This window comes from Trifolium pratense, linkage group LG1, assembly GCF_020283565.1.
Source record: "Trifolium pratense cultivar HEN17-A07 linkage group LG1, ARS_RC_1.1, whole genome shotgun sequence".
Classification (NCBI taxonomy): Eukaryota; Viridiplantae; Streptophyta; class Magnoliopsida; order Fabales; family Fabaceae; genus Trifolium; species Trifolium pratense.
Window position 1 is genome coordinate 44077396 of NC_060059.1, and position 72089 is coordinate 44149484.

The 72089-nt window shown below is 33.1% G+C and overlaps 3 protein-coding genes, 1 non-coding gene and 1 pseudogene across 7 annotated transcripts; 3 read left to right on the top strand and 2 right to left on the bottom strand.

Moving 5' to 3' along the window:
* Positions 1-992: 992 nt before the first annotated feature.
* Positions 993-6527, top strand: LOC123884233 (auxin response factor 18-like). 2 transcript variants are annotated; one of them, XM_045933298.1, is made up of 5 exons: positions 993-1772; positions 1901-3052; positions 3392-3917; positions 5637-5991; positions 6332-6527. In XM_045933298.1, exons 1-5 carry the CDS (start codon positions 1761-1763, stop codon positions 6384-6386), a joined length of 2100 nt encoding a protein of 699 aa, XP_045789254.1. In that variant the 5' UTR covers positions 993-1760; the 3' UTR covers positions 6387-6527. The 2 variants fall into 2 exon arrangements, with proteins under 2 accessions (XP_045789254.1, XP_045789262.1); XM_045933306.1 differs by having other exon boundaries at positions 1096-1772; positions 1912-3052.
* Positions 6528-28398: 21871 nt separating this feature from the next.
* On the bottom strand, positions 28399-31012 carry LOC123902718. Of its 2 annotated transcripts, none has more exons than XM_045952506.1 (4): positions 30688-31012; positions 29583-29694; positions 29245-29307; positions 28399-28892 (listed from the first exon to the last, which is right to left on the bottom strand). In XM_045952506.1, exons 1-4 carry the CDS (start codon positions 30813-30815, stop codon positions 28803-28805), a joined length of 393 nt encoding a protein of 130 aa, XP_045808462.1. In that variant the 5' UTR covers positions 30816-31012; the 3' UTR covers positions 28399-28802. The 2 variants fall into 2 exon arrangements, with proteins under 2 accessions (XP_045808462.1, XP_045808461.1); XM_045952505.1 differs by having other exon boundaries at positions 29245-29313; positions 30688-30971.
* A 4722-nt stretch (positions 31013-35734) lies between these two features.
* LOC123902717 lies at positions 35735-36400 on the top strand (annotated as a pseudogene).
* A 6066-nt stretch (positions 36401-42466) lies between these two features.
* TRNAK-UUU lies at positions 42467-42538 on the bottom strand. Its single transcript has one exon. It is a non-coding gene; the product is annotated as a tRNA-Lys (tRNA).
* A 22961-nt stretch (positions 42539-65499) lies between these two features.
* On the top strand, positions 65500-68429 carry LOC123898327 (V-type proton ATPase subunit G-like). Of its 2 annotated transcripts, none has more exons than XM_045949266.1 (4): positions 65500-65595; positions 66746-66834; positions 67897-67997; positions 68098-68429. In XM_045949266.1, the coding sequence occupies exons 2-4, from the start codon at positions 66747-66749 to the stop codon at positions 68239-68241; spliced, it is 333 nt and encodes a 110-aa protein (XP_045805222.1). In that variant the 5' UTR covers positions 65500-65595; position 66746; the 3' UTR covers positions 68242-68429. The 2 variants fall into 2 exon arrangements, with proteins under 2 accessions (XP_045805222.1, XP_045805214.1); XM_045949258.1 differs by having other exon boundaries at positions 65519-65678.
* Positions 68430-72089: the final 3660 nt, after the last annotated feature.

Sequence of the window (72089 nt, forward strand, 5' to 3'; positions counted from 1 at the left end):
GTTTTGTAGGCTTTTTTAGAAGCATGAGTCTGGCCTATTTATGTAAACAAACTTTTTCCAAAGCCTAAACCTGACATTTTTAATAAACAGGCTAGGCCAGGATTACAAAGGTTAGGCCGAAGGCGCTTGTAGGCCGTCTGGCCTATTCCCATCCCTAGGTGGCAACCAAAGGTGGTGCACAGAGATAAAGAGGTAGCAACTATAATACGGAAGATGTTCCATTTACCTGAATAACTGATTGACTTCAATGGTAAGACTTAAATTAGTTAATGATATTCTCTTAAAACGAATTTGTTTAAAAGATCAATATCGGTTGCGAAATGATCTGAATATATGTTTATAAAATAGAAACAATCCTCATCTTATAAGCCAATTTTGTAAAGATGAGTTATCTCTCATACTCAATTATAAGATAATTGTTTGAAAAATCCAAATTCAATTTTGATAAAAGTAATTCTTAATTAAATTTTATTTATCTCCATGTCAAACTCTTCATTGTTAAAACCTCATGCATTGTACAGGCTTTGCACCAGTATAGATCCACACAATTCTTTTTTTTTTTTAGTCCATTAGATTCACACAATTCTACCATCCTTTCACATTTAGTTTTTCAACTTTCATATATAATAATGTACAAAAAAAAAAAAAAAAAACTTTCATATATAATAATAAAACATCAAATACCCCAAACATTTTATAAAAGATTTTTAATCTTCTTCACCATCCACTTAAGGGAAGAACAAACTTACAATAATCATCCGGTTAAAAATATTTGTCTTTTGAGATATATTCTTTTCAAACAAACTAAATAAGAAAAGATTACAAAAAAAACACATTTCTTAATGTAAAAAATAAAATCTGTACTGTATAATTTAATAAGAAAAAACAAGAAAAACAATTTAATAATTGAATTTAAAAAAACAGAGTCCCACACACACAATATAATAATTAATAACAATAATGTTTATGTTACTAAAGTCCACCACTACTACAACTACAACTACATACACACTTTCATATTTTTGTTGTTAAAGTAAACAAAAGTCCTTTTAATTAATTAATTTATTTATTTATTTTTGTGTTAGTTTTCGTGTGTTGTGTGGTGTCATTTTGCGTGTATCCTTTTGGACTCTTGCCATTTCATTGCATCATCCATAAACAAACTGTCTCTCTTATCTCTCACTACATCCATGTCGGCCATCATCTCTTTCCTTTGAATTCAATCCACCCACAGATTCCAGTAAAATTCTCCTCTTTTTTCTTCTAAATTAGGATCTCACTGCACAGAATACAGATTTTTGGATCTTGAACTGTTTTTTTCTCTTCTTTTTCACCCCATTATTCTATATAAAAATAAAATAAAAAGTTCATGTTTTTAAATGATTCAGTTGCAATTTTCTTACTGTCTCATCAACCCTTTTTTCAAATTCTCTGTTTGAACCTTCCTCTGTAAAACACAGAACAGAAAAAGAAGGAAAAAAAAAAATTGGTGGGTATGAACAATTTCCATGAAATTTCAAATTTTGATAAACATGGCAGCAACCCTTTCATGGAGTCAATGTTTTGGAGACAAAGCAGTTAATTGTTGTCAAAATTGAAGAAAAAATATTTTTTTTTTGAAACCTGACTGAATTATGAGTCTGTCAGCAAAATTGAAGACTCGAGAGAAGCAGTGAGCAAACTGAGATTTTTTTTTACTGAATTTTGTGGACACGTGGCAAGCAATTTTCTTCTTGTTCCAGCGGTTACTGTGATCATATATGACTTTTCAGGTAGAAATAAGCTCATAAATTGCAACTTCACTAATCTTTTAATTCATGGAAGATAAAAATTAATGTTTTTTTTTTTTTTTGTCATCGTCAATTTTATTACTTAATTTGGTAAACTAATACAGTTGCAGAAATTTTGCAGTGAAAGTTTTTTGAAGATGAATACATTTATGGATTCAAGGGAAAATAATAATAATAAGTCATCAGAAGAAGTTGAAAGGTGTTTAGATCCTCAGCTATGGCATGCTTGTGCAGGTGGAATGGTTCAGATGCCAACAGTGAACAGTAAAGTTTATTACTTTCCTCAAGGTCATGCTGAACATGCATGTGGACCTGTTAACTTCATCAATTGTCCAAAAGTTTCACCTTTGATTCCATGCAAAGTTGTTTCTATCAAGTACATGGCTGATCCTGAAACTGATGAGGTTTATGCAAAGCTTAAGCTTTTTCCTTTGAGTGGAAATGGAAATGGAAATGATGTTCAAGATTATTATTGCAATGATGTTGTTGAAAATCAAGATAAGCCTGTTTCATTTGCAAAGACATTGACTCAATCTGATGCTAATAATGGTGGAGGTTTTTCTGTTCCTAGGTATTGTGCCGAGACGATTTTCCCTCGTTTGGATTACGCGGCTGATCCTCCTCTTCAGAACATTTTGGCTAAAGATGTTCACGGCGAGACGTGGAAGTTTAGGCATATTTATAGAGGGACGCCGAGGCGACATCTTTTGACTACTGGTTGGAGTACTTTTGTTAATCACAAGAAGCTTATTGCCGGGGATTCAATTGTGTTTTTGAGGGCAGAAAACGGTGATCTTTGTGTTGGGATTCGTCGAGCGAAAAAGGGTATCGGTGGTGGACATGAGGATCCTTCAGGGTGGAATCCTGTTGGAGAAAATTTTCCTCTTCCTTGGTTTACACAGAATGAGAATCAAATGATGAGAAACATTAACGACAATAACAGAAACGGTTTGAACTCAAGCCCAAATGTAACGGGGAGGGCAAAAGTTAGGCCAGATGCGGTCCTGGAAGCGGTAACTCTAGCTGCGAATAAGCAACCATTTGAGGTTGTTTACTACCCTCGCGCAAGTACACCCGAGTTTTGTGTGAAGGCGCCTTTAGTAGAGGCGGCAATGCAGATGCGATGGTGTTCTGGAATAAGATTCAAGATGGCCTTTGAAACCGAGGACTCGTCTCGAATTAGTTGGTTTATGGGAATTGTATCTGGAGTTCAGTTTGTTGATCCCCTTCTTTGGCCCAACTCACCTTGGAGGCTTCTCCAGGTAACATTATTATCAAACTTTATGTAAATTAACATCATAACAAAAAATTTCATACTACTAAAATATGGTGATTTCATTCTTTCTAATGTTTGATTTATTTTAGACCGAAATAGCTTATATCACCAATAATGTGCTTAGTTATTAAGCAAATTTGTATCTTTTACACAAGGCACAGTTTCTTATTGCTAATTGAATTTATTTTTGGACAATTTCATTACTATTTAATGAACTCTGATGTTTTTTTTTTGCATCCACTAATTTATTTTGAATATGATACCATTTAATAAGACTAATTGCAATTTGATTTCTCATACTAATTTTCTCAAGTTATAATTATAGGTTAAATGGGATGAACCAGATTTACTGCAAAATGTGAGAAGGGTAAGTCCATGGTTAGTTGAATTGGTTGCAAACATTCCTTCCATAAACCTTTCCCCTTTCTCGCAACCAAGGAAGAAATTGAGATTGTCGCCGCACCAAGATTTCCCCTTTGACAGCCAAATTCCGGTGCCGACGTTTCCAAATAACCTTCTAGGTCCGAGTAACGTATTTCGTTGTCTACCCGAAAATACTCCTGCTGGCATGCAGGGAGCCAGGCATGCTCATTATGGTCTTCCAATATCGGATCACCACCTCAGTAAAGTTCAGTCAGGTCTATTTTCGGCCGGTTTCGTGCCTTTTGATCATGCTACTAAACTACCTACTGTCTCTAATAACCTAATGATGCAAAAATCTAGCATGAGTGAGAATGTGTCTTGCTTATTATCTATGGCAAGTTCTACTCAGTCTTCGCAGAAATTCGATGACAAAAAACCTCAGCTTGTTCTTTTCGGCCAAAAAATTCTCACTGAGCAACAGATCTCTGGTGTGTTAGATAATAATATTATTAGGGCTTTAAGTATTGGGCTTTATATGTTAGTAGTTTAGTAGTCCATTAGGAATTATTATAAATTGTATTGTAATCCTTATTTTGTTAAGTAATGCTATTATAATATTATTGAAACCCTAGCCGTCACTTTGTGTTTCTCTCTGAACTTTAACATGGTATCTAGAGCAAGGTTCGATCCGCCTTGAACCACCTGTTGGTTTCCGCTGTCGAGTTCTCAAAAATTTGGGAACGAAATTGTGAATTGAGTTTGTGGAATTTTGAGTTAAGGTTAGTTATCTAAATTAGTTTGATTTGATTTTGTGGATTTCTTCTTTGATGGTTAGTTTATTGAAAAAGAAAAAAAAACTTCTGAATTGCGGACATAGTGAGATTGATTTTGTGATTTTGTATCTACCGCTGCCACTCGTACGGGGTCTGTCTTTTGAATTGTTAGTGAGCAAGGTGGGATCTGATTTCTTGGTTTTGCTTGCTACTTTGCAATTGAATTGTGAAGAAAATTAAAAAAAATTGTATTTGTGGTTTTGTTCGGTTGAAGAGTTTTACTCTAAAAGAATTGAAGCAGCTTGTTGGGAGTCTTTTATAGTGTTTCTGCGGGTCTATTGGTTTGAAGTATTGTGCCGATGTTGTGCTATGTTATTTTTGGTTTATAGCTGCTCGTCTGTTAATTTTCGGGTTACAGATGCATGTTGGTGGTGTGGCCTTGGAACATTTGCTTCAGTTTGGGGCATTTGATTGATGCTGATTAAGTTGTATCTTGTTGGTGGCAACATGTTGATTGCATGTCAAGCTGTTTGAGAAATTTTTTGTGTGATTTGGTTTCGTTCGGTTGTGGGGGCAGTTTCATGTTTATTTGGTGAGTGAAAGCTCGCAATCTGTCTGTCTGGTGAGGGAATACTCACATTGAATCCGGTGAGGGAATACTCACAATTTGAAATTTGAATCCGGTGAGGGAATACTCACATTGAATCCGGTGAGGGAATACTCACATTGAATCCGGTGAGGGAATACTCACATTGAATCCGGTGAGGGAATACTCACATTGAATCCGGTGAGGGAATACTCACATTGAATCCGGTGAGGGAATACTCACAATTTGAAATTTGAATCCGGTGAGGGAATACTCACATTGAATCCGGTGAGGGAATACTCACAATTTGAAATTTGAATCCGGTGAGGGAATACTCACATTGAATCCGGTGAGGGAATACTCACATTGAATCCGGTGAGGAATACTCACATTGAATCCGGTGAGGGAATACTCACATTGAATCCGGTGAGGGAATACTCACAATTCGAAGTCTGAAATCTGAAGAAGTTGAATTTGAAGCTATTAGTTAATTTAGTTTATTTTCGGGTTGATTTGTAACAAGCTCAAAGCTTAGTAAGCTTTAGCTTGAGGGAGGGGTAGTATTAGAAATAAAATATTTAGTTAGAGTAGTTTGATTTTCGTTTTTTGTTTGACAAACTCTCGATGATTATCTGATAATGCATCGTGAGTTTGAGGGGAAGTGTTAGATAATAATATTATTAGGGCTTTAAGTATTGGGCTTTATATGTTAGTAGTTTAGTAGTCCATTAGGAATTATTATAAATTGTATTGTAATCCTTATTTTGTTAAGTAATGCTATTATAATATTATTGAAACCCTAGCCGTCTTTCTCTTTTCCTATTTGTTTCTCTCTGAACTTTAACATGGTGTTCGTTCATCAGATGGAAATGCCGATAAAATGAGTAACTTCTCCGATGGTTCGCGAACTCCTCTTCATCAACAAGGCTTACAGAAACACCCCTCTTGTGACAGTTTCCCAAGGTATAAGGATAACAACCAAGAAACTGAGACGAGTTTGGAGAGTACTACTGATCACTGCAAAGTTTTTCTCGAATCGGAAGATGTTGGTCGGACAATTGACCTCTCTTTACTTGAGTCTTATGATGAACTGTACAGAAAGCTGGCAGAGATGTTTGGCATAGATAAATATGAGAAGGTAAGTCGCGTGCTCTACCGGGATATATCAGGAGCAGTCAAAAACATTGGAGATGAACCATTCAGGTAAGAATCACAATCAAACCCTCTTGAATTGCAAAATAAAATATATTTCATCATATCTTTAGGCCCTCTTTGGATAAACGTTAAATAAGAGCTTATAGTATAAATACTTATCATATAAATGCTCGTTTCTATTAATAATAAGTAAAATAAAGTCAAACTATTTTCATAAGATATCATGAAGAACTTGTAGAAATAAGCTGAAAACAACTTATAGACATGTCATAAGCTCTCACATATAGTCTCAAAATATTTATACTGGTAAATAAGCTCAAGTAAGTTAATCCAAACAGACTCGTAGAGCTTGAGATGTTTCCTTATTACATCTTTGATGTTGTTGCAGTAAATTTACAAGAACAGCAAGGAGGTTGACTATTCTAATGGATTCAAGAAAATAAATTATTCTTTCAATTTGTACAGCTGGTTCATGAAATCCTTCATTGAGCAATCGAAGGATGCAAAGTGATCTAATTTTTTAATGTTTGGATTTTGAAATTTTCAATGTAGTGATCAAAATTTATTTTAATTACCTTGCTTAATTTATCTTTTCAATTAAATTTTTGTGGGTAGAAGAGATTAATACGATTTATTTATTTAAAAAAAAAAAAAAGTATTCAACTTGAATACATAATTGAACCATTCACCTTTATAGAGATTGTAATTTTGTCTCATTTATCTTCTTGTTGCTACCTTATACATAGTAATTTACCAGCTATTACTTTAATCATTCTTGAATCATATGAAAATCTAAGGCCTAAAATGTATGTAACATCATTACCTATAAAATAAGGTCATGTCAACAAAATAATGAATGTTCTATTTTGGTTGGTAAGAAATTGGTGCATGATTGTATATTTCTTATATATATCATGAGAATAACAACAAGCAAGAAATTAGAAAAATGTGAACAAGTTTCCATTCAAGAGACACATCATGTTAATTTTTTGGAAGGATGCACCCATAATCTTCCCAATTGATATTTTCGCGTGAGAGGGGAGGAAAAAAACAATTAATACTAATTAAAAAAAGGGTTTGAAAGTTTAATCACAACTAAAAGGGATCCGGATTGACTGTTGTAGCAGGTGCACGCAGTAGTCAATCTAGATCATTGATTTATGATCAAGTTGTTAAGTTTTTTTTTTTGAAGAATTTGTTGTTTATAACACCCCGAACTAACTATCCTTAAAAACGTGATCTTAAAAACTTTTTAAAGATAAGTAGCCGGAGCGCTACGGAAAAACATTTTCAAAAACGATCGTGCACATGACACGAAACGTCGCAGCGGAAAACATAACATAAAGGATTTTCAAAGCAATGAACAAAATAGTTCAAAAGATAATTCATTAACATAAAACATAAGTTAAGATGTTCGCATCGATATACGACGGAATACAAACGATCCCCGACTCGATGTTACAAACTACCAGAGCACTAATATACATCTCAACCAAACTAAACTTAACAAAACTATACAAAGGTAGCCTACACTAGCTCCTCACCAAAAGTGCTCCACACCAAAACGATCTGCAGCTAAAACTCGATCGAAACCTCGACCTGAATACCTGAACCCCCAAAGGTCCAGCACATAACAATTAGGTAGAGAGTTAGTAAACATAATCACATACATACGAATATAGAAACGCACCTATATTCAACCTATCACGTATACTAACTCACACACATGCCTCAATAAGTAATATACCAGATAACACATACTCACAAATACACAACCGGATAGTTTCACGTCGTTTCGGACAACACAAAGAACTCACATAACACATAACACATAATTGCACATTTACTCAAATACGACTAATGCCAAACATTCAATTCATGCCAACCTAGACACGACTAATGCATGTGGTACCATCTTCTTTATCAAGGAACTTACCATTGATATTCTTCTTTATTGGACAAGTCCAATATCCTTCTTTATCAGACAAGTCTGATATCCCTAAGTAATGCATGAATTTATGAATGTCATGCATTTACCAAACATATGATAATCACTTAGCACGAAGCTACTGCTCACTACATGGATAACATAATCCATTAAACTTCTTTATCAGACAAACTGATATTCTTCTTTATCGGACAACCCGATATACAAAAATACATATACTTCTTTGACATTTTATATAAATGCCATTACACAACACAATTATTAAACATATAATAATTCCAAACCAAAACGAAACCAAATACATGGATACACACACTTTACAAACATTAACAAAAATTGCTGTCACAGAGCTGTTCGCTAAGCGAAGCCGTAGCGAACCCGTAGCGAACAACATCAGAGGGTTACAGGTACATGGCGAACAGGTAGCGAACTTGTAGCGAACTTATTCGCTAAGCGAACAGGTAGCGAACCACACCAGAAAATATTTGTTCTTGAGTTTTCTAAGGCGGTTTAACATCCAAATCCATCCAAAATACATTATAACATGTTATAAATGCATAACAAGTGATCAATCATGTATATACCATACATATATACATGTATTAACATTCAAAAACACCAAAACACATCACACATACAAAATCATGTCAATTTCTTGCAAAATAAGCAAAGTTGCATAAACATGCAAAACCATCATCAAACATATACATATTCCCTCCTAGATGTTCATTAAGCATACTAAGATGAAAGGACATGTTTATGATAAAGAAAACTTCACCCAAACCCCAAAGAAATTGGATGAGAGAGTTCAGGAATGGAGGCTAGACACCTCCCCTCTCTTGGATCACCCAAGCTTATGCTTAACCACTCTCACCTTAGATTGAACGATGATTCTTGGCCTCTAAATCTCTTCTCCTTGCTCGTGTTCTTCTAGCCAAAACCCTAGCTTAGCTTGTTCTTGCTCCTAAGCTTACAACTTCTAACTTCTCATGAAAAATGAATTGTGAGACTATTCATGGTTTTGACTTGCTACTTATACCACTCTCTATTGGTCATGAACCAAGCCCAATAGCCTAAGCCCATTAAGCTCTCACACGCCCCAAGCCCATTAACACGACAAAGGTTTCGCTCACAAACTTATGTTCGCGATAAATAATTATAGGTCGCGTAAATAAATATTTAACACTAACCCAAAATATATGCAAATATATAAAATATCGATTTACTAAAAATCGGGTCGTTACATTGTTCAGATTTATGCAACATAAATTTAATAATTTATTATAATATTTGATCTTAGCCCTTTAAAATTTGATCGGACGGCCAAAACCAGTTACTGCGTGCATGCGGTAGCTGCATTAAATCCAACTCCCAACTAAAAGTATTTAGATGAAATAGTTTGTGTCTCTTTTCAGCTTAATAAGATGTTTTGAGTTTCGAATATTCAATCCTAAGAATGTATAAATTTCATGAGAAAGAGCTTTATCGTTTTTTTAGTATATATCATACTTAAATTCAATAAATTAATCTCTATAATTACGTGCGGATATATACTATTCACAAGAACAAAAAAGTCTAATAAAAGGGGAGAAACATGTGTGAAGTTGACATCATGCATAGTCAAGTATCATATGTTTCACACGGCAACATACATACATATTTAAACACATCACGAGCCATGACTTGAAGCTAATAATAATGTGCCACATGGAAGACATTGGCATGAAACAACAACAAAAACAACACAACGAGGAACAAGTCATGAAACATGGTTCGTCAAGCATGGAATTCTCCATACCTAAAATTCAAAACAGGAAAATTCAACCAAACATAAGTCTCATGCTGATGGCGCAAAGTATGGGGAAGTTTAATTTAATATAGTTATACTAGTTAATGTGTGTGACAAAATTATAGTATTAGGGGTTATCGGGATTGCAAAACTAGAGTAGTTGTCAAACACAAAGTCAAATAATGTTAGATTCGGAGCGTGACACCCATAAAATATTACTACTATTAACATTAAACAAACTACTTTATAGTAAGAAGAAAGGAAGAGCTGGAAAGCAGAGGACACATTCTTAATTGACTACAACAACAACAACACGATTGATTATAATAATTAGTAGATGGTTAAATTAAATTTAACCAGCAAAATGTGATACAAGTAATAGATTTTTGGAATCATTTAATAGTTGAGAGAGGTCAACTTTTAAACATATTTTAGATTTCAGGTAATTACATCATGAAATTAGTCTGCAATTACACAAGAAGGATACACTAATTTACAAAAAATAAAATGATATTTATAGTTGTTTTTTTATAGAAAAAACTGAAATTTATAGTTAACAAATAAATATTCGAATATAACAAGCTGTCATATATAATCACGATTAATCATAGTTTTGAACAATCACAATTTGTATGTCTATAAGTTTGAACATATATAATAATTTGTAGTATTTTTTTGTTTGTAGATGAAGTGACAACCAACACTTTTATTTAGTGTTTAGTTAATAAATTGTGACACATTAATTATTACATTTATAATTTATATGTGTTTCGAACAAATATTGTAATTGTATTATAATAGTAATATATTTTTCTGCTCTTTTTTATAAGAAACGATTGACTTTTTAAGTTTATTAATGTATCTGCTCTATATTATAGATCAAATATATTAATTATTTAATTAATTGAAAAAGTTAACAATTTCTTGTAAAAAGTATCGGAGGAAGTAGTAAATAAACTTACTTGACTAAAAAAAAATATTTCATCTAATCTTTAATATAAAAGAAAGTTTATTTATTGCTCCCTCAAGTCCTTAATACAAGAGAGGCTTTACTTTTTAGATTTATTGAGAATCTAATGTATCTAGTCCATATTATAGGCTAGATACATTAGATTCTCAATGAATTTAAAAAATAAAATTTTTCTTATATTAAGGATCGGAAAAAATATTGAATAACTAATATATATGGTGGCGTCTAAGGTGAGGGCTCTATCAAGTCCCTCACCGGTGAGGCATTTAAAAAATACCGTTAGATTTAATGAATGGTTTAGATTTATTAGAAATAAAATTGAGAACACTTGTCTCTTCTCACACACGATCTTTGTCTCACATCTCCCACTATCAGTTCTGCAATTTCTCACCCCCCCCCCCCACTCCCACCCCGTCATTTCCATCTTCTCTTCTCTGCTACTGCTAATTTCCCACTCTCTACCTTTTCCATCTTCTTCATTATTTATCTCTACACATTAAATTCCTTTTTTTGTGTCACCACAAATTAAAAAGGGTTTGATGGGTCTTCCTAATTTATAGCAAAATTTGTAATGGGGCCTTTTGATCAAAGAGGACAACGATAACAACAATGTTGTCATAGTAAGAACAATCGAAATTGAGGTCTTTAGCCTTGTGTTGCTGTTATGACTAGAACTTTATGGTAGTGACACATGTGTTTGTTCTTGAAGTTTCATTGACAAAAGTTGGACGAGTAATGAAAATGGGAGTTTCTAGCCGTGTAATAGGAAAGGAGAAAGGTTACGGTGTAATAAAAATGGAGGAAATTTTGTCAAAAGAGAAAGAATAAAAAAAAAGTGTAAAAATGGAAGAAACGAGGACAAAATTGTGTGTGAAAATATGTACATGTTCTTATTATTATTTCAAGAAATCTGAACCATCCATTAAATCCAACGGTATTTTTTAAATGCCTCACCGGTGAGGGACTTGATAGAGCCCTCACCTTAGACGCCACCAATATATATATATATATAATATAAATTAAATACATTAATTATTGAATGTATTTAAATAGTAAATTTTCTTTTACATTAAGATATTTTTTTTGACGGTCATGCATGGATGTTAAATAAACTAGCCACACGTGAGAACGTGGGGTCATGCATGGATGTTAAAGTAAAGGCAAATGGAAAATAAAAGAAACAGACAAAAATAAAATAAAAGGAGAGAAAAATGACAATAGTAATCTCACGTGTGGGTGACGCCATCAACGGTGAGTTTACGCAAGTGTTACGGCGTGTTGGCGACCGGGCTGTTTTCTTGTTGCCACCGTTAATTTCATCGGTAGTTTGAACTTTGAATACTATTATTTTGTGCAAACTTGCAATGACAGTACTATGTTCCTCTTTAATACTACTAACTTAAATGTTAAAGCACGGATAGAGAGATATCCGATATATATTACTCCCTTCGTCTCAATTTGATTGACACAGTTGACTGTTGTGCACTATTCCCACATGCATATTGTTTTAACCTTATTTTTCTACTAATAAACAAAAATAAATATTAGCATATAAGATGTTTAATTCGTCTCAATGAGTATTGTCAAAGTATCAAATATTTACAATTAAAAATATTAATCGTCAAAGTTATGCATCGGCATGCGTGAAACAGTCAACTGTGTCAATCAAATTAAGACGGAGGGAGTACATATTTTGACTAAATGCATTATCTATATGTTTTGTTTTGACCGTATTTTTCTAAGAGTATAAAAATTCGTAATCAAATTATGTATGGACATACGTGTCATCGTCAATGAATTCTTATATTTTGGAATGGAGGGGAGTATACTAGTAAATGAGAGAGCCTTTGAGAAGTATTAATGGTGGTGACTGTAAAATTAATTATATGATATATATGTGAGTGGATCTTCTAGCACTAATATATTTGCATGGAAATGAAGTTTGGCCAACTTGATAGAGAGTTGACTTATATTTATTAAAAATATCAATTCAAATTTTGCTACTAACTATTGATGAATAATCTAGCACTAAATATATTTGCATGGGAATGAAGTTTGGCCAAATTGATAAAGAGTTGACTTATATCTTTTAAAAATGTCAGATTCAATTTTTGCTATTAACTTGAATGTTATTGATGAATAATCTATTGTCTTGACCCTAAACTCCAAAACTCAATTTATCTCCATTTTAGTTCATAAAATCCGCTTGATTCTTTTATATATGACTATCAACTTTGGTTCATGCATTATGCTTTCAGGCGATCAAAGCCTCTCTTTTTTTTACATTGTTATGAGATATATGAAAGGAATAGGAATGAATTGATATTTCAAAATACCAAAAAGGATACCCAAAAAAATAGCATTGTTTCTATCATTCTTCCATAGTTAACGCTTTTGGTCATCAATATGTGAATCATCATGTACTTAGACAAGTGAGATATTGGCATCCCCTCCTGATGATTATATTAAGGTTAATTAATATGGATGACTCTTTAGGTAACCCAAGGAATGCATGTTATAGAGATCTTATGAGAGATGAGAATGGATTTTGGTTAGGAACCACGCGTTAACGTTCATAACAGGATATGCTTCCAGTGTGATTGATTAAATTAGATTGTATCGAGGTGTGACTTGGGCTTCAAGTATCAAGGGGAAAGATACCTGCAAAAATATTAGCACTCCAACGCTGAAGTCACTATTTGTTTAAGCTTAAAGAAAGTGCTAAATTGGGTAAGAATGTTCTACCTTAAGGATGAATATGCATGTCTGCATACATAGTGGAATACGTGCATAATTGTTTTGTCTTTGATCCTCCATGTGAATGGAATGCGTCACAAATATCTTGAGAATGAGTCCCTTGTCCTATGCTTGGTAACATTTGGATAAATGGGTTGGCTGGTCCAAAACAGGTTATATGATTTTTCGTATTATTTGCCAGTAGAACTCTCAGATATTTAGATAGTCCTTCATTTGGTTTAGGATCTTGGTTAGGTTGTAATTATGGAATCCGATGTTAGAATTAATTTACTAATTCATCGTATAAAACATGCTCAACAATAAAGATTAAATCCATAATCTTACTTTAGTGCGGAAGCCAAATAAACATATGAACATGTATATAAAACAGGATCTACGACATGTTGATTTATCAAGGATTATATGAACTGACCTGAAACAGAATCGGATGACGAACACCCGTTGGCTTGTGGTTCTTCCTCAACCAGGACTCCTTATGCCTTTAGGACTCTTCAGATGGGGAGAAGAGTCAATATGCAGTGTGTCCGGTATATTGGGGACCATAGCCTATATATAGTGTGATGACCAATTAGGGTTCCCATTATTCCGAAATGGGCCATCCTGACATCCACTCATATTGAGCCCATATCCAATTAATTAATGACTTAATTAATTCTAAATAGAAATCTAATTAGCCTTTTAACTTTATTTGATCACTTAATCAATTAAGGCTCCTAATTGATAAATAGCTAATATAATTATATAAAGATATTTGCCCACATAATATTATTGGAATATTGTAAAATATTCCAACAATCTCCCACTTGGGCTACATATCGTTATAATTATATCATTGTTCCTTAGGCGCGCATCCGAATGCTATTTATCTTTAGATTTCAACTTTACAATCTGGTCCATCTCATACACCAATAATGGGACCACCGCGGCTGTCGTCACTGACGTATAACGTGACGGAACCCCGACGACCACCACATCAATGTACTTGACGACATAGATCTGATATGGATGAGTGGCATGGAAATTTCATGCAATGTGATCTCTAAATCATGCCTATTTCCAACTGGTCCAACTGAAAACTTTAGTGAGATCAAACTGAAGTTTGCAAATTCAATATTTGCACAAAAGATACAGAACCGGTTATAATAATAATAACCTCAAACTTTATTTCTGCAGAAAACCTTAACAAAATCTGTATCAGTATCAAAACCAAAGTTAGAACATAACAAATTAGAGACTCCCACTAATCCAAGACATCCTTATTGACAAAAATAATATGAAAGACCTTAGGTGTCACGTCTTTGATTAGTGAGTTAGCTAGCATAAACTTTATCTCTATATGTTCTATCATTCAACAACAACTAATAAGTCGACAAACTTTATAAAATAGTTGTTGAAACATTATCCGACTGGCTTATGTCACAATATAACTTGAGTTGTCTTTCAAAAACTTTTACTTTATGCAACCAAGTGACATAAATACTTACAGTCAGTTCTTGAGTTAAAATGTCCATTATATATAGACATCCAAAAGGATCAGAGTCAAACATCCTGATGATCTCCAAATTGTTAGATCTCCGATATGTGAGCACAAATTATTGTTCTCTATAAGAATCTTTATGGTTGCCTCATTTTAACAATTCAAATTTTGAATTGCTCAAGTACCTGCCAAATGATCTTATCGTATACACTATTTCCGGATGCGTATAAGTCAGATCATACATAAGTTTCTCAATGCTAAAGCATATGGGAAAATACTTTATTTTCTAAATTTCCAAATTTTCTTTTGGACAATGATTGAGACTAGACAGTCTCCCTTTATGATTAAGGCAATTCCTTAGTTTATTGACTTTCATGTCGAATTTACTTTCAACTTTATTGATACGACTCTTTTGTTATACCCAAATGATACATTGAGAATAATTTCTAAGTATCGAAATGCCTAATACAAAAGAGATGTGCCCAAGATTTTTTGTCACTAAACTTTTGTTAGTGATTTCTTGATTTTACACAACAATCATATATTATTGTTGACTAAATAAAATAAATTCGACACATTAAATTTAAAATATAAACATACTCCCACTGAACCTGTATAATCCACAACTCTCCATAATATACATCTCAAAACTAAATGAGACAATCACTTTATGAGACTTTTGTGGTATCAATAAGAGACAATTTTCTTAACAAATAAATGGATTTCTTTTGTTTGCACATTATCTACTTTGTGTCTATTGACATAAAGTTTCATCTGATTGCACTTTATTGTGTTTCTTTATGTTGCCATCAAGGAACACTATCTTGATATCCATCTTATTTAGTTCCAAAAACTATAATAAGTAACAAGTGTCGTGACTGTCCTAATAGAGTTTTCAAAACAAAACGAACATGAATTCTTGAAGGTATTGAGTTTGATCTTCATGAATTAATCTCTTAACTTAATTGAGAGAAAGAACACTAATGTCCTTATGAGGATCCAAATTTACTATATAAATAGTAGCTATATGAATTGATTTAGAACCAATTCTTCCTCACTCAATTTTGTTCTTTTACCATATCTCTCCCCCAAACTCAATATCTTCAAGAGACTTTGCAATTTCTGTCTCATAATATCCATTAACATGGGGCCAAAAGTTTATATTTCTCAAAATTTCCAACAATTCTAGATTGTCACAAGTCATAACTGAATTGACTATAATAGTATTTTTATTTAAAAGACAAATTGAATCTCTAATTTAAAATAATAATAAAGAATTTATAATATTAAAACAAAACTTAATTCACATGATGATTCACCAAATTGCCTTTTGAATACAAAGTAACAACAATCTAACAAATAGTTGAAAATCATGTTTCTTCACCGACTTATTTCCCCACTAGATTGATGTGTCTTTCAACATCATTGAAAATTTGTCAGTTTAGATCATAATTTCTTATTGTTCTTTATTTGCCTTTATCCTCTGAGGTATTTACATAATGAGCACTGTATTATTTTCTCTTGATTCAATATTTTCTTCATGGCACACTTTATGAAATGTTCTATTAAAGAATCATTTCTAACTTTAATAGTTATAAGACTAATTGTGCAAATAAAATACTAAATGCTAAATTTTCGACCAAGTTACTTGATTGTCGAAACCACAACGCTTTAGCAAGATTAATTTACATAATGTGCTCATAATATTTTTTTTCTGCTTAATAATCTGAATGAAATAGTATCTCTCCAATAAGAGATTACTTTTCGCCTTATTGCTTTAGAAGCACTTTAATTTAAGCAAAAAAAAAAACATGACAAAAATTATGTCATCTCAAATAACACCTCAAATATTTCTGCAACTCAAAACTTTATGACCATATGACTTATGTGATTTGGAGTATACTCACTTTGTAAACTTGAGTCTCACTTTAAAGTTACCGAATAGTGAGAGAATTTGAGTTTCTCCATCTTAACATAAGTTTAGATCCAAGAACACAATGTTCTTCCTTTATTTCTAAGCGCTAGAATTTTAAGAAGTTCTTAAAATTCTAACATGATTTTGCAGATACATAAACTATATTAGTTTATAGAGAACCAAATAATTACTCACCAAAATACCTAATGCACCATTGATGTCAAGCCCTTAAAAAATAACATCAATTGCTAGTAGTATTTCATGACAATGATCAAACACTGACGATCAATATTAAAAAAAATAATAAATTCTTATAATCGTCACATGTTTACCATTATATGTGTGAATGCAATTCACTAAATACTTGTATGGATCTACACTAACACGACTTTATTAGGCACGTCAATTAATTAATATAGAGACGTGCACTTCTTTATTTGTAAATTATAAGACAAACAAGATACCAAACGCACCATCAATCCTCAATCTTTGATTGTAAGAATTAACTGCAAACGGTACTCTCAACGTAATGATCAAATGCTGGTAATAAGTCCTGTCAGATAATGTGCGTCTTTGACACCAACCATCACCCACATGGATAAACTTAATAATTACTACACATTTACCATCACAAGTATGTATATTATTCGGCCAAACTGCACGTCTTCCTTTTGGCCGACTGTAACAGCTCGCATGAATAATCTCATACTAAATCTTTCATAATTTCAATTGAATATAGTCTACGCACCGGAGGTTGCTTTAGGCAACTTTTTTTTTTTTTTTTGTTTCAACCAACTCAATCAAAATTACTAGACAATTTAATAAATTGAATATATATGTATGTAATTATTCGGCCGAACTGTGTCTACCTTTTGGTAGACCAAACTAGTTTGCATGAATAATTTTATACATCCTTATGTGATTCTAACTGAATCAAATCTACGCAACAGAGGTTACTTTTGCAACTTGTTGTTTCAACCAAGACAGTCAAAATCACCTGACAATTTATTAAATCAAATGAGAAAAGTCTTAAATTTACAAGGCACTACCCACAAAATGTAGGCATTTTCCTTATGATGTCACCTGATAATCACAAGATTAAAAGACATCCCTTAGTGTGAGAACAAACTCACAAGCAATCTAAATTAGCATGAAATATATCCAAAGAGCATGATAAAAGAAAATTATTGTAGAAACTTATAACAATAAACTCAAACATCATAATCATGCTATAAATCAAATATTTAATTTAAAATTAAATTAAATCTTTATACATACCAAAGAATATTCATGCCACAATTGATTCACATGTACTCAATGATTCTTTAAATAAATAAATAGAATTCTATAACTGTATTTTCCAAAATAGAAGGAAACCAAAAACTTTATATATCTGTAATTAAACAAATAATTATAGAATCAATATTTCCCAAAAAAAATATTAAAGAATCAAAACTTTAATTTCCGTACACACCAAATTTGATTAAAATATTTTGAGAATCCTTATTACTTTCTATAATACCCAAATATATATTTACCAAATCTTCATATGCCTTATTTCTCAAAATTTCATATCAACCGAGTCTCTAAAACCTTTGTACCAAACCATAATTTCAATATTCAACACAGCTGAAATTTAATTTTAACCGTAAAGTTTTTTTATCATAATTTAATTAAATGAGAGAGACTTGGCTGATTAACTGAAAACATAACTGTATATGAGAACAAAACCAAATATAGAAGATGTGGTTGACTTATATCTCAAAACAATCTTTTAGGTACAAAAATAATTTGTGAATCAATTATATAATTCCAAATCTAAGTACAATGCCCTATTTTAGGCGACAAACTGAATCATCTGAGAGATTTGATTTCAAAACTGAATCACCAAAAACAAATCTAAATCCTTATCCTTATTTTTAGAAAATAATCAAACTTTATAAATAAGGAAAACCAAATCATAGCCTTTACAAAAGTGATTTTATCCTGATATTATAACTCCCAAATATCAATCATGATTCAAAAGTAATTTTATTTTTATTTATTATAACTCCCAAATTAAATAAAAATAAAATTGCCAAACAATCGTGTATGGTACAAACAAATTCTAACTTTATTTCTTCAATAGCCAATTGAAGCACAAACGAAGAAAACAATATGCCAACCATCGCTAACGCAGCGATTCTTATGTTTAGCAAGCATGAAAAGAAAACTTAAGTTACAATATATATGCACACCGTAACAAACAAACGCCAAATCCAAAATTTAAATAAGCCTGCAATTGTTCTAGTAGTTTATAAAAACAAGCTTTAGGAAGTTTAACCAATTGATAGACATCAATTAAACTTTATGTTACTTCCTGCAAATCAATTTTAAATGTCCGTAGCAAATAAATATATGTGCATAACCCATATATGTCAGCGGTCAACGAAACGGAAAAGCTAACATTGAAAGAAAAATATTTTATCCAATATCACGATCACTTCATGAACCAGAATAAAATTCCAAATCTTTATCGAACGACATATTTTCAATCGATCACCGAATGCACACAAAATATATTGCGATAAACTACTAGCAAAAATAATTTTTAATTTTAATAAATCAAACATTGAAGACCTGCTCTGATACCACTTGTTAGAATTAATTTACTAATTCATCGTATAAAACATGCTCAACAATAAAGATTAAATCCATAATCTTACTTTAGTGCGGAAGCCAAATAAACATATGAGCATGTATATAAAACAGGATCTACGACATGTTGATTTATCAAGGATTATATGAACTGACCTGAAACAGAATCGGATGACGAACACCCGTTGGCTTGTGGTTCTTCCTCAACCAGGACTCCTTATGCCTTTAGGACTCTTCAGATGGGGAGAAGAGTCAATATGCAGTGTGTCCGGTATATTGGGGACCATAGCCTATATATAGTGTGATGACCAATTAGGGTTCCCATTATTCCGAAATGGGCCATCCTGACATCCACTCATATTGAGCCCATATCCAATTAATTAATGACTTAATTAATTCTAAATAGAAATCTAATTAGCCTTTTAACTTTATTTGATCACTTAATCAATTAAGGCTCCTAATTGATAAATAGCTAATATAATTATATAAAGATATTTGCCCACATAATATTATTGGAATATTGTAAAATATTCCAACATCCGACTCCAAGATTTTTTTCGACTTGATAATTAAATAACTTTTACTAAAAGTTATTTTAAATAGCTTTTTTTTTAGAGATTTTTTTGAAATTTTATAATTCATAAAAATTTATAACAAAATGATGAAATGAACAACATTTTTAAGAGATCATTAAACAATTTTTCATTTTAAGCTTCTATAAAAAAATTATTTGTTAAATTTTTTTAACGAAAATATAATACACTATAAAAATTATTTTTGCCAAAACAAACGAGCACATAATATATTGATTTTATATTGTTGCATGCTACGACATCTAATTTACGTACAGGTAAAGAATTGAGGAATTAATTCTAGGATTATACTCTTAAAGATTTTTTTTTTTTGAAGCGATACTCTAAAAGAATTGAGAGTAGTTTATTTAACAACCAATGTAAGTGAAGTAAAAAATAGTTTGTGGTTATTACTTTAAAATTATTTTTGTGACAAATGTTTATTGATTTTTTTTTTTTTATAAATAAATTAATCGCAATTCTTCAAAGATAGTCTAATATCTTACGACCATAAGATTGTAGACAAACTGTTCTATTTGGACCTTGGCTAGAGAGTAGTAGGACCTAAACTATTTTTAAATGAGTGTTGAAATATTTTTGCAAATGAATCGCCAAAGCATGCAAGTTTGAAGCTTCCATCAGTTCCATGTTCAAGCATTTATATGTTACTTGAGACAGAATCCGAAACATGAGGATCCCCATAATTGATCGGATCTTGAGTTGGATTATGTGTGACTTAAAATCGTACTCCCTCCGGTCCTTTTTATAAGGAACAATTTGGAAAAAATATTTGGTCCTTTTTATAAGAAACAATCATTAAATTTATTGTTACAATTCCATTTATACCCTTATTAAATTGTATCAAATTAACCAATTCCAAAGTTATGCATTAATTAGAGTGACATATTCCCTATATTACAATAGATAAAATAGACAAGGATAAATTAATATACCAAGGTTAGTTTTGGAATATAACGTAAAATTTTAGAATTTTTAATAAGAAAGAGAAGGTTCCTTGGTCGGTGTGTTTTTTCCAAATTGTTCCTTATAAAAAGGACCGGAGGGAGTATTAACAAATAACAACTATATCTCCTCGCTGGCTTAATTATATATAATAACTACAACTATATTTACATATAAACACCAAATCTATATTATCATCTCGTTTCATAAATAAAGTGATAATCCTTTTTATTTAGCGTGGTCTTGTTCTTCTAATGGGTTAGGATCCTCTCTAGACATGAGGGGTTGTTGATTGAACCTCGTTGTAAAGGAAAGGTGATACTTGCACACTCCAACAATAAGTAGGAATTGAATGTAAGAGGTGTTTATTGTTTAGGATAACCTAGACCTTCTCTCTTGGACACCTGTCCTGGGAACGTGGGTTAGCTTATGGTTGAGACGGTATGATCTGGCGCGATCCACATATCCCTGCTACTGCTGATTGCAGGCTTTTTAGGGTGTGTCCATTGTATGTCTTAGAATTGACGTCATCTCGCACTTGATAGTATACAGTCCAACGAATCGTGGAGAGACTTCGATATTATCTTAGAATTGAGTATTGAGTCTAACTCAACCAGTAGCGGAACCAGAAAAAATATTGTGGGTGGACCGAAAAATAGTCAATCTATTTTCAAATTGAATTTTTTTGTCCCTCTATTTTCATATGTTACAATTTTGGTACCAAAAGTCTATATTTTTACTCTAAAAATTGTGATTTTTTGCCATAACGGTAATTTATTGTCTCAAACATTAAATTTAAAGATGAAATATCAAATTTAAGACCAAAATTCACATTTTTTTTGCATTAAAATTTGCTATTTTTACGGAAAAAAAGAAAATAAAAATGAGATAAGACTAAAGTTTGGACAAATGTGAAAATATGGGACTTAAAATATTAAATATTAATTAACCATTTTTTTATGTCATTTGATATTTATATATGCTAGTTCAATTGCTAATTTTATCTAATATTATAAATTCAATTAATTATGAACTAATATTTACACTAATACTTGAACTAATATGTATACCGAGTTATTATAATCATCGATAATAAAATCCAAATTAATATTTACATTAATATTTTTAAAATATATATATATATATATATATATATATATATATATATATATATATATATATATATATATATATTGGGTGACTTAAAATCATTAATAATACTTTTAAATTAATACTCTACATATAAAAAATTATTTTTTTGGGATGGGGGTGGGCCGTGACCCACCTCAACCCACCCCTAGGTCCGCTGATGAACTCAACCCTACAAAACTGGATTGTAAAGTGATGATTGTCTTTTCCTTATAAACACATATTCAAACCATTTTGTGACTGATGTGGACTTCTTAACAATATGATTGCGGGCTTTTTGAAATTATTCATCAGTAAAATTGGTTACCCAAAAGAAATTAATCGGGAGCAAATCAATACACCAATGAATAGTCAATGACAGAGCAAAGAATGAAGGGGAGAGGTGACAAGAACTGTTTCCGAAGCACCATTGCTTTCAGTTTCGATTACTTTGTTTTCAGGACCCAGTTTCCACCAAATATGGCATGGTTTTCTATCAAGAAAATTAAACAAGAAGACACTTAAATAAATGAGACATCATGGGGTGTCTTTGCTTGGTACGATATAGTCAAGGATACGTCAATTTCTAAACGCAACATTAAAAAATTGTTTTATTAACATTAATATACTAAACAAACAAATTAACAACCTAAGTTATTTTCGAAAATGACATTAAAAAATGGATACACTACAAGAAAATACGGGATTAGCTACGAGGGAGTTTGTAGCTAATTCGTAGCTAATCTCTAGTAAAACAGAGTTAGCTACCGATTTGTTGTGAATTAGCTGTCATATAGGGCGTAGCATGAGTTAGCTAAACGTTTAAGAACTTGTTTTTGAAATTTCAGATTCTAAATTTCAAACATGAGAGTTTCGAATTATAGAATCTTAACCAATGTCTTATAAAAGCAAAATTACATCAAAAAGCAAAACTACAATTAAATATGTTTATTACGACAGGAAATAAAATTATATCAAACATTAGAAAACATTACATCAAACATTAGACAAAAATTACATTAAAAATTACATCAGTTGGGACCATCTCAGATTTTGCTATTAACACTTCCTTTAGGAAAAATGATGTGGCTACCTAGATTTGTACATTTAACGAGTAGATGAGAATAGATGAAACTATTTTGTCACACTATCAAATGTAACAGAATAACCACTCGGCACAGGGAAACTACGTTATTGATGTAGTTCTAAAGGGGACTTTGGATCTTTTGTTTAACCAATCATTACATTTTCGATCATCTTGGCTCAACAATACCTCGCTGACTAACAATATAAGATTATCACATCTCATCATCAAAGGATAACTATGAGAATCTTATATTGATCAACGAAGGCTATGCAATCGTTTACCCACAAACTTTTAAAACCGGCATGTGAGAGAAGAGAGGAAATAGTTGAGAGAAGACATGAGAGGAGAAAGAATGATGAAAAGTAAGAATTCATGGCAATATTTTTAGAAGAGAGCAAAACAATTGAACAACAACCAATCTAAGAATTCTCCCTATTCGAATTTTAAAATTGGAGCAACTAAAAGCACGTTTAGCTCTAGAATTCAAACGGTGTACTTATAAAAAAGGTTGTGCTAACTAGTGTTTCGGATATACTAGTTAATTAAGAAGTCAAAAAAAATATATTTTACATTAAAGCATTATTTATACTTTTAAAAATGTAGAATACACAAGTTCCAATACATATTTACCATATTTAATTCCTTAACTGGTGCCCCTAGCTCAGGGCACTAGCTAGCAATTTCTTTTTCTCTTTTTTTCACCATCAGGACCCGTCCCATTGGACCACCTAATCTGGCTCGGAGGTTAGTTTTGACATCAAGTAGTTCTAGCCCCCTCCTGATCGCAGTTGTGAGAATCGAATCATCGTTCTCCCTATCAACTTCATCACCAATCACCCTTATATGAAAAATTCTCTAAAAGAACACTTAATTGTTTCATTTATTTCTTGTAGGCTTATCTAAACAGCAAGTGGGGTACACACTATTCACTAACAATGCTTTTCCTCCATTTCAATGCAGTAAAGATCATGTTAGGTATTGGGCTAGCTCAAAATAAACATAACGCAACATCTGAGAAATTTTCTCATCCCACCCACACACTTTCTCCCCTACCCCCTAGCAATTCGGAAAACGTTTTCCGAATTTTTTATAGTGTAAATTTTACACTAGAAAAACAGTTCGGAACGTATTTTTCGAATTTTTTTGCGCGCTAGGGGAGTAGGCGAGAAAGTGAGTGGGTGAGATGAGAAAATTTCAACATCTGATATCTATCATGTGATTTTAAGCCCCATTAAAGGGGGAAAAAAAAAGGAAGCTCCTAGTCCTAATTTTTTTCCTTCTTTTCCCTTTCTATTACAAATATAGGAATACTTCTTTTAGATTTATGCATTTATTTTTTTAAAAAAATTATACGTTTTTGTATTGTTTAATGCAAAAAATTTATGTTTAGATATCAATATCTATTTCTCAAAATACCTTCAAAAAAATGAGATTCGCCCCCTTATTCTTAATTTCATTAGGGGTCCCTTTACGGAACATGTCAACATTCTAATTATCATTCAATTCATATTCATCGATATCATAATAATTCAAAAGAAAAATAGAATTTAATAGAAAGTAAAATAATATAATAAATATAGTATATAAAAGTAGAATGAATAGATCGAAATAAGTCATCGATATATTGATATATCGATGAATTATTTCGATCTATCTTATCTATGAATTTTCTAAGAAAAAAATCCACCAATTTTCGACTCATTTCATAAATCAATATTATTATGACTCTTAATAACACTAATAAAAATATTCTAACTACTAATAAAACACAAAGCCGATATAATAGTTCTGGATTTTCATAGGCAAGTACTACTAGCTTGTAGGAAAGGGCTCTTAGCTTTTGCCTCCAAATCCTTATAAATTGTTTTAAATCACTAACAAATGTGTATGTGATAATGTCGAAAAGTATTATCTGAATAGAAATTTTCCAGAGCAATTCGGATACGAACCGTTCATATATATATATATATATATATATATATATATATATATATATATATATATATATATATATATATATATATATATATATATATATATATATATATATATATATATATATATATATATAGTCTTATAACACATGTTAGCATATTTTATAGACCAACTATATTAATTATTCAGAAAATCTAAAAAGATTAAATGTCTCTCATAAAAAGACCCGATGAAGTATTATCTTAATGTTTCTTTCTATCAAAATAAAATCTTAATATTTTCATTGATTAGTAACCAGAGTTTTTGTTCGAATTTGAAGGACACATAGATTGGGACAAAACACTTCATACATAGATTAAGCATCCACACCAACATTAGACAAAACTCTGAATATTTTAACAATTTCCCTGCAAACTAATCCTCCATCAGAAGTAAACATTGACATAGAAAAATAACAAATTACTCAAAACTGATACATGGAGGTCATTTGAAGGAACAACTATAGGATCAGGATAGAGACCATATAGTGCAGGAATTTGAAGGAAGTGGAGTTATGTAGCATGCATGATTCAGTCATTCAGATCAGAGAATGAATTACACTGTTACTTTTTGAAGCATCACATCACAATGTGTCTTGCATTGGTTTCGTTGCTCATGGTGATCCTACTTGTTCCAAAAGGAGAGTGTTTCTTAAAAGGCTCAAAAAGTTGAAGGAAGGCAGTGAAAAGGTTAGAGTGAGACAGAGGCTAAATGAAGTCCTTTGGTATGCATATGTAATGTAACTCCAAGGTTTTGATCTAGTGGTTGAGCCAAAAAGAGACTATGTTGATATATATAAGCTGTGATACTGCATTGTGGCAAAAGAAACAAATACAAAAAGGTTAACTGCATTTTGGATTGATAGCGATTTTAAATCACGGCATTTTGACAGAAGCTTCACAAAATCACGGTGCCACCATGACTTCGCCAAATTTACCGTCAATCCAAACATGCACTAAATAATCACGGGGTATTTCTTCCAAGATCATGGAACTCTCTTTTTGGTCATCAACGCCGCCATATGCTCCTTCATTATCCTCTCACCTCCATTCGCGTGTAAATCAACTTCTCTCTACTCTCCTTCAGTCCTTCTCCTTCTCCTGCTTCTAAGACATTTGAATTGGCTAACACCACAGGGAGACACAAACTTCAAAAGAAAAGTTCATGTAAGTTGCCATCCGACTGCAGCGGCTCTATGAAACTGATTCTTAGAGTTCAATTCCTGCTTTCAACCCATAATCAATATGATATCAATGTTTCTCTCAAATCCTGGAACATCTTTGTAGTGCCTCATTTAATAGGAAGCCTACAAGTGGCTCTATTTCATTAAATTTCATATGTAAGTAAAATAAATAACACCTGATCTTTAAACTAATCAAACAGTGCAGTGCAGATAAATTTGAGAAGTGCACATCTACCATCTACAAACCATTGGTTGCTAAAACTATGAAACACATTCAAACCAATCTTCGCATCCCTTGAAGTCTCCACATGAATCCTAGTACATATACATATATATTCATGAAAATACATCAAAGGCTAAAGAACCTTCAAAATATGTCAAAGCAGCTAATCCATCTGTCGGAAAAAAAAACAAAAAATTACATAACGCAGGAAGACTACGCACTACTATTTTGTAAACCACGCCAACAATCATCAACTCTTATAGCATATCCCAAAACTCAAGAAACAGGAACTGCAATGTAAATTACTAAAACTATGGTGTAAAGTCACACTCTAACCTTGGAGTTACAACGATATGTAAAGTCACAATAAATTCCCAGAAAAACAAATACAGCTATTGTGTTTTGCATTGTTCTTCAGATCCCAATATCTTTAACATGGTACCATGATTGATAACCAAAGTTTGGGAATTCACATAAAATTTATTATCCTGTTGGGAAAGCAAATCCTACTAGGAATTCAAAGAGAATATAGTCAGATACAATAAGAAAGATCAGTGAAGATAGAACTGTAAAGATCTATAACCTGTAGAACATTTAAATTTCATTGTGCACCAGGTGCCTATGTCAAATGCATGATATAATCTACTGTAAATTGCATTGGTGTAGCTTGATTACATTGATCCGAATAATATATATATATATATATATATATATATATATATATATATATATATATATATATCTTAGTATTTTAAGCTAAGAAGCCAACTACACCAAAGCTTCAAGCAAATAAGGTTAAGCAACCTTTGATAAAATAAACCAATAAAAAAAACTGATTATACACATATATGAAGTGATACCTGAGTGAGAAGCGAGAAGTATGGGATCACCTTGAAAACCAAAATGCTAAAAGTAGTCAAATTTTGTATTTCATTCATGTCTAAAAGTAGTAAAATTTTGTATTTCATTCATAAATCCATATTAAATAAGCAAGTCAGAGAACCAAATCAAAAAGGAAAAAACAGTGCAGCCAAAAAACAACAGAAGACGCAAATCAGGAAAGACGCATCACACAGCAGCTCCAGCTCCAGCTCACATCACACACCCGCGGCCACGCTGATTAATCCTTCCTCCTTGCAGCGTTCCCTGCCGAAAGGGGGTGGAATACAGGTTAAAAGGAAATAAAACAGAGAATGAAGCCTCTCACTGGTGCCTCCACAAGCACCACCGTGCACAAACACCAACGTGAGCCCTGAGCAGCCCCTGCGACACAAGCTGTTGTGTGCGCAAAACTCTTCTATTTGGCAGGAAACGAACCACTGTTTAAGTGGAAAATGCAGAGAAGGATCTTATGTTTCAAGGTGTTGATCTTCATGGGTTCAAATTCAAATCGGGCGAGGGTTGTCTTCTCTAGATCACCTTCATATGAGTAGTAGACAATCATGCGCACACGAGGAAGCAGATGAACTATGGACATGAGCAGTGGACAGAGGAAGGCGTGGGGTGAGTGGAAAAAAGGAAGAGAGGAAAGGCAAAGAAGATGCATTACAAAAAGAATGAAATATGAGAGAGAGAGAGAGAGAGAGAGAGAGAGAGAGAGAGAGAGAGAGAGAGAGAGAGAGAGAGAGAGAAGCCGCTACAAAATGAGAAGGGTCTCTGAATTTGAATTAAAGAGAACAATAAGTGAGCAAGTGGTGTGCTGAAGAAGCCATTTGTTCAGAGGTTGACATGTATAGAAAATTCATCCAACCTGCTCCTACAATTTGGAACTTCACATGGTTCTCGACTTTGAAAGAATGCATGTCCTTTCCTTTAATCGACCACAAATAATATCGAAATACTAAACATGTTGCATGCTCCAGGTTTCATTATATGGCATCATAACAGTGTCTTAAAAAACTGAATATATATTACCAGAGATAAGCTGCATTAACAAGATAGAAGCCTACAATACAATCCCTGGAGGACAATTGTTCTTTTAAAGAAGGTAAACAATGTAAACTAATAGACATCCCTGGAATTAAAAAAACGGATGGTAAATCTAACTCATGTATTTCCCTGGATGCCAATGTCATTAAGGTGAAAATTTGAGACCACAAACCATCCAGTCAAAATTCTTCCATGGTTGAAAACTGGTATAACACAAATATCTTTCAAACATCTGAGCTTAAAAATGGAACACTTGAGAACAGAGTGACAAGTAATCCAATCCGAATCCGCGCCAATTATTTCATGATTAGTTCATGTGTTGTGAATTGCACTTCTGTTTTTCCTCTTCAAGCTCTCGTTTTAATGTTTCCACCTTTTCAAGTAAGATTGCATTCTCCTGTAAGGTTGAAGGATAACACTTGTAATGTTTACAAAAACAACTATCCATACCAAAAGAGAGCCAAAAGTCATTACAACCCAAATCGAAAGGGTAGAAAACCAGAATAGTTTATACATAAAGTTGTAGTATTTGACTTAAATGAAATCGGCGAATTTGGTAATAAATGTGATTTTTCAAATTTGGGATTGATTATAAGTTGGTGCTGCATTGTGTGTCTGATAAACTTAGTAGTTCATAGTGTAGTTATCCTTCAATAAGTCTATCCTTGTTTCACAAAGTTGGAGAATGAATAGAAACAATATCATAAGGAGGCAGAATGAAGTTCGATTGATAAGTTTTAAAGACATACCTTTTGTAATATTGCCAATTTATGGTTATTACCAGAAGCATCATTGGCTCTCCGAGAGGACTCCTGAAACTACCACAACAAGATTGATTAAACAGGAAGGACAAATGGAACAGCTTGTTCTTTTATTGGTTGAATATGTAAATGTCTATTTCTATAATTATATTTCATGATTTCACAAAGTACCAATTTATATCTTGGGCAGATATATAACACCCCTTTCCAACAGATCGAATTTAAGGTGGCTAGGTGTGAAAGTACAACAAACCACAATAGTATAACCTTTCTGATCATTCAATTTGGAAGGTAGGAAGTGAAAATCCTAAGAAGAGAATACATACCACTTGAAGTTCCTTGATGCACTTATTCACCCTATCTACCTCTGTATCGTACTTTAGCCTCCACTCAGCAGATTCATCCATGGCCTCCCTATTAGCAATATCAAATTGTCGCCTAGATACAGTTGAGTGGACCAAACATCATTACAATTTATAGTTAAAGATGCAAAACAATAATGCTATAAACTACAAAGCACAGACACAGGACACACACATGGGACAGAACACTAATGCTTACCCGCTCAATTTTTTTTTTGAACGCCAAATATATTATTAATAATAACTAAGTCTCTGCACAAGACAAACAGAGTCCGGTAAAAGAGAAACTACAAAAACAAAGGCGTCGTATATAAGTGGGACACTAATGAAAATACCAAAACAAACACTACCTAATAGAGGTATACTTCTAATCACATTCTTAGAAAGACACTCCTCAGCGTCCAGACCACCCGAGAAGACATCAACCCGACCCATAAAGATACCACTAGACACTAATTCCCGATCTCGAATCAAAAGATGCAAAAGAAACAAAAATTTAAGAAAATTAAGTGATTGAGTGTAACTATATGTATCGGTGGCCTATCAGTATTGGATAACCGCGCAAGTTGTTAGTGTTGTCAAATTGAGGCTATAGTGGCACTATAACACCATAGTGTACCAGAATTTAAACAAATTGCTATTGTTCCACAATACGCTATTTAATACAAAGTATTGTTTTTGTAAAAAAAAAAATACAAAGTATTGTTTAATAGCAACTATAGCATAACAAACAACTATTTATTGTGATCCACGATTGACAACATTGTATGTCGAACACTGCGCACACCTTCAATTACATAAGCTATAAGGCTATCATTATAAGTTGAAATAAAAATTGCAGCATTGCATCCCATCAATCACAAAACTATACTTTCTCTTAGCAGTATAAAGATATGGAACTCAAAGATCTTAATTCTAACCAGTGAAGGAACAAATTAAACTCATAATGAACAAAATAAGAGATTATTTTTCCTTTATTATTTTGAAAATTAAGAAGTATTCAAATAAATAAATAAAATTGCATTTTGCCCCAAATGAGATGAAAGATTAGATTGTGAAAAAGATGAACCTTATGAGCTCAGTATCATCAATAGAAATGTTGTAATCCATAGCCCAAAGCCTGAAATATACAGCAATACCCAAAAACATTAGAAAAGCCAAACCCACTAAAATTGATCTTCTTTTTACTCCAACCATTCCCTTTGATTCTTCTTCTTCGCTTCTTCTGTTTACTCCCCCCGAAAGTCAGTTACATTCAACCATGCTTCTCGATGTATTTCGTTGATCTAACCTCTTTTTTCTTTGATAATTAATTACTACTTAATTAATACGGAGAAGTACTTGCATTTTTGACTTATTGTGTGTTTGGTTGGTTAAACCATTCATCCTACAGTGAGCTACGCTCACGGACATGACACTATATGTGCAGGAGTTCGAAATCGAAACCGGAACACTTTATTTATTCACCTTTAAGGTTTAAGGTTGATTTATCTACTAGGCTACTTGAAAAGAAAAAAAAAAATTCATTTACCACATTACGATGAAGATGACTTTCATTTTATTGTTTGGGCCTTGTTTATTTTTTTTTTTAATACCCAATTTGTCAATATTATCTCTTATATTCTAAATTTATTCTCATAAACTAACCCTAAATTTAATCACTTTTCCTTTCTTTTTATTACAATTTTATATTAAAAAAAAATCATTTGTCTACAATGGAAATCGAACCCGTATCTTTGCTTGCAATAAAGTTTTTCAATCACTAGAGCATGTGCTTCAATTGTGATTAAAGTTAAAAATCCTAATAAGCAAAATTACACTTCAGGTCTTTATCTTATTTTTTGTAATAATTTGGTCCTTTATCTTTTTTTTTGTAATATTTTGGTCCTTTATCTTTTTTTTTGTAACATTTTGATCATTTATTATTTTTTATTTGTAACATTTAGGACCTTTATTTTTCATAAATAAATAAGATTATGACCAAATTGTTAAAAAAAAAAGACTAAAGTGTTACAAATAAAAAAGATAAAGGACTAAAGTGTTATAAATAAAAGATAAAGGATCAAAATGTTAAAAAAAAAAACATAAAGGATCAAAGTGTTACAAAAAAACAAGATAAATGACATGTAGTGTAATTTTGTCATCTAACATGTTTTTTTTACAGGGTCATCCTAATATGTTAATCTAATATTAAATGCATTTATAATTTTCTCTTATATATTCTAAGCTTATTCTGATACGCTAACCCTAAAGCTAATATTTTTTCCGCTCATTTTCCCTCTCTTTTTATTGCAGTTTTAAATTTTTTAAAAAAATTAAAGTTGTCTACAGTGGGAATCAAACCAGCATCATTTGCTTACAATAATATTACAATTTTTTTGTTACATATTAGGCTAATTAGACCCGTGCACCGCACAGGTCGAAGTTCTAGTATGTTAGTAACTTTTTTCTCCTTTGTCAGGACTTGAACACTGGACCTCCTACTCCTTCTCCTGTCTGGGTATTTTGGAGTGATGAAATACCTTGAAAACGAAAAATTTCTTCTCACGCCCCCAACTTTCTCGTGCACCCCCTGCACTTTGTAACGACCCAATTTTCATATTATTATTTTTATGTGTTAAAATATTTTATTTAACGTGGCATTTTAATTAAGTTAATAACTAGGGTTATTTATCGAGTACTTTAGTTATTAAGCGAGTAGAGTGAGTTAACGCGTTATTGGGCCAAGCCAATTGGGCTTGAGGCCCAATGGGCCTTGTGAGTGTGAGGGGGCGCCCATAAGGGCATAGTGAGGAAGAGAATTCATTTCTCATGTTCCTTTTGTGTTCTTGAGAAGAGAAGGGAGAGCAAGAGGAGCTAGGGCAAGAGCTTGGAGGAGGGATTCGAGGAGCAATCTTCGTGAGTTCGTCGATCCAAGGTAAGAGAGTAGATTTCATATTCGTGGGTGACTCGAGGAAGGGGAGAATGTCGATTTCTCCTCACCTGAACTTCCTCCACCCCATTTTCGTTTTAGTTGTGAATGGATTTTCTTAATGGAAATCAATTCTAAGGTTCATAACATGTTTAACATGCTCTTATCATGATGTATGAACGAATCTAATGGTTAAAAACGAGTTTATTGAAAGATTAAACTCAAGAACTTTGTGTTCTTGAGTGTTTTGAGTAAAAGTGATAAATCTCTACTTTTTCGTAGTAAAAATGGTAGATCGGTGAAATGAACCGTCCTTTTGTGTTTAGATATGCTTGTTGCACTTGAATATAAACTTATTTGGGGTTTATAACATGAAAAATGGGATTTTTGGGTGAATTGGTGTGGAAAACGCAGGTTTTGAACTGTCCTGACAGGAGGCGTTCGCTAGGCCTTCGCTTAGCGAACGTGTGGCGAACAGCTCGCTGCATGCTCGCCATGAGCAGGTGATCCTCTGGTGAGCTTCGCTAAGCCTTCGCTTAGCGAACAGCTTCGCTAAGCCTTCGCTAAGCCTTCGCTAAGCCTTCGCTTAGCGAACAGCACTGTGACAGCAACTTTTTGATAGTTGTTTTAAGTGCAATTAGGCACTTGTAACATGGATTTAAGGTATCCTAACATGCAATTAGGTGTTTATAACCATGATTAATTGTATTGTGATGATAGTTGTTGATTATATGTGTGGAATATAATTGTTGTTGATTGTGTTGATGATGTTTGTTTAAATGTCAAAGAAGTATATTAAGGTGTTAATCAACTTAATAAAGAAGGATATTAGGATTATGTTATTCTAATAAAGAAGTATATCGAATTATGTTATTCGATAAAGACGGATATTAAGGTATTGATTATCTTAATAAAGACGGACGTTGGATAGTGTTCCACGTTATTGTTGATGGGCTATATGCCAAAATTGTTGATGAATATATTCATGAGTTTTGAGTTCATGCATCATGAATATTTAGGGATATTGGCTTGTCCAATAAAGAAGGATATCGAACTATATTTGTTTGATAAAGAAGGATATCGGAGGTGAGATACTCTGATAAAGACGATGGTACCACATGCATTAGAGGTGTCTAGAGGACATAACATGAATGTGAAGCATTAGATTGCATTAGGGATTATGTGTGCATTTTATAATAAATGATGTTTGACACATACTTGGTAAATGTTGATTGTTAATCCGTATGTGAGGAGCAGAGTCCGTCATGACTATAAAATGAACAACGCAGGGTCCGTCATGACCATAATCTGAACAATGTATTTGTTGATGTTTTGGTATTGTCCGAGACGACGTGAAACTATATGTTTGGTGTATTTTGTGGATGATTGATTATGTGATAAATGAAGTATATGTATAATGTATGATTATGCATGTTTTTATGAAGAAGTGTTTAAGTACCATTTACTTACACTTATATTTTGAGTATGTTGTCTAACTCTCTTTTATGTGTTATGTGCTGGACCGTTGGGGGTCCAGATTTTACAGGTTATGTGTGTTTCGTTGTTCGAGTCTTTGGTGAAGCTCCGCTCTGATTGTGACACGGGAAAGGGTTTTATATTGTATATAAAGTCTATTGTCTAGGTTGTTTTGTATAATCAATAAATACATTATTTGATTCAAAGATTTGTATAAACACTATTTTTACTAATTAATTACATTAGTATTATTTTGATTGAAGAGTGTAATGCTCGAACCATGACTTTAATAATAATAAACTTTGATTTTCCGCCGCGTATTTTTGAAAAAGATTTCATTAAGGTAGAAATGTATAAATAAATGGGTTTGGGTGTTACACACTTCCTATTTTACTCCTTACTACTTAATCGGAGAGTGTGTAAAAACACAAATTTTGCTAAAAAGAGAAACATTTGTAACAAAACCTGCAAACTACACCCGGATCATAATGCAGTCATAATTATCACTTCTGTAGGGATAACTAGTATAAAAAAAATAAAATAATTAAATAGATAATATTAAAATATCATTTCATATATATTAATCTGAGTAGTCATTTATATTTTGGACTCTAATCATTTTACTTTAAAAAAATCAAAAAGTGGTTAAAGTGTGGCGGAATCTCAAGGTATATAACATTCTTCTCATGTTGAAGTGTGGCATAATCTCTAATTACCATAACACTGTGAGTACATTTGATACTATTGTAGTTAGCCATCTGATAAACATATCTAGTGACCCAATTTGATGCACTTTAACCATTAATTGATCCGCGTGAGATTATTCGATGGCAGAGAGACAGGGAAAGAATAGTCACAAATTATTCAGTAACATAAACAGAAAGACCAAAAATCACTCGTGCAGTATTAGGAAAGAAAGAGACGATCAAGTGGGCTGGTTTGAGGGAGCTATTGTAAACCTTTGGATTAATAGAAATGGATGGATATTGACACCTGGTACGGATTCTGACTCAAATATATATAACACCCTATATATTCATATCTCATTTTACCGGTCAAAGGTGAAAATTGCATCCTTTATGAGTATGGAAATAAAATAAAGTACTCCTTTCTACCAAAAAAAATAAAGTACTCCTAAGAAGGTTGAATTAAGTGAATTAAGCCTTACGAATGCATGAATGTTAGTATGAATACATAAATGTTATTCAAAGTTAATTATATTATAACTAGGGCGACATATTTGAGTCTAGTCATTGTTTGTTTGATATAATTCCTCCTTGTATTAAGAACATTTTGATTAATGAAATGAATTTTGGTATTGTCAACAAAAAAAATCAACACACCGATATTTTTAATTAATTTTGGGTAAATAGGGTTATACCCCAGCAAAATATGCGAGTTTTGTGTTACCCCATGCATGAACAAGTGGACATATGACATGGATGAATCATGACGTGGCAGTACACGTCGAAATTAATTTAATTTTTATTTATTTTTAATTGTCAACTCAGTAATTATATATTTTTTAATTAAAAAAACTATAAAAAATGTGAACAATGAACATTGCCATAATAATAAACAGGCTCAAGAATTGGGCTTCGACCCACGTGGATCTCCTAAGCCCATGATTCTCTCTATAACCCAAGAAAGCACCAAAACCCTAGTTTATATTTGTTCCTTGATCCCATTTCCTCCACCGCAAAACCCTAGTTTCATTCATTCATTCAGAGCAAAAATCAGGTTCTCTTCCATCATCATCCAGCAATGCCTCCCAAGCTCGATCCATCACAGGTCGTTGAAGTCTTCGTCCGAGTAACCGGTGGAGAAGTCGGCGCTGCCAGTTCCCTCGCTCCAAAGATCGGACCTCTCGGTCTCTCCCCAAAGAAGATCAGGGAGGAGACATTGCGAAAGAAACCGCCAAGGACTGGAAGGGTCTTCGAGTGACTGTGAAACTCACAGTTCAGAATCGACAAGCAAAGGTGTCAGTGGTTCCTTCTGCGGCGGCGCTTGTTATCAAGGCATTGAAGGAGCCGGAGAGAGATCGGAAGAAGGTGAAAAATATCAAACACAATGGAAATATCTCTCTTGATGATGTTATTGAGATTGCGAAAGTGATGAAGCCTAGATCAATGGCGAAGGAACTTGGTGGTACTGTCAAGGAGATTCTTGGAACTTGTGTTTCTGTTGGTTGTACTGTTGATGGAAAAGATCCAAAGGATTTGCAACAAGAGATTGATGATGGTGATGTTGAGATTCCTTTGGAATAGTGTTAATTTCATTTTTGTTTTAGTTATTTTGTTTTTGGCTTATGTTGTATCTGTTTTATTATTTTTATGCAATGGAGTTTTCAATTATAATCGAATTTGCAGCATGTTATTGAGACTGAAAATTTTACTAATTTATCCATCCGGTTTGTAGTTTATGAAATTATTATGAAATCGAAACTTCATTTTCTTTGCAAATTTTTGTGTATTAAAAATCTTTGAATTTGCTTTTGAAAATTTGACTACACATTTTGTTTCTTTGAATATGTATGTCTATTCTTACGTAATTAAAACGAAATTTGATTATCTCCAATTCGGCATGATCTTTTTCTGAAATAGTTTGTTTATGACAACAACATTCTATACACAATTTTAGTAAAATTGTGCATACATAGAATGAAATTTCTGAAATATGTGGTAGCCACCGTTTATCACCCCACATATGTCGATGACATTCCAAAGAATCAATCTCAGCTATTCCATGAAATTCCCGTCGTACAAGTCTTCATCATTCCACCATATCAGCTATTTGAGGTATTTTCTCTTGATTATTATTCTGATGTTTGTTTGAATTTCTATGTATGTAATGTATATTAAGGTATGTTTGACCCAACTTGCTTATAAAATAAACAACATGATTATTTTAATTAAAGTAATAATAATCTTGTTAAGTAGCTTTAGCTCTAAAAATGTTAAAATTATCAAATAATTTAACTACATTTAACTTCAATTTTAATAGGAAAAGAATGCAACGCCCCCTGTGGGGATCAACTCACAACCCCGTGGTTTAAAGCGACACGCTATACCACTGAGAAAAGTCGGCTTGCTTTTAAAAATTGGAAAATAGAAGTTGAGACCGAAAGTACATGACAAAACACACGAAATATGGAGTTTGAATCATGTTTTCCATTTTTGACAAATTTTCGTGACTTGACTATTTTCATGACAAAACACACGAAAACAGTTATAAAACCAATAAACAAAGAAGGTACATAAGAAAACACAATACGATATTTTTATACTGGTAACTTAATCCAATCCACCTTATACAAAGTGACTTTGCCTTGCCTTCTATCCTTAGAAGGACTTCAATAATCCGTTACAATTTCTACGATAAGGACCATATCATATATTTCTCGCTTCAAACAAGATTTGCTGCATCACAATAGATGACTAACTTGTTTCGAGAAGAGTTGTTGTCACTAATGGGCAGGTTACACAAAGTGAGTTAGTATCAATGTGATACAAAGTCGTATGCTAGGAAGAATATACAATGAAATCTTATTATCAATCTAACTTGTATTGAAGAAAACTTGGTTGTTTTACATCATGATCTAAACAACTCTCAACGGAGAGAATAATAACATAGCCTTTTTTTTATGGAAAATGCTAACTAGTGCCCCTGGGGCACTGGTTAAGGAGCTAAATAAAGTATGAATGTATTGAAAATTGTGTAATCTATTTTTTATAAGTATAAAAAATGCTCTTTTCAATGCAAAAATGACTCCTTTTAGTATCCTTAACTAGTGCCCCGGGGGCACTGGTTAGCATGACCCTTTTTTTATTATACTAGAGAATGAATGCTTAAAATTAACATTGATGTATTTATGATTGTTTTTCTCTAGTCAAAATTAAGGGTGAGCAAAAATATGGCAACCAACCGAACCCATTATAACGGAGATTAAGTTGGGGGTATGGCGGGTTTGTACGGGTTGTCGGGTGACAAATAATTAGGAAAAAACTGTTAACATGGCCGGGATCAGTTTTGAAAATTTAAATACGTTGTTAACCGAACTCGATCAAGGTTGTAAAATGACGAGTCTTTTTTGTCTAATCATAAGTATTGAAGCATCGTTTCTTTTTTTAAAAAAGAAATACAAAGTTATTTATCCACAAGACTCAAGATAGAATGTATTATTGCAAAGTTAAATTATGTTTTGTCATTACATTGATTTAATCTCTCGATGGTGCTCAATAATAAGTGTTGGAACAAGTTAACAACTTGTAGAAGAACTTGGTATGAAATAAACATAAGTGTAGAACTAGAGTGTGAGTGAATTTGAAAAAAGATCACATTGAGTCTCACATTGGTTAGGACACTCACTTTAGTAGTGTTTATAGGCACAAGTTAATATGCATAAGGTCAATCTTATGTACGGTGCATAAGTTAATCACAACCATCCGATCATAGACATTTTGATGACACATGTTATCATCTCAAAATCCCAAACTAAGTAAGTTTCGAATTAAAAGTCAAACTAAGTAAGTTTCGAATTGATTCATGTTCCAAATCATGTCCTCAAGCTTTTCCAACCGTTTATTTTGCTTATTTCGCTCAAATAAGTGTTTTCAATTTTTTTAGGTTTTAAAGATTGAATCGTTTTTTAAAATCTATACCTCCACTGTGAAATCTAAGCATGGATTTATGATCAGCGTTAAATTTCGAGTAAAATGGTATACCCAATTGTAATTTTTGGTTGAGATTTAGTATTGTTGTTGTGGTCGTGAAGGTTTTTTGAAGCTTTCATGGCTTCCCTTCATGTTCTTCACGAGGAAGAAGAAGGTGGAGGTTGAAGACGATGACGTGGCGACGCGTCATTGGCTCTCTCCAATTTTAAGTCATGACCGTTAGATTATTATAAAACGATCCAAAGGCTCAGATCTATTTTGATTTGTTAAATCCTAGCCATCGGATGGATCAGAAGGCCGACATCTGAGATCTGTATCACGCGCCATGGACTGGCGCCGCACTGAATCGTTTCTTCCTTTCTACTTTTTTTTTTAAAATGGACTGGGCTTGGGCCTGGACTTCTGTATTTGTTTTCTGCACCCCTTGACTTACGTTCTGCACCCCCTCTACTTGCTTAATTTTATGTTTTTATTTTTAGCTTAATCAAATAAGTGCCTACTTGAACAAGTGCTTTTATAAGCACTTGAGTCCAGGGAAACATGGCAAGAAGCATCTCTTGTTGTTGAAATTTAAGGATTCAAAAAATCTATTTTATCCTCATAGTCAATATTAATGAATTAACATATTGAAACCATTTAACAAGACTAATGGTTTCAGTGTATAACTTATTGAAATCATTTAACAAGTCTAATGGTTTCAGTGTATAACATTAGTCAATATTAATGGGTTAACAAAACTGAAACCGTTTAACAATATTAATGAGTTAACAAAACGGAAACCATTTAAAAGACTAATGGTTTCAGTGTATAACTTATTGAAACCATTTAACAAGATTAATGGTTTCAATGTATAACATTAGTCAATATTAATGGGTTAACAAAACTGAAACTATTTAACAAGACTAATGGTGTCAGTGTATAACTTATTGAAACCATTTAACAAGACTAATAGTTTCAGTGTATAACATTAGTCAATATTAATGGGTTAACAAAACTGAAACCGTTTAACAATATTAATGGGTTAACAAAACGAAAATCATTTAAAAGTCTAATGGTTTCGATGTATAACATATTGAAACCATTTAACAAGACTATTTTTTTTCACCATTTTTGTGAAAAATTGAAAGTCATTCAAACACCATAAACCTTTAATTTCTTTCATCCAAAAGCTTCCAAACACTTCCAGAAAATCGAAATATACCAAGAAACACGAAGAAAAACCAATAGAAAAGCATACCCAAAGTTCAAAAATAGTTAAGAGAAAACTTATTTGGTTAGCTCGATTTAAAGGCAAACTAAGTAAGTTTCGAATTGATTCATGTTCCAAATCATGTCTTGAAGCTTTTCCAACCGTTTATTTTGTTTATTTTGGTTATATGCTGAAACCATTAGTCTTGTTAATTGGTTTCATACTGTTATACACTGAAACCATTAGTCTAGTTAAAAGGTTTCATAGCGTTATACACTGAAACCATTATTCTAGTTAAATGGTTTCATAGCGTTATACAATGAAACCATTAGTCTTGTTATTTGGTTTCAAGATATTATACACTGAAACCATTAGTCTAGTTAAATGGTTTCACAGCGTTATACACTGAAACCATTATTTTAGTAAAATGGTTTCATATGGGCATTAGTGTCAAGATGTTATACACTGAAACCATTGTTATTAAGTAAAACATCACATAACCATTTTACAAAACCATGCTACATAAAACAAAAAATCATATAAAGCAATTAGGGTTAGTTTAGTTGAGAACAATTTGGATAGTATGCATGAGATATTGAATTCGATCATTTTTTTATTGTAAAGAAAAAAAATCCAAATATATATATATATATATATATATATATATATATATATATATATATATATATATATGTAATTAATGTATGAGATTTTATTTATATTGTGATTATGATTGATAAAACTTAAAATTAAATTGTATGTTTGACAAGTATGCTTTATATATACATGAACCATTGGTTATTATTTTGGGCTTCGAGGGGGTGTATGACGAAAATTAATTAAAAATGGATTATTATAATATATACTTCAAAGGAACAAAAGTTATTATTTAATTGGAAACGGGGGGTGCGCTAGAAATTTGAGGGGGTGCACTAGAAGTTTGGAGGAGGGAAAAAAATTGGGTGCGCGCTACAAATCTGGGGGAGGAAAAAAAATTGGGGGCTCACAAGAAATCTAGGAGAAAAAGAAAAAGAAACTGAGGGGTGCGCTAAGTAAATGGGGCGCGCGCAAGTAATGTGGTAGTATATGGGGGCGCGCGAGTAATGAATTGCCTTTGGGCTTGGGCTAACGTTTGGTGTAGGAAGCAAATATGCTGTGTGTAGGAAGCAAGTTTATGCATTCTGCATAAGTTTTGGCTTATGCACCATAACCACACCCGTGTTTATATACAAGAAGGTCACTACTTAGGGTACGCCCTAAGGGGTGCCCAATTTTGTAAACGGGGCACATCATGCTAAATATCATGTGCCCGCCGTCCGGCCAGAGTGGGCCGGGCCGGGTTTGGTGATATATTAATTTTTTAATACATAGAAGTGGAAAAATAATTAATAATTATTTTACGCTATAGTGTGCATCCGTGTTGCAAATTTTCGTACATGTTATGCAGCAACTGAGTGGGCCGATTTTCTTGGCCACGTTTTGCTTTGTTGGCCACAAAAGGCTCCCTCAAATTCCTTCTTTCCAATTCAATCTTCGCACTATAAATACTGCCTTTCAGTTCTCACAAAAACTTACTTCACGCTTCTTGGTTCAAAAAAAATCTTCTCTCTCAGAAAAATTTCTTACTTAAAATTTTCGTTCTTGTTGTTTCAGAAAGTGGTTGTTGCCACTTCGAATTGATATTCGTATATCAATATAAGACTGGTTCGTTGAACCATCGAACGTGTTTTTCTTCCCGTTTTCTACAGTGCAATAGATAACGGTATTTATTGAATTAACTGTTTTATCCTGGGGGCTTCACGGTTGATAGTCTACCTTGCACAATTTGGGTAGTGCTGTGAAACGTCTTAAAGAGAGTGTATCGAACCGCGACTCGATCGGTAATTTCTTCATTGCTATTTTCTAAATTGATTTTTTCAAAACCGAAAAATAACAATAAGTTAACTTAAAGTGTAAATATTTTATTATTCTATATGTTTGTCTTTTTTTATTTTTTTATTAATGTGTTAGCCCGAATAAACCGAACTGACCAACCGGTAATCCATATAAACCGACACTCCACAAAACCGAAGCTTGAAATGGTCGGTTATAGGCCAGAATTTTGCACCCTCAGATTTTCTCGGTGAGCCATTTTGGGCCCGCCCGATGCTCTACCCTAGTCAAAATGCAATTACATCGTAAGATGCAGGTGTGTATTCATCATACCTGAAGATCACATTGCATTAGTGTATTTTGGTGCATTCCCTTGCACTAGATAAGGTGAAACTCACTTGTTGAGCTTTCCACCATTGCACGCTACTTTGGTGCATGACACAATATACCATTATGTGACCTTTATGATTTTTCACGGTTTCCTTTCACATAGTGTACATATCTTATCTTGACTATGCCATCGAGTTATATGTATGCAGGCGTGTATTCATCACACCAAAGGATCACATTCTCTTGGTAGGCGTGTATCCATACATGAACAAATTTGCCACATACTTATAAAATAAACAACATAATTATTTTTAAGTAACTTTGCTAATAAGCTTTAGCTTTGAAAATTTTAAAACTATCAAATAATCTAACTGTATTTAATAGGAAAAAAATGAAACGCCGACTGTGGGGATCGAACCCACGACCACGTGGTTAAAAGCCACACGCTCTACCACTGAACTAAGTCGGCTTGCTTGTTAATTTTTAACTTAAAATATAAAAAATGTTTAAAAAATCGAATAATAGAATTTGAGCCAAACCAACAATTATGTTGGATGCCTATAAAAAAAATAAAAAATCTTTTGAATTTTCGTAAAAACCAAAAAATTTAATAAGTCATGTATCCGAAATAATGAACAATGCAAATATTTGTTGGTGAAGAGAAAAAAGTGCAGTAAAAATAATAAAATATAGGGGTTTTCTAACTTAGACCCTAGTTAGGTCTAAGTTAGCAAGGTGCACCTTTTCAATTGGACCAAAATACCCATTCTTTTAATTTTTGAAAGAATAGAGTTATTGGGCATTTCTGTAATTTTACCAAGCATATACACGCGCCCCCACATTCTTTTCCCAAAATACCCATTAATAGACGCGGATCCAGTGTCGCGCGCGTACCGAAGGACCATGGTTACAGACCGTTGATTTCCATCAGACAGCCAAGATCTGATCTCATCAAGACTGTCTGATCAATCAGACAACCCAGATCATCCTGATCCATCAGATTCCAGCGCCTGCGCCACACTGGATTACAACCTGGAGAGAGAAAAATTTGCTTTTTAAAAGTAGGACACGTGTCACACAATGGTTGGCTGGGCGTGATTTTTGTTCATTTAATACTTTGAACTCAATTATTTCGTTGTAAATTAATTTTTTATTTTTTTATTTTTATACCAAAATTCATAATTTTTTTTTATCTACAAATAGAGACTTGGTTCGTTTGATTTGGACACCGAAAAAAAAACGCAATTTTTCACTACCTTAATCTCATTTTTTGTCTACTAAATACGTTACTTGTGTGTTGTAATTTAACACGCACCACTCAACCAACTCACTGAAACCATTATACCAGGAAAATAGTAGATAATATTCTGGAACTTTTGGTGTATTTTATGAAATTTTTGGAGACCTGAAACTATTTTTAGTTAATTAAATGAGATAAAACGGTAATTAAAAACTAATGTTTGCTTCTGAAATTATTTTACTGGTAGAATGGTTGCACATAGTTGTATTCTGAAACCATTTTACTTGTAGAATGGTTTCAATGAGTAATTTTATTAATTGTGTTTGCTTCTGAAACCATTTATCTGGTACAATGGTTTCAGAGAGTTGTAATCTGAAACCATTTTGCTGGTAGAATGGTTTCAGTAAGTTGATTTAGTCATTTGCTTCTGAAACCATTTAGCTTGTAGAATGGTTGCACATAGTTGTATTCTGAAACCATTTTACTGGTAGAATGGTTTCAGTGAGTAATTTATTAATTGTGTTTGCTTCTGAAACCATTTATCTGGTACAATGGTTTCAGAGAGTTGTAATCTGAAACCATTTTGCTGGTAGAATGGTTTCAGTAAGTTGATTATTAGTCATTTGCTTCTGAAACCATTTAGCTTGTGGAATGGTTGCACATAGTTGTATTCTGAAACCATTTTACTGGTAGAATGGTTTCAGTGAGTAATTTATTAATTGTTTTTGCTTCTGAAACCATTTATCTGGTACAATGGTTTCAGAGAGTTGTAATCTGAAACCATTTTGCTGGTAGAATGATTTCAGTAAGTTGATTATTAGTTATTTGCTTCTGAAACCATTTAGCATGTAGAATGGTTTCAGAGATTTGTACTCTGAAACCATTTTCCTAGTAGAATGGTTTAAGTGAGTTGATGTAAGGTAGTGAAAAATGAGATTTAGGTAGTGAAAAATTGGGTTTTTTTTTTCTGTGTCCAAATCAAACGAACCAAGTCTCTATTTGTAGACAAAAAAAAATATGAATTTTGGTATAAAAATAAAAAAATAAAAAATTAATTTACAATGAAATAATTGAGTTTAAAGTATTAAATGAAAAAAAAATTAACGCAGCCAATTATATGCTGACACGTGGCCTTTCTTTTTTAAAAAGTTTCTCTCTCCGCGTGTGGGCTGCAGCCACGCGCGTCTGTCGGCGCGTGTGATGCACGCGCTTGGATTTTGTGCAATCACACGCTGCCACGTGTCCTGGGGGGTGGGAAAAGAAGGTGGGGGCGCGTGTACTGTTGGGTAAATTACAGAAATGCCCCTGTTGCTATATTCTTTCAAAAATTAAAAAAATGGGTATTTTTGTCCAACTGAAAAGTTGCACCTTGCTAACTTAGACCCAACTGGGTCTAAGTTAGCAGCCCCCTAAAATATATAATGAAAAGAGGAGTTTGTTGGAATGACCTTTCTTTTAGATGGTTGTAGGGCCTCTTGAACGGCAGACCGTGAATTATGCAGAATGTGGTTTAATTATTTGCCCCACAACTTTAGGAAACACTAAATTTTCATGAAAGGTTCCTAAGAATATGTCAAGAATCATTTTTGATCTTATTCACACGTGAAACATTTGCCTCTAATTATACTTCTTCTTCAGATATTTTCTCCTTTTAATTCGTGATTTGATCATCCTATTCTTAGCTTCTCCTAATTTAATTATACATATATATATATATATATATATATATATATATATATATATATATATATATATATATATATATATATATATATATATATATATAAACATAAAGGCCTAGCTTAATTGAAACATATCACAATTCTCCAAAACCATCCTAATTCTTTCTCCCTTAGATTCTCATTCAAGGACTCTCTTCTTTCTAGACATAGGGGGAGGAGAGAATTTTTTTCAATTACAAAGATTTGATAATTAATTCTACAAGCTAACAATGGCCAAGGGAATCAGAAATGTAAGTTCTTGGATGGAAGTTGCTCCTGCACCAATAATTTTTCCAACAAAGCCTTCAAATTCTCCTACTTTGGAGACAATCAAAGAAGCTGTTGAGGAATACGATGATATTCAAATCCGCCATAAATAACTAATCTCATTAAGTAACAAATGTTGCAAGAGATTTTGCTGGGGATTTAGTGAACCCTGTTTTGAAGCAGGTTTTATCATATGAAGCTATTAACCGTGGGTACTACAAAATTCATGTAGTACCCGTACCCGGTATCTTACTTGTACTCGGTACAATACCTGTATCCGGTATTCGTTGGGTACTTGTGAGTACTTTTTCTATTATTGTATATTAATTTCTTATCATATTGTTCAAACAAACTTTTATTTCTATAAAAAAAAAAAAAAAAAAAACTATCAGACTATTATTATATTGTCATCTTTCTTTTCTAATTTTCATGATTTCGGTTGGATATTTTTACTCTTCAGCTAGTATAATTTGATTTATGAGTTGTGATGTAATAATTTATGAAGGAAAATGCTTAAAGATACGAAAGAGATTTTTAAAAAACAAGTGAATTATGTGACAATCTAGAAATGGAAAGCAATTTCGGTTAACTGTAACTCTTTCTCTACATTTTTTTTTTCTTCTTAAAATAAATAAATACAAATGTAATCTATAAAAAAACAAGGAAGCAAAGGATGCAGTTAAAAAAACAAGTAGTATGTATACTTACGACAATTTTTTGTATCTTACTAAAATAAAAAGATATTCATTTATTTAAGAGTATACTGTATTAGATTCAAGCACAAATTGACAGTTAAATATTTCAATTATTAATTGAAGTTAACATGTCAAATGCAATTCCAAAATTTTCAATAACATCAATTGTTTTCCAATGCATCTACACCCGCTTTTAGCTCAGGTGTATAATATACAACTTGTTTAAATAAATAAAAATAAATAAATCATCAAGTTTGAATGTATGGCTCTATTTTTTGTGAAGTAAATTAAACTAATAATAATAATAATCGGGCTTTAAAATATATTAAACGGTGACATCAAAATTGATGAGCTATAAGTCACTAGGTTTGGTCTAGTGGTGAGTGGGTTGGATAGTATGTTATAAGTCATAGGTTCGATCTCCACTCGTTATAAACCAACCGGTAGTGAAAAAAATAAAATAAAATAGAGAATATGTACAATTGTCCACATATCCACTCATACATCTTCTTGATACCTTACACCACTTACACAAATCCCAACGAACACCACAACACCCATGCCGACCACCCACACCACACCATTGACGCAAGAGAAATTACATTTATTTTTCATGATGTAATACACTATTTTGATCGAACCAAAATGATAGCTTCGATAGTGAGGCTTTAGGCAATTCCGACGGTGATAAGTTTTTGGTACGGTGGATCACTGAGAAAGGTATTTATAAAATACGTAGCACTCTAACGCTCAAGTCCATATGTGATTAAAAAGAAGTGAAGTGGAAAGCAATTGAATTGTGTATCTTGGCGCCAAAGTCGCGTTTTTATATAAGGGGATACAGTTACAACCGTATGTGACAGCTAATTTAGAACAATGAGAGTCGTTGGGATGAATCTGACGGTCCTGATAATTTTGAGGAGAGAGCATTCACTATAGAGGGTGTTTATGAACAATGGTGTCCAATACATAAAGCTATCTGAATGAAATGGATTTCGACCGGAACTAAGATGGGACTGCAAATATTAAAACCCCCTTAAATTAAGACGCAATGATGAATCTCCATTACCACCACCATTGGGATGTCACAATGAGGAATACATGAATACTTAGTTTAGACATATCAAATTATTGAACAGTGATATTTAGAATTAACGCTTGATAAAATTTTATGTGATTTCGAATTCATCTAAGACATTAGAGTATTATTATTGTAGCAAAGGATTCTTAGTAACTAACACTAGTTTGAAGCACTATGTTAATTCATCTTAATATCAAGAGTGAAATTATAGTCTAATGTCGAGTTTACCAACTTGCTAATTAAAATGAAAAGATTCATTTAACCTAATCATATTTAGTCTGTTTGAAAATCACAAATTATATTATTTTGTTTGATAAGTGATAACTCAAATATATGCTAAGCATACTCCCGGCATTTACATCTTAGACATGCATGATGCAATCGTTTTGTCAAAATTAAACAAATCTTATAATATGAACTTTAGGGTCCGTTTGGTTTGAGGAGAGAAAGTGGGAAGAAAAAAAATTAGGCAAATCAATGAATGAATTTAGACTAAAATTAGTTTAAGTTCATTCATTGGTTTGCGTAATTTTCTTTCCTCTAACTTTTTCTCCCTTAAACCAAACAAACCCTTAATTTATTACTTAGTGATAATTTAGTCTAGTTGCTAAATTGTCCTCAAGAGTCAGACCCTATATCTTGAGCAGCCCTTTATTGGTAGTTTGTTAGTACTCCCTCCGTCCCGTAATATAAGCAAAAAAACATTTTTTTGATGTCCCAAAATATAAGCAAAAAACAACTTTTTTAATACTAAAGTTACAAAATTACCCTTAGTCATAATTCACTATTGTTTAGTTTCCCAATAAACTTTTGGGTAGTTAGTTTCTTTCAATATGACTTTTTAGCTTTCATCATTCAAAAAGCTAATTTTTTCATTAACAAGAAGTAATTATAACAAGGGTAATACGGGAAACTTAATTGTTTGTTTTGATAAAATTTAGAGTTTCTTAATAAGTGTGAAAACTTTTTTTTTTGCTTATATTTCGGGACGGAGGGAGTATATCGCTGCCCTCTTGTTTAACTTCCATCGTTGATTTCCTTCTCATTTCCTCCGCCCTCCACAAAAAACACGTTGGCATTAAATAATTTAGAGTTATACTACATGCCATTATTAGTTTTTAGCTAATAATTATGGAGTTTGTTAGAAGTTACAAGTGTGTGACTTAAGGTGCAAGTATTATAGCTATATAATGCACTTGCATCTATTGTAAAGTTTCAGTTTTTTGTGTTGTGAATAAAGAGAACAAACTTTCCCTAAAGTGTAATTCATCTTCTTACTTTCTCTCCCAAAACCCTTCCTCCATTGTTGATCAATTTTTGAGTTCATAGTTTTTCATTTTGTTCTACTGGTTTCTGTGCCTTACCAGTTTTGTGTGTGAGGATTCATAGAGTGAGATTTTGTTCCAACATATGGTATCAGAGCTTGTAATGCAACTTCTGCTTTTGTCTTGCCTGCAGCTCTTGAAGGAAATTGATACGATAAAAGCAGCGGAATTTTAAAATTTTCCTTTTGTGATCCTTACGAATGGTCATGAATTGTGTTTAGAGTTTTACCTTTTGATTCGAAAACTCCCTTTAAATCATGAACGGCTATCGAACACTTCGAATCACGAACAAGGTCACGAACAAGAACCTCGAACCGTCACGAACAAGGTCACCACCAAGTCACCAACGAATTTGATCACAAGCGTTAAAGGTATAACGCCTCTAGCCAGTCCACACGAACAACAACCTTCAATGGAGTGCTAGCTCCAATGGTTTGAAGGGTTAGGAGAAAGGAGGCACAAAATAAGGATTAGGGTTTTTCACAAAAACTCTAGAAAGGTGATTAGGGTTTCTCAAGAGAGGAGAGAACAAAGGCTCATGAGAATGAGTAACAAAAGTGTGTAACTATTTCTCCTTACCACAAGGGTTCTATTTATAGAACCACTTGCCATGGCAAAATTACACTAAAGCCCTTTTAACTAAATGGGCTATAGTGGGCGCCATTCTCATGTAAATATGTCTAGTACATATTTGCACCCCCTTCTTGCTACATCATACCATATGATGTAATGCTCATTTTAATTACCATAATTCCCTTATCATATTTCCTTATTTCTCCAAGGTGCACCGTACCTTACGGTGTTCCAATCTCACTAGATTGTTCTTATGTGTGTGACCCTGTAGGTTTTCGTAACATTGACAATTATAATAAATCACTATTTATTACAATAAACAGTGAGCGGTATCTAGCAACACATCACTGCTACTCAAGTTACGAGAAATTAACATGTGATCTAAACATAACCTCTTGTGATAATATCAGTGTGTATAATTACCCCTTTGCCCTTTATGTCTATATTGAACACAAAACATACTTGGTGTCATCTTTGTCCAGTTCAATATTGGGCCCATGACATTTATCCTGTTGTGCAGGATTGGCAAATTCCATCTAGGTCACTACTGTCCCTCAGCATGCTTTGTGAAGTACCCATCAACTGCCTTTATGGTTATCCTGTTACGGACAACGTTAGATCAGCAACAAAGTGCTTGACTCCACATCTAGGGTACAAAGTGGTTTCAGGTCTAAGGGCGGTTTACACCATTATCACCATGAGAGTAACTTATGACACTTTGCATAACTTTGCATGTAGTACTCTCATAGCGGGTCAATCCAGTATAAATATTACTCCTAATATTTATACCTACGTCAAGACTTGATAACTCCTTATCCCATGATCCATGAGATGTGATCATCAGTCTATCTTCATAATAGTCTTTATGCTTTAAGGTTATCCCCTTTACCTTAAAGCTCGACTACGGATACTTTAAGAATAGTGTCCTTATGTTTAATATTATCTCATGATTAAGTCACACTTAATTATTAAACGGACTTTCTATTCTAGGGACTTCATTATTTTGCAACCTTACAAATATAATAAAGAAATGCCATATTTATATTCAAACTCCTAAAGCAAATACTATGAAAATAGATTGGCTCTTAGGGCTTACTCCAACAATCTCCCACTAGCACTAAAGCCAATCTAGGTTTCTCTTAATACCTATAGACTTAGTATGCCCATCACGCTTCAACTGCGCAAGAGGCTTTGTTAGTGGATAAGGAACTATTTCCTATGTTGGTATCTTACGTATCTTCCAACGTTCTATTTCGATCTCTATCGAAATATATAAGTGTCTAAGTATATTCATGAATCGTCGGTGAGATCTATTTTCAAGTGTTCTTGCAAGATTAAACTATTACCATCACTAATGTGATTAATGTGACTTGTAACACCGGAAACATATCTTTAGCTCAATCATGAGCCAAACGATCCAATCTTAAATACTCAACTTATTTAACTGAAACAAACATATTACGAAGCTTATCTTATAGCTTTCAATGCTTGTATTCAGCCATGATATACAATACATTGGTATGGAAACTTCCTTCATTATAACTTCCTTATAATGATCCTTCCCATACCTATCTATTTCAAGAAATAGGCCTTAGTTCCTTTAAGGTCCTTAGGGATATTCTTGAAGGTAAGTTAGTGTCAAACACTAATTTCAATTTTGGTACATAGGTTATTCCTAACTCTTTAGGAATTCTTGCCTAAGTGTTTCATCAAGAGTTATTTTCCTAGTCATGTCTCACATGTATAAGAAAAATGTCTTGATGATTAATATGATATCAGATATTATCACTCCCACTAAAACTTTGTATGCACAAGATTTATATTTGTCCTTCATTTGTTTTCCACAAAACTTTCAAAAGGAACAAATATTCAAATTTATTCGATCTAATCAAAGTTAGATAGGTTTGTCCTTGTTAATTTGTTTTCATAAAACTTCATAAAAGGAACAAACAATAATTTAATTTTCTGAGAACTCTATCTAATCAAAATTAGATAGCTACAAGTTATATACCTTTCTAGCATCATTTGGATCAACAAAACCCTTACGTATATGTCCAACGCATATATATGAGGTCATTCCAATTAAGGAATGCAACTTTGTTATCCATCTACCAAAACATGTAGTACAACATTTAGCAGAAGCAATCAAATATTATAAGGTATTCTTAATACCATCCATATCAGTGTTCAAAAAGAATACTCACTTTCATCGTATGAGTCTTACTCATCTTGAAGACATAACCATTATCTACATAAGGTTAGTGTATATGGATTCTGTATGAGATTTCATGGCATTTAGCCACTTCTCATAATCTAGATCGTCTTACGACCTTTTAGAAAGTCAAAGACTCATCTTCCATGAGAATCATATCACATTGCTGAGTCATGATAAAACCATACCTTGTAGCCATATGTGATATGTTAGACTTATCTTGGATTTGTGCAACTTTAAAACAATGGTTCTTCAACAACCTTGAGGAACCGGTTTGCATTCCCTTTTAAATAAATATGTTTTGTGGTACTTGAATTTATTCAAGTTCTATATCACTCCCACTGTCTCTTTTAGAGACACACTCCCACTAGAGGAATGTTTCAAACCTAGCAACAAAACAACCTTTTGTCCTTAAGAGTGATATAGGACCAATATCCCTTTCTTTAGGATATTTCCACTTATTCATTCATTCATTTGGAATTAGATTTTTCTAATAAATTTTAATCCAAAATTCTCATAAAGACAAACTTGGTACTCTTACCTCCATATCGCATATGGTGTCTTTATGATCATTTTAAAAGGGAACTAATTGTGGGTGAAGATTAATTATAAGTAAAGAGATTTATAGAAAGAGTCAATATATAATTAAACTATCCTTAAATCATGTCAAACATGATGTGATAAAATAGTTATTATAGTCTTTTAATTAAGTATTTACTGATATGACTCATTCATATAACTTAAATACTTTTGTCGAGTTCTATTTTCTTCATTGTTGAATTTCTTTGACAAATTCAAAGATTTCTAATTGGTGTCATACACCTACCAACATCTAATGATTTTAATCATCAATGTTAATGAAGTAAAATAAACTCAATATACAAAATATGTTTAGTGGTCGACATACATCTCATGTATATTGTTCAAATAGGTCATGCGTTATTTTATTGACACATCGAATATTTGTACTAAACAACAATGCTCTTGATATATTTAAGGTCCAAATCATATTTGGCTCTTATCACGATTGTTATAGATAACCCTATCAAGACCATGGAACCCTAGTCCATTACTTGACTTGGAGTAATAGTATAGAAAACTTTGCTTAAATGATAGGACCATTACTTGTCTTATCATTTAAGGCTACAATTCATATATTGTCAATACAAGATATACAATTGCTACTTCTATTACTAGATGGAATTCAATAACAATTATTGTGTTCCATTTCAAACTCGATTTTAAGTCATTGCATAAGCTCTCATTATCAATGAAACAATTTTCATTTTAGATATGGGTTGACTTAAAATTATAGCCAATGTTCTAATTCTTTAAGCATCTCTATTTTCGAAAAATTGAGATTCAACATCTTGTATCATATACTTTTGATGTAGAAATAGAAATTTTGACTTTCTATAACAATATGTGCATTATTGAAGTCTCACTTCATACTTTTGGTTTGACTCTTCCAAGAACTATTTACGTCATTTTTATTTAATGGTCTAACCATAGCCGTTCTACTTTGACAACCATTTTGTACTATTCAAATAAGAGGAATATAAATCTTATTTATATTATATCTCAAATCTTTGATAGTGCAAATTAATTCTCATTCAACTCAACAAATTCCGGTAGATATTCAAAACAATTTTGTCTATATCTATTCCATTATAATTTGTTAGATTGATCCTATGACCAACTTTTTGATCCATTGAGAAATTTATCATACTCTAAAGTTCTTTCAAAAGGATCTTACTTGAGATTAAATGATCACATCATTTATTATATATTCTATATCTAGACGTCAACTTGATGCTTCTAACAAGTATCCCTTTTCCAATCTAGTTATGGTAGGTTGTTCACAGTTTATAGTTCAAGACTTATAGTTTTCTCGCATTTGAGAACAATTCTCAATTTGTACCAATACAGAAACTCCTTTCTGAAAATCTTGTCCTTCATAAGGACAACTTAATATGTATTGTATTTCGAAATTCTAATTACAAAGATATGTAAGATATTATGACTAAATCATATTTAATTTGGTCTTTAATTAAATACGCTCTCTCACTATTTTACTCAAAACAAATGACCCTCGTCATTTGATTCGGAAAATCCCGTTGGAAGATTTTCTAGTGAGAATGAGATCCATATTTCACTTCGTTTTAAGTCAGCGTTGGGCTGATTACACAAAACTTAGTTATTTAGGTAGGAAACTCCTTTCCAATTGTATCTCATACAACTCCCATATCCTTTCTATTGGGTGAATAACACTTATTCTAATCCATCACATGGAATGACCCAATACTTGCTTCTAAAGTCATATAATCTTATTATATTTTCTTTAGTTAAGTTAGACCCATTAAATAGCGATCGGATAAATAAATTACCTCACCGCAACTTATCAATATTGACAATGCACTTCGCGTTGGCAAAACCTACATTGATCGATATTGATCTTGAAGGGCGCTATTCGTTGGAAAGCAATAAAACTTAATATTAATTCCTTTGAGGGCTTTTATAATTAATTTGATCTCACCTTACCACGGCTTACATACAATGACGTCACTCCATACATAACATGCATCAACATACATAATATAATAAAATGAAACAGTTATGGCCCATAGCGCATTTGTTCTCCCAAGCCAATGAGAGAACCTAATCTAACCTAAAACGATCTATACTTCTCCAAGCATGATCTCCAAGGTTGACCTCCATTGTTCTTCTTCTTCATAATATTACATAATAATATAAAAGAATACTCGTTTTACATACGAGGGAGTGGATGAGAAGAGAATATAGAGAATAGAGATAAGGCACGACACGCAGGCCGTATTTAAAAAACCAAATGCAATAAAATAAATAAACTAAGGCCATAACCGATCATCAAATATAATAATAACAAACAAACTTTATTATTATTAAAGTCTCATAATTAATTAAATCCGGCGATTGATCAAATCAGGTAAGTTTGATTCAAATATTTAATTCACAATTAAATATTTCGAATCAAAATTTGCTAAAATAAATAACATTATTTTAAAGTAGAATTAAATCTTTTGACAATTCTCCAAATATGGAAAATTATTTAATCAAAACCTTTTTGAATAAAATATTTCCAAAATTGGTAATATTATCTTTTAAAACAATTTTAAAAGATATTTCTAGAGATTTGAAACGATTTCATAATTAAATATATTTGTCAAATATGGAAAATTATTTAATCAAAACCCTTTTGAATAAAATATTTCCAAAATTGATGATATTATCTTTTAAAACAATTTTAAAAGATATTTCTAGAATTTTGAAACGATTTCAAAATTAAATATATTTATCATCTACTTTTCGCATCAACACTTGATACGTTTTGCAAATCCTAATTTTAATGACACAACATTTGTGCAACCCTTTCATGCCGTCAAAATTCCTTATGACCAAATTCAATCCAATTGATCAACATGTCATTGTTTCACCATACAAATGTCGGATTCCGAAACAAATGAACACGGCTCGCTTTAATTGAATAACTTTCATAATAATTTTAACGAAATTACTAACGGTATATCACATACACCATTTTGCATTACGGTTACTTATATCATATATAAGTTTATGGCCGTTCTTGATTGTGTAACCTTAGGACAATTAACATATCGCATGCTTCACCATACAAGTGTCGGATTCCGAAGCCGTTTCAATGTTAATTACCCAATTCATACACAAAACTTACATCACATGTAAGTATTGACCGTTCTTGTTCGTGTAACCTTAGGACAATCAACATATCGCATGCTCCACCATACAAGTGTCGGATTCCGGAGCCGTTTCAATGTTAATCATCCAATTTATACACAAACAACCGTCAAATTTTAATTACTCGATTTTAATCTTTTATTAACTGTTTTAATCATATTAAAACTGAATTCATGAATTTAAACAAACATCAATTCATGGTTTCGTAAGTGGCTCTGATACCACTGAAGGAAAATTGATACGATAAAAGCAGCGGAATTTTAAAATTTTCCTTTTGTGATCCTTACGAATGGTCATGAATTGTGTTTAGAGTTTTACCTTTTGATTCGAAAACTCCCTTTAAATCATGAACGGCTATCGAACACTTCGAATCACGAACAAGGTCACGAACAAGAACCTCGAACCGTCACGAACAAGGTCACCACCAAGTCACCAACGAATTTGATCACAAGCGTTAAAGGTATAACGCCTCTAGCCAGTCCACACGAACAACAACCTTCAATGGAGTGCTAGCTCCAATGGTTTGAAGGGTTAGGAGAAAGGAGGCACAAAATAAGGATTAGGGTTTTTCACAAAAACTCTAGAAAGGTGATTAGGGTTTCTCAAGAGAGGAGAGAACAAAGGCTCATGAGAATGAGTAACAAAAGTGTGTAACTATTTCTCCTTACCACAAGGGTTCTATTTATAGAACCACTTGCCATGGCAAAATTACACTAAAGCCCTTTTAACTAAATGGGCTATAGTGGGCGCCATTCTCATGTAAATATGTCTAGTACATATTTGCACCCCCTTCTTGCTACATCATACCATATGATGTAATGCTCATTTTAATTACCATAATTCCCTTATCATATTTCCTTATTTCTCCAAGGTGCACCGTACCTTACGGTGTTCCAATCTCACTAGATTGTTCTTATGTGTGTGACCCTGTAGGTTTTCGTAACATTGACAATTATAATAAATCACTATTTATTACAATAAACAGTGAGCGGTATCTAGCAACACATCACTGCTACTCAAGTTACGAGAAATTAACATGTGATCTAAACATAACCTCTTGTGATAATATCAGTGTGTATAATTACCCCTTTGCCCTTTATGTCTATATTGAACACAAAACATACTTGGTGTCATCTTTGTCCAGTTCAATATTGGGCCCATGACATTTATCCTGTTGTGCAGGATTGGCAAATTCCATCTAGGTCACTACTGTCCCTCAGCATGCTTTGTGAAGTACCCATCAACTGCCTTTATGGTTATCCTGTTACGGACAACGTTAGATCAGCAACAAAGTGCTTGACTCCACATCTAGGGTACAAAGTGGTTTCAGGTCTAAGGGCGGTTTACACCATTATCACCATGGGAGTAACTTATGACACTTTGCATAACTTTGCATGTAGTACTCTCATAGCGGGTCAATCCAGTATAAATATTACTCCTAATATTTATACCTACGTCAAGACTTGATAACTCCTTATCCCATGATCCATGAGATGTGATCATCAGTCTATCTTCATAATAGTCTTTATGCTTTAAGGTTATCCCCTTTACCTTAAAGCTCGACTACGGATACTTTAAGAATAGTGTCCTTATGTTTAATATTATCTCATGATTAAGTCACACTTAATTATTAAACGGACTTTCTATTCTAGGGACTTCATTATTTTGCAACCTTACAAATATAATAAAGAAATGCCATATTTATATTCAAACTCCTAAAGCAAATACTATGAAAATAGATTGGCTCTTAGGGCTTACTCCAACAGCTCTTTCATTCATTCTCTGTTCATGAAATTCCAAGTGAAGTGTGTGAAGAATGTGTGCAATCCAAGCAGCATAGGAATAGCTTTAGTAAAGATGTTGGAAGCAGGACTAGAGTTACTCTTGAGGTGGTGTACTCTGATGTGTGTGGCCCTATACAAGTTGAATCTATGGGAGGCAACAGGTACTTTGTCACATTCATAGATGATTTCAGTAGAAAATTGTGGACTTACTTGATTAAGCAGAAAAGTGATGTGCTTGGTGTGTTTATCAAGTTCAAATCCATGGTTGAAAGACAAAGTGGTCACAAGATCAAAGTTTTAAGAACTGATGGTGGTGGTGAATATGTGTCAAAAGAGTTTGATACATTATGTGAAAGAGATGGTATTATACTTATACATGAAGTGGTGCCATCATACACACCTCAGCAAAATGGTGTTGTAGAGAGGAAGAATAGAACAATCATGAATATGGTGAGAAGTATGTTGAAAGGCAAGCACTTACCAAAAGAATTGTGGGGTGAAGCTGTGTCTACTGCAACATACATTTTGAACAGATGTCCTACTAAGAAATTAGAAGGAATTACACCAGAAGGGTGCTGGTCAAACACTAAACCAAGTTTGAGTCACTTGAAAGTGTTTGGTTCTATTGCCTATAAACATGTGTCAGACCAGTTAAGAAGAAAGTTGGATGACAAGTCAAATCAAATGGTGTTGGTTGGTTATCAATATCATTCAACAGGTGGTTACAAGTTGCTTGATCCTGTGACAAAGCAAATTGTAGTAAGCAGAGATGTGATAATTGATGAAATTAAAGAATGGGATTGGACTCAAAGTGCTAAGAAAGGTACTGTGAGAATCATGTTTGAAGATCAAACAATTGAAACTGAAGCACAAGTTCAACCAGCTGCAAACAGGCCACAGAGAACTAGAAATATGCCAGCAAGACTGCAAGACTGTGAAACAACACCAGATGATCAAGTGAATGATGAGGGTGAGATAGTTCATTATGCATTTCTTGCTGACACTGAACCAGTAAGTATGAGTGAAGCATTGAGTGATCCAAAATGGATCAATGCTATGATTGAAGAACTGGATTCAATAGAAAACAATGATACATGGTCTCTAGTGAGTTTACCATATGGCAAGAAGGCTATTGATGTGAAATGGGTTTTAAAGTGAAGGTGAATTCACAAGGTGAAGTAACCAGACACAAGGCAAGATTGGTAGCAAAAGGATTTCTTCAAAAGGAAGGTATTGATTTTGAAGAAGTTTTTGCTCCTGTGGCTAGAATTGAAACAATAAGGCTAGTTGTTGGATTAGCTAATATCAACAACTGGTCTATATATCAGATGGATGTGAAGTGTGCTTTCTTAAATGGCCCTTTAGATGAAGAAGTGTATGTGAAGTAACCAGTTGGTTTTCAAGTTGATGGTCAGAAAGATAAACTGTATAGACTGCATAAAGCACTATATGGCCTCAAGCAAGCTCCTAGAGCTTGGAACAAGAAGATTGACAGCTATCTAAGTGATATAAGATTCATAAAATGCACTACAGAACATGGTGTGTATGTTAGAAGATCAAGCAGTGATAACTTAGTGATTTTATGCCTATATGTAGATGATTTGCTGATAACTGGTAGCAGTGAAAGTGAGATAAGTAAATTCAAGTGTGAACTCATGAAGGAGTTTGAAATGACTGATCTTGGTCATATTTCATACTTCATAGGGATTGAATTTTACAAGTGCAGTAAAGGGCTATTGATGCATCAAAGAAGGTATGCAAGTGAAATTCTAAAGAAATTTGATATGCAAAACTGCAATCATGTAGTTACTCCATCTGAACCAAGGCAACAATTGTCAAAGAGTGTGGAAGAAGCTGAGATAGATCCAACAAGCCTCATTGGATCCTTGAGATATTTGTGTAATACAAGGCCTGACCTGGCTTATAGTGTTGGTGTGGTTAGCAGATTTATGCAAAAGCCTAAACTATCACACTTAGCTGCTGCAAAGAGAATATTGAGGTATATCAGAGGTACAATGGATGGAATACTATTCCCTAATACAGACAAAGGAAAGCAATGTGAATTGATTGCTTATACTAATTCAAACTGGTGTGGAGATGCAGATGATAGAAAATCAACTGCAGGGTACTTATTCTTGTTGAATAATGCTCCAATAGCATGGTGTTCTAAGAAGGAATCAGTAGTAGCCTTATCATCTTGTGAGGCTGAATACATTGCAACATCATTATGTGCATGCCAAGCCATCTGGCTAGTGAATCTAATGGAAGAAATGACATGTGAAGATCATGGATCAGTGACCATGAATATTGACAACATCTCAGTAATAAATTTGGCCAAGAATCCTGTTGCACATGGCAAGAGCAAGCATATTGAGATGAGATTTCATTATCTCAGAGAACAAGTGAATAATGGAAGATTGTGTCTGCAACATTGCAAAAGTGAAGAACAAATTGCTGATATCATGACAAATTCAGTGCAAACTGAATTATTCAAAAGAATGAGGAACATGATAGGTTTGACTTCATTAACAACAATGAATTAGGTGGTGCAAGTACTTTAATTTATAGTTATAAAAAATGGAAAATGCTAGTAAGCACGACAACAGTTGTCGTACAAATCCAACGACATGACGTGGTCATCACCCTTCTTTTTCTCTCTCTTCACGATCTGAGTTTTTTTCCTGAGCCTTCAATCACCAACTCCATTTCAAAGTAGTTATGCTTCTGTTTCTCTTCTCACCAACCCCATTCATTCCTGACCAATCTTCCGCCGTCGTCCTCGCCACCGGAGTATTGACAAGGAGGACTTGATGGAGAGGAAACCGCCGGAGTTCACCTGTGGTTGTATTTATCAATCCTCGTAGTGGCTGCCGTCACGGTCCAATTTATTCATGTATTTTATTGTTTTCTAATTTTAATTTCTGTACCAAATGTCACTAAATAGTTGATAATGAAATTGTTATTGCTGGATGTAAAATAAGAAACTCCAAAACTACTGCTGATAAGTATTGTCGTTTTACGCTGTGAAGAACGAATGCGGCGATGCTCTGAATAGCGGTGAAAGGAACACCGTCCGACAGTAAAAAGGAGATGGTGGATCGGTCATATGGGAATGGGTCAGGCAAGGAAACAGGAATGGATCTTTTGATTTTTTTTATATTTGTTTTAGAGAAATTATAGAAAAATATGTGTGGCATAATCCGGAGCGTACGATGAATCTGACGGGTCTGGATAGGCCAAAGGAACTTGGATTTGGCTTGTCGTGCCATTCGTCGGTGGAAACATGTCGTTCCATCTAGCACTACTCATAAAAAATTTGTGATTAACATCTAGTGTCGGTGGGCAGTGATGTTCATGCTGCATTGAGTGGCCACGTCCACAAAAAGCATTCGTGGCACATAGGACACCATACATTGATAATTTAATATTTTTAATGGAATTTATTATTTTCATCTACATTTTTGGTTCCACTCCCTTAGACACACTACTAGGTGTGGAAATTTCCCCGAATCCAACCACACTCTAGTACACTCCAAAAATGAAAAATATTTTCCTCGTATAGAGTTCGCATTTGGTACTTATAAAAGTACAACCCGCACGAGCATCATTCTCACACTTTTCTTAAGTTCATCACTCTTGAAGTTGCTGAAAAATTAAGAATTTGGGAAGGGTTTTTATTTGTGTTAACTGTTAATTCAATTCTATGGCAAAGGAAATGAAGTTCTTTGTATCATTTGTTGAGTTTGCACCCGCACCTATGATTCCACTTAAAAAGGTTTCACATGCTCCGGTGTTAGAAACTATCGTGGAAGAAAAAGAGGCTGCAAAATAAATTATTCAAGTGTCACTAATAATCATTTTATAAGGTTCTTGATGAGATTCAAACTTGGAGAATTTGAGGTTACAAGATTAAGGTTTTTGTTTTTGTTTTTGTTTTGTTAAGTAGTCTATTGACTAGAAATTTCATCTAGGTACCTTCATTGGATTGGATGCTAAACTCTTTCTGAACTAACTCTAAAGTGTAACTCTAGAAGCTATATATTGTTGTGTAATTGTTCACTTTCATTTGTTGTAAAGAATGTTGTTTCACAATCGACCAAGTGTTTTTGTTGTCAATTTTGTGGTATATTAAAGGTTTTGTTTCTTGTTTAATTAATCTTTGTTTTTTTTTTGTTATGTTAAGAGTGTCACATTGGTTGAGAGATGGCCTGACTAAGTGTTTATATATTAGAGACAATCCTCACCTTACAAGTCGGTTTTGTAAGGATGAGTTAGCCTCAATACTCAATTCTAAGATGGTATCAGAGCCTCTCCACGACCCGTTGGGCCACCTGTTATCAGGTTTCCGCTATCGGGCCACCTACCGTTTATATCCACGCACCAAGCCCAATAGTGCTGGGCGTGAGGGGTGTGTTAAGAGTCCAACTTCGGTTGAGAGATGACCTGACTAAGTGTTTATATACTAGAGGCAATCCTCAACTTACAAGCTGGTTTTGTAAGGATGAGTTATGCCCAATACTCAATTCTAAGATGTTACAAGTTGATTGATTAAACTATTTGTATACGATTGTTATTAGCCTCAGCCGATATGAGTTGAGAAATTGTGGCTAAATATTTGCGAACATAGACCAACGCAGTTCCTAACCTGAAACGAACGATCTTGCTGAAGAAAACTCGATTGCAATATCATACACAGTTGCATAGAGGCAATGTTAATTGTGTTTTTTTTTTTTTTGAATGAAGAGGCAATGTTAATTGTCACGAATGAGGGCCAACATCTTTTTACTCTAAATCAATGTTTCTTCTTGAGACACAACAATTAGTCCTAGGAACATAGGCGTAGTGGGGTGTAAAATACAAAACTTTAATTGTGTACTATTGTGGTACTTACCTACACAAAGAATCAGTGTGATATTTTTTTTCTTCTATAAGCTAGAAATTTTTTTAAGAAACTAGTTTGAAGATCAGCACGAATTCGATATTTAATTTCGTCATTATATTAATAAAATCTAAGTAAAAACTATTGTGTTTTTTTATTTTATAAAACTTATTAAATTTTGTCATTCTACTCCGCTTCATTCCGTTATATTATATCAATTCAAACAGAGGTAAAAATTTTAGCCACTAAACTATTTGATATACAATTAGAGGTGTAGGCAATACAATAGACGACTCTAATTGCTAAAGAATTTTTAAGATACAATAATTGATAAGAAATTCTAAGTTAAAATTTTGTGCTTTTATTTGACAGAGTTTCAGCGTTTTTTTTTCAGAGAGACGTTAATCTTTTCTTCAAGTATTCCGCTCCTTATATAGGCTTGAATAAAAGATTCGTTAAAATTCTAAGTTAAGACTTTGTGCTTTTCTTTGACAGAGTTTCAACGTTTTTCTTCAAGTCTTTTACTCCTTATATAGGCTTGAATAAAGATCCGTTGAAGTTGTCCTTGCACAAATAGAGTTGTTGAGAAGCTTTGATCCAAAGTCGTTGATCCAACCCTTGATTTAGATAATTGTTGGAGTAAGCCCTAAAAGCCAATCTATTTTGATAGAATCGTCTTTTGTATGATGACTTTGATTTATATATTTAATATATATAATAAGGCATTTCTTTATTATGTTTATTTGAAACTAATAAAGTCCCTAGAATAGCTAGTCTAATTAATGGAACATTAAGTGTGACTTAATAGTGAGACTCCATTAAACATAAGGACACTATTCTTAAAGTATCCATAGTCAAGTTTTACTGTGATGTGGGATAACGATAAAACATAGAGACTATTATGTGAGTAGACTGATGACCTCATCCCACGAGTCATGGATATGAGATATCAAGTCTTCACATAGATATAAATGTTAGGAGTAATATTTATATTGGATTGACCCGCCATGAGAATACTACATAGTATGTTATGAAAAGTGTCATAAGTTATTCTCATAGTGATAATGGTGTATTCCACCCTTCGACCTGAAATCACTATGTACCCTAGATGTAGGAGTGTATTCCCTTGTTGTCATTCAAACGTTATCCGTAACAGGATGACTATAAAGTTGGTTGATGGGTATTCCACGAATCATGCTGAGGGACATGAGTGACCTAGCTGGAATTTGCCCCTCCTACATAACAGGAGATATGTCTATGGGCCCAATATTGAACTTAGCAAGGGTGACATACTATGCCTTGTGTTCAATATAAACATAAGGGCAAAGGGGTAATTATACACACGATCGTTATCACAGAAAGGTTTCGTCAGATCACATGACATTCTCGTCACTTGGGTAGCAGTGATGTGTTGCTAGATACCGCTCACTGTTTATAATATTAAATATGTGATTTAATATTATTGCCAACGTTACGAGAACCTATAGGGCCGCACACAAAGAACAGATAGATAAGAGAAATAAATAGGTAAGACTTATTTATAAAATAATAAGTAGGACTTATTAGTAATTAAATAATTAAGTATGACTTATTATTTAATTTATGAAAATAGAGAAATGCGGTCCACCGTAAGGTACGGTGGAGTGCTTGGTTTAATGACCACACAAGTGGTTCTATAAATAGAACCCTTGTGATGAAGTTTTGTAAGCTTTTAACCTAATTCACAAAGTGAAACCTAGCCGCCGCTCTCTAAACCCTATTCTCTCTGAATCTCTGGTGGAATTGGCTAGCACCGGTCATCGGAGAAGTTCTGTTCGTGTGGACTGAGTAGATGCATCGCTTCTTTGCTTTGCTCGTGATCAGAAACCGTTTCTACCTCAAAGGTTCTGCACTTCAAGAGGTAAACACATAAACTTGTGGTTTTGTGTTCTTTGATTTGTGATTAATGGTTTAATCAAGATCCGTTCATCGGGATTGTTCCGCTAAGAGGATTAATTATTTTGAAAAACCCCTCTTAAATCACTTCAATAATGTCGTTAAAGGACATTTGAAAACTCTTTGCTACAAAAGGAATTTACCATTCATTCTACTTGTCTTTCAAAGTTTGCTTGATACTACACGTGATTAGAAGAAGAAAAATTTGACTACAAAAGGAAATTAGGGTTCTTGGAGTGACCTATAGAAGAAGAGTTTCTTGTTTGTTTCATCTACTTACATTTTGATGAAGCAATTCTACCACCCATCATGCTAGAAAGAAGAAAATGAATGAAGTAAACACCTTTGAAGGCGATGGTTGAGCTCCATTCAATGTGTTTAAAATTTCAATGATTACCTCCTGACCTAGATTAATTAAGTCCTTATGACGTGGAATCACATTGTTAGTCGCAATGTACACTGGCGTCTCCAGGTAGAGGTAAGGGGGTTCAAACTTGAAAAAAATATACATATAACCGTTTATAATTTATAGTTTGAACCCTCTCATTTTTGTTTATTGCACCACTGACCCAACTAAACCCAAACAGTTTTTAACTCACTCATTTGACAAGGCAAAGTTGATTGAATTTGCAAAGTTTTATTCAAGTGAATTTGGTCCAACTAGATTGGCGGTGCTTGATAATTAACTCGAGACTTATATCGTCTATATGTGTAGAAATATTGAATTTGAATCTTTAAAGGGAATAAGTGGTCTTTGAAAAAATTGGTTGAAACTAAAAGACATATTTTTTATCGATTAGTTTACCAACTATTGATGTTACCAATAATTTTGCCCGTTGCTTTCTTTTTATGTGTTTTTATTGAATACCGTTAATCTTGATCGTTCTTAATAACATATGAAACATGTAAAATTTGTATTCGTTAAAACACTATTTATTTTTTTGAATGGAAATGATATTAAATATGGTGGCGTCTAAGGTGAGGGAGCTATTAAGTCCCTCACCGGTGGACCATTAAAATTTTACCATTAGATATAATCAACAGCTTAGATCTATTCAAATTAAAAAAGAAAGTATCTAGGATTATCTACACACAATCTACCATACTTCTTCATCACTATGTAATGCTTCAAAATTTCTTTTTGTCGGTCACTACCAACGCAAATTCCGGCAAACACCTGCACCACTGACGGCGACCACCACGACCGGTGAATTTTTCTTTCTCTTGCTCAAGCATCTAAAACGATAATTGTTTTGAATGCTACTAATTCTACTCTTAAGTGGCTTGAAAATTGGGAAGCTAAAAACTAAAACTCACCCATGAATATTCTTTTTGAATGATCAAACATATGCCTTTTTTAAACCAACCCAACCATTATTCAGAGAGAGAGATGAACAATACCAAGGTAATTTTGAAAATAATAAACCATGTTTAGAGAAATTACAGATCTAAATAACATAGGGCTCTTTGCTGAAACGAAAACAAAACCGTCAGTTTATAGTGTTTGATTTAATGTAAATACCAAAAAAGGAAAGAGATTCTCATAGATTTCAAAACTAATCATGTTTCCAGCAGTGATGATGGTCGTCGGTGGTGCGGTTGTTCGCCGGGGTTTGCGGTTATGATGTAGTTTCTGTTGAATAGAGAGGTTGAAGATGTTAGAGAGTAGTGGTGAAGAAGAGGAATACATGATTGTATGTAGCAACCTACATGTTCTGTTTTTTATTTTAAAAGATCTAAACTGTTGATTACATCTAACGGTAAATTTTTAAGGATCCACCGGTGAGAGACTTAATAGCTTCTTCACCTTAGACGCCACCATAATGATAATTTGTTAAACGTCAACAATTATTTTTTATTTCAAAAATTTCTAGAGAAAGTGGAGATTTTTCTAATTTCAAGGGACATTTAGCTATTTACTTTTTTTTTTTTAAAAAAAAAAAAAATTATACTTAAACAGTTACACGAGTATAAAAATTGAAATTACTCCCTGCTAGTGCTATCTATCCATCCTTTAGTCCGTGTCTGGTGAAAGATATTCAACTGGGCAGTCTCCAACAAGTAAGCAAATCACAGCAGTTTTGGCGATCTCTCTCTCTCTCTTTCTCCTATTTCATCTCAATCTAATCAATCCCGATAGATATGTACGCTTCTCTCTTTTTCTTCAAATCTATTTCAGATCCTTTCATTTTCTTATTCGCTTTTTCGTTTTAGTTTCCCGGAAAAAAATATAAACCGTGTAAACTCAATTTCTACCAAATTTCGATCTCTCTCTCGATCGTTGATCTTTGCTTCTTAATTTTCGTAGATATTTCTTATCGTCGATTGGATTTGTTTTCTTTAGTGTGTTTTTGCTTCTCTAGGTTTCTCGATTGGATTTGATTTTATTAATTTCATTAGAAATTATATAGTAAATCTGTTGTTTTTTTCTTTCAATTCTCACAACAATTAAACTACCAGTAACTAACTGTCGTAGATTTGTAGTCATGTTCAGTAAAATTAGTGATTATGATTGATTATTCTGGTTTTGCGGTAATTTCACTTTTGAATTTTACCGCTTTGTTGTAATTTTGTTGTTTTCATCCGTGGAAAAATCAAGATAAATGAGTTGGTTATGGTTATCTTTGAATTGGACAGGACAGGATTATAGCTTTGGTACATTCGATTTGGTCTAATTATTATGGATTTTAGATTTGGAGTTGATATAGAAGTTGTTAAAAAATGTTTTTTTTTTTTTTTTTTTTTGAGAAAATAGAAGATGCACATACAGTTTTACACCGGCATAATGAACATCTTGTATTGTATGAGATGGCAAAATGATGGTTTCATATGGGATGAGAGCGTAAAGCTATTTTACACTGTCAGTGCATGTCAATAAAACTCTATTTTGTAGAACTCTTTCATGGTCATACACTGTTAGTTTAAAACAACAGTTTTACACTGAGATCCAATGTGAGACCATCATTTATACATTTTAAGTTGCAAGTCTTTCTATTCCAAATATTTACTTTATGTTTGTTTCTTGTTTTTAATTTAGTAGAATAGATCAAGATGGAAATGAAATGAAGTGTATCGTTTTGAATTTTGTGATGAAGCATATTGTTACTCTATAATCTATCTAATTGCATGATTATACAATTATATGCTTTATGGCTACTCTTTTGTAGTTTCATTTAACCAATTAAGTAACCATTTAAGCATTTGTTCACAGAATGGCATCCAACAGGGGTCAAGGAGGAATTCAACAGTTGTTGGCTGCTGAACAAGAAGCACAACGGATTGTGAATGCTGCGAAAAATGGTATTTTTTTTTTTTTTCATTTTTATCATGTCCTGCCCATGTTCTTGATTGGTCTTGCCATAATTTCATCCAATTTTTGGTCTAATTATGTGGCACTTTGGACTAGCTTTGAACTTCTAGACGGTTTTTGACTAAAACGAGTATTTGGTTTATAACTCGTGAAAAAAAAAAGCTCTTATAAGGCTGTGGGAATTTACTGAGAAGCTAAATGAGACCTATCGAAAAAGTCAAACTTCATAATTTATGATAGAAGTTATTTAGTTAGAGTGCTCATAATTAAGATCATGTCAACCTTTTTTCTTCTATAAGTGCTTGTATAAACTTTTTCTCAACCTTAGGGTATGTTTGTATATATTTCTATTGTTTGGATTTTAAAGAAATGGATGGAGTGGAACCTGGGGGGATCTATTTCCAACCCATTCCATCATCTCCTTTCATTTTGCTTCCCCCAATTTGGGAGATATATGAGGGAATCATTAACCCTAATTCTTAGTACCCTAATTATCTGGCTAAGGATCCTCCCACTTCTCAAAAGAAATAGAGGTGTATTTGCCTCGTGTTCTTCCTCTCTACCTCTGCTTAACTGGCTGGTGTATTTGCCTATTCTCAAATTGTTGTTTGAGCTTTTCCTTCTACAGTATTTACTAATTGTTCTATTTACTGGGGTCCAACAATAATAGTATAATCCATTCAATTCGAATTCGCTTTGTTCTGCTAATTTCATCCACTTTCCAAATAATAGAGTAAACACCTTGTTTCCTTCCATCATAATATATTCAAACAATGGTATGGATGCTTTGTTGCATTCTGGTCCATTCAATTCTACTCTGCTTATTTGAAAATATTTAGAGATACAATAATTTTCATTAAGAGTTATGTTCTCGTTGCTGTTCTTTTTATATTGGTCTTTTCATTTTATTAATTGATATTTAGTTTTTTTTTTTAATGTCAATGGGTTTGTTTGTCTACTCTGCATGCAATTACATGATTGTACAATGCACATTTTGTCAAACACTTGTTTGTGCAACTAATTAATGTTATCCTTTGGATCTCCACTATTAGAAAAATCGGCTAGGTTGAAACAGGCCAAAGAAGAGGCTGAAAAGGAGATTGCTGAATACCGGGCTAAGCTTGAGGCTGAGTTTCAAAAGAAAGTCTCGGATGTAAGTTTACTACTGTATTTATCTGTTAGACTACCGATTTATCTTATTCTATGATCTGGTGTATTCTCTAACTTGTGTGCATGTTTTCCTATGAATACAGAGTAGTGGTGATTCTGGAGCTAATGTCAAGCGACTTGACCAAGAAACCGAAGAAAAAATTCATCACCTGAAAACAGAGGCTGCAAGAATATCAGATGATGTTGTCGCTATGCTCCTGAAGTATGTAACAACTGTGAAAAAATAGGAACCTTTGACGATCTGTTGGTGCTGCAGAACTGAACCCCAAACTATGTTGATTATCATATCCTAAGTTTATTTTTGGATCTAGATATTATGGTGTGGATAAGACTATTATTATTATTTAAAACCTTGGTGCGATGTCTTCAAATAATAATTGAGTTTGTTCAAATAAACATTCAAAATTCAAAGACATGTCTATTTGTGTTGCTGTTTAAACAAATGTATGAGGAGTGAAGACTATTTCTTCCCGTGTGTATCAGGTCGAAATGCATGGTTTATTCCTTCCTAACAACCTGACCGCATATTATTTCTCAATATAAGCACAAGAAGACTTGTGTATGTACTTTAATAATCACTTTTCTAAACCCTAAAGTCCATTCTAAATTCAGTCCTTTTATTTTGGCAAATTCTAAAATGGACCCTTGACACAAGTGGTCCATGATCGACCATGAATAATAAATTGTGTTAATGGTTGGATGATGTGATGTCACATGGTCTTATAGTACATCTTCACCATGCAATTATTTTCTCCTCTCTCCACTATAATCCTTATTATATTATCAAATTACTTAGAGAAAAAAATAACAAAAATGTAAAAAAAAAAATTGCAATAAAGAAAAAAAAATGTAACTTAACCTGTTAACAACACATGTTAGAGAATTAATTTAGAAATTTTATCTTAGAAATTGTACATTATCCTAACATTTAAATTGTTTTCTTTCTGACAAAATATAAGCAAAACTTATTTTTTGGTCTGTTGCATAATTGATATATCTAGTCTATATTATTGATCATATTCATCAATTATGCAACATAGTTTGATCTACTAAAAAAAAAATAAGGAACTAGTCAATGACAACTTTTATTGTACTATGTTTGATTTAAAAATTGTTTGAGATTGGGCAAACTGAGGGCCAAATTGGATTGGACAGAAACAAAAAATTTGTCATTCACTGAATCACGTGGCAACTATGTTGCCCGGATGCGGGTACGGTACCGGTACGTGGTATGTTATTTTTAGGAAAACTAAGGTACGGGTAACTCCCTGTAATTTTTTAATAAAATATAATTATATATATCAAATAATAGAGTTATATTGTTAAAACAAATAATTAAACATAAAAATATCACACCACACTTTAAATGTAATTTAAATTGTTCGAAATATCAAAATATGAAATTAAAAACCAGTTAGCTCATCTTGAGAGAAGACGAAGATTGATATGAATAAAAACTAGATCTTTATCTCTCTTTGAATTGAGTCTATTCCTTTTCATTGAATGGTGAATAATTCCGGCGGCTACTTTGTTATTGTTTTTTAGCAATAGTTGCTACTTTTATATTATAAACAAATAAAAAACGTAAATCTTCCTATAAAAAAACTAATAATGAAAGAAAAAGGAGAAAAAAACTGTGTTTTTTTGGATTGATGTACCACGCGCGTACCACAGGTGTACCACGCGTGTACCCATTGCAAAAACAAAAAAAAAGGTACGGCGTCGGTGCGTACTGGGGGAGTACCATACGCGTACCGGTACCCGGGTACCGGTACTCGGTCTAAAATGGAGTACCCATGCAACATAGCGTGGCAACTTTTTGTCCATTGACTAAGTTATCTAAAATACCAAAATAATATTTTGTCCACTAATCATTGTACAAGACAAAATTTGATCAACACCTTAAACATTTATTTTATGCTCTTCTATTGCGTACTATTCTGTCCAATATTTAAATTTTGTAGGGACCAATTTAACCCTTATTATTATTATTAGGATTAATTTTTTTTTTTACAGTAGGATTAAAAAAAAAATTAGTCCCTACAAAATCAAGAGTTTTTATGTTTAGTCTCTCAAAAAATTTATTCACTTTTAGTACTTATAAAATCACGAGTTTTTAATAAGTTCAAAAAAAATTATTTTAGTCCACAATTGCATTTTTTAAGTGTCTTCTTATAATAGTAACTCTAAATTAACAAAGTGTATTTTTGCATCTTATCTTCTTATTATACTATAATTTTAATCTACCAATAAATTTCTATTATTTTTAACACATTTTTTCTTTCCAATAAATTTCATATATTATGTAATAAAAAAAAAAACAAAAATTTAATATGTTATGCACCAAACAAAAAAAATTTTAAAAAAAATCTTCCGTTTTTCAAATATATAGCATTAATTAGTTTTATTGAAAAAGAGAGTAATTGACAATGAGTATAATTGACAAATCGCACCCTTAAAATACCAAAATGACAATTAAATAAGAACGCTAAATCCGACGTTAAAAGACATCGATTATATGAATTAATTTTTTTTTTTTGCAAAACAACTATTCGTATTTGTATTTTGGTATTCTAGATAGTAAAAGTTCGATTAGTTAATTTTTTTTATGGATCAATTAGTTATATAAGTGCGAAAAATTATAATACGATAACTGATCATGTTAATGTCAATAATATGAACCCACTTGGGGTTGGTTTAGTGGTGTTGGCTTGGGTCCTTGGAGAATGCTCCTCTCAAGGTCTCATGTTTGATTCTATTTGGTGTCAATTTCGATGGACTATTCCATACAAAGTAAAAAAAAAAACTCTAGCTTTAAATGGATCCCCGCAAGTGGACGGATACCAAGTTTTCAAAAAAAAAAATGTCAATATTATGACAAAGTTTAGTTACCCATTATTTTAAACAAATTAAATACGAAAAAATAGCTTATGAGAGGTAGAGAGAGAGTGAGAGGCGGCTCGCCTAGGGCAAACCTAGGATGGCCGCGCCGGTCTTCTTCTCCGGCAGAGAGCTTTTCACGGGGGGGGGGGGGGGGGGGGGGGGGGGGGGGGGGGGTTCACGGCAGGGTGCCAGATACGGGGAGGGACGGGGGAGATTGGACAGAGGTGAGACTGAGACGGTGGAAAGAGCGGCGACAGATGAAAGGAGGTTTCGACGGGTTTAGACAGTGCAGTCACAGCCGAGGGCGATCGCTTTCTCCCAACCGCGTTATCCTTTCTGTACAGGGAACAATCGTGATCAGATGGTCTCGCGCGATTCCGATCGTTCCATCAGATACAGGTCTCGTTACGGCAAAGAGGATGATCACAGGCATCATTGTTACAGTCCTCAACCTTCACTGCGAACGGATCATCATCAACACCATGATAGACGACAACGTTGTTCATCTTGCTATACTGGATCACGACGGCAAGCCTCTTATCATCGGCGATACAGAAATCACAACGAGGATCACATTACAGGGTCTGGTTTAGCACATAATAAGGTATGCGTTAATGATGTTGTGCTTGGTAGTTTAGAATCTGGTTCTGGTACAGAGAAACTTCAGGGTTGTGATAAGGATAATTTGGGTACTGACCTTAAAAGGTATGTATCATTCTATTTTACAAATTTCCCTGCTCAATTACCGCGTTTCTATCTTAGGAGGGTATTGAAGTGTGTGGGATGTTGGATGATGTTTTTGTTCCTAAGAAACACAACGTGCATGGTAAACCTTATGGTTTCGTTAAATTCGTTAATGTTAGAGACGTATCAAAACAAACTAATGCCTTGAATAATATGAGTTTCGGTCATTTTCGTGTTCAAGCTAGAGTTGCTAACGTTGTTGCGAAACGGAGGCCACTAAAAAGAGGCCGTTTTCGGGGGCGGAAAATGGAGGCCATAAGAAGGTTGAAAACGTTGTTGCGAAGGAGGTTAGAGACCGTCCCTTAACTACATCTACTGCGGGTGTGGGAGGCGTTGCTGACACTGCGAAGTTGGGACCAGAGAAGAAGTCAGGAGAAGATATCCTTGCTGCTACGGGAAAGGGGGAGTCAAACCTTTCAGAAGGTGTAAACGTGGGCGATGTCTTGGT

Coding starts and splice junctions, on each gene's coding strand:
- LOC123902718 (XM_045952505.1), bottom strand. CDS start 30,815: ATGGTTGGAGTAAAAAGAAGATCAATTTTAGTGGGTTTGGCTTTTCTA. Junction 29,695..30,687: donor GATGATACTGAGCTCATAAG/GTTCATCTTTTT, acceptor AACTGTATCTAG/GCGACAATTTGATATTGCTA. Junction 28,893..29,244: donor AATTGGCAATATTACAAAAG/GTATGTCTTTAA, acceptor TCAACCTTACAG/GAGAATGCAATCTTACTTGA.
- LOC123898327 (XM_045949266.1), top strand. CDS start 66,747: ATGGCATCCAACAGGGGTCAAGGAGGAATTCAACAGTTGTTGGCTGCT. Junction 66,835..67,896: donor TGTGAATGCTGCGAAAAATG/GTATTTTTTTTT, acceptor CTCCACTATTAG/AAAAATCGGCTAGGTTGAAA. Junction 67,998..68,097: donor TTCAAAAGAAAGTCTCGGAT/GTAAGTTTACTA, acceptor CTATGAATACAG/AGTAGTGGTGATTCTGGAGC.
- LOC123884233 (XM_045933298.1), top strand. Junction 3,053..3,391: donor CACCTTGGAGGCTTCTCCAG/GTAACATTATTA, acceptor TTATAATTATAG/GTTAAATGGGATGAACCAGA. Junction 5,992..6,331: donor ATTGGAGATGAACCATTCAG/GTAAGAATCACA, acceptor ATGTTGTTGCAG/TAAATTTACAAGAACAGCAA.